Genomic DNA, 72089 nt, shown 5'->3' on the forward strand with positions numbered 1-72089 from the left:
GCGAAACCACTGAGGAACACGAAGCGAGGATCGAAAAGATGCGAGACCGTTTTCGCAGGCTAGGTGGTGCAGTACTGGAATTGGTTTTCGCGCTTTCTCCCGTTAAGTTTGTTCCTTCCTGTGCTGCATTTTTTGCTCTACAAACCAATTCCAATCGAAAACATGCGTGAAGTTAGGCTTTCTCGTGCGCTGCAGCAACCGGCTGCTGCCGGGGCCAACGTCTACTTAGAAAAGCACTTAATGCGACTAGTTGGGAGTATCTTGATGCATGCGTGATTGGATGTGGAGCGCCTTCCGGGAGACCTGCTTTACAACTGTCAAGTCATTGGCCTCAAAGGTTGAACTTCTACCTACAGGAGAACGAGTACCACTGGCCAGATCAACGCGACTCCCTTGAGGAAGGTGACTGCGGCCAAGAGGTGTGAGCTCCAGGCGAGCGCTGATGTTTGTACACATTGCGAGTTTGACGGCAGTTCGTAATCCATAGACATCGATGAGAGAATGATTGGGCCGTGCGAAGTTACAAGAAGCTTCCAGAACGGGACCCGAAGTCTGTCGGAAGAAGCTCTAAATGAAATAATAGCTTTGACCGGTCAGCTCCGCAAAATAGTGAGTGGATTGCGCGTGCTACTTTTGGATAGCAAAATATACTGGTATTTCTAGGCAACTATGGAAGAGAATACTGGGAAGCGGCATCTGAGGGACTTCACAATTAATAAAGACCGTGCGGTTGGCTCAGAAATCCTAGCACTTTTTAGCGGGCAACTGGAAGTGAGAGGAGAGGGGAGGTGAGGAAACCACAGCTCTTTCAAGTGTCCGGCACAGTGGACATTTCGAGTGCAGTAATCTGAAAAGCTTTCCCCTCAATATAGTAGACGCCACCCGTGTGCACACATAGCAGAGAGTTTCTCGCTACTTATATCGCAATAGGATTCTGACCGGGAGTTGTCTCTCGTCGCTATTCTGTAACAAGGGAGTCTGTCTAGCTTCTGCGTTAAGTGCCGCGTCAGTATATGGCCAGTAACATAATACTGGCCTGTGTCAGGTACCCACATGTCCAATGAAGAAGCTGGATGGGCAGGGCGGTATTCAACGCCAGTCGTCGTCAACTCCCATATCATATGGGCGATATCAAAAGGCTGGTATATAATAGGGGATTAGAAGGCTGAGTTCTTGCAAAGCCTTGATAAACTGGACATGGCGGCGGCCTTCCAATCGGAATAAAAAAACAAATGTTTTCGGATATGATTATCTTTGACTTGCAAAACATATATCTTTGGTGGCATTGGTAAGCATGCCTAGATTACCAAGGGCATCTTTTAATGAGAACCTCTGGCAGCCATTACGTAAGCACAAAGCGTGTTGACCGGCTCCTATAATTGGTGAACTGGGTACGGTTGGATCTCCTCCCACTGCTTCGCGCTTCTTTTTCTTGGTCCTTCTTCGCCCAGTTGATTTTTGCTTGTAGATACGGCTCAAGGCGTAATCGTTTCTCAATCTGTACCAAATCGTGTTACGACTCCAGTCACTGTGCGCGCAACCAATATGCGAAGCAGCTTTGAGGCAGTTTCTCCGCAAACTGAACGATCGAGAGATCCGATCGGATTGAACACCTCAACAAGATAGCGAGCGCATCCTTGCACATATCTGCTTCTTTTCGTCAGTGACATCCCTTGTTTGCGAGCTTCCTTTTCACGCCTGTATGTTTGACCGGCGGGGTGGGAGTCCATTTTGTTCGAAACGCACACCGAAGACCGGACAAGAAAACCGTCAGCCATATTTTTTTAAAGCAAGCCTGCGCACCTGTGCGCTTCTGTGTGTGTTAGTGCGTTTCTTCCGTGTGTTTGTGTCTTTTTCTCTATTGCTAAGTTCGTGGGTTTCAACGGCGAACGACGAGCGAGTGAGTACGTGTGCGGAATGGTCGAGTGTTCGAATGAGGGGGAGGGTGTACGAGACCGCACAACCCACAGAAAACGTCTAAGCATAAGTGAACTAGGTCAATAAATAAAAACATTGTTTTTGTTGGCTTGTATGCGCACAAAAACGTCCGCGCCTTGCTTGCGCTCAACCAGCAGAGAGCGCGACGTCACACCTGCTGTACATTCTCATTCTGCAAGTCTAGATTGGCTGCAGGCGCATTGGCTTTTTTCCTTCTTAGTCTGCCGCCACATTTTCACATGCTGCTTCGAAAGAACAATCGCAGTCTTTTTCCTTTATGCACATGCTATTAGCAAATTTAGAACACAAAATGATTAGTGGACACAACAACATGATGAATAACTTTAGCATGAACAAATATTTACGTTTGCACAGCTGAGTTATATCGCCATATTTATGCTGCTTTACTCTACCCAATTCGGAAATTCGTTCGCTTGTAAATTTATTTTCGAGCTCATTGTACTTTCGTAAAGCCTTCATTAAGTAGCGAGTGCTTCAACTGTGCATGCCGAGGGCACCACTTAAGATTTTTGGGGGGTGTTAAGTACAGAGTGGCCACCTGTACCGATCCAGATAATGTAAACAGCTTCTGACAGCCACCTATATTTAAGTCATGCTCTTACTGCATGTGCCTTTATTTATCTAAGTGTAGGGCATGCAATACACAAGTGGTGCAGGCACAGGGCTTCTTCTGCCACTGTGCTATTTCCTATTTCCTCGTGCTTATTGAGTATGCTAGCGCAGATTAAACACCTATTCCTGATCGTCTAAATAAGGCTTTCATTGCAGCCTCGCCACCCACGCAGGACACTGGCAATTACTTGTCTAATAAAAGTAAATGAAGGAGGGGAGGGATGCCCTTTGCGCGAATGCACAACAGACATTTCCAGCCAGTGAATATCTCACCTTGTTCACGGATCCCTGGGACCTGCTCTCTTTCGGCTCCTTTGATTGGGCTCTTCCTCCTGGCTTGGCCCTTTCCCGGTTTCGTACTCCGCACGTCTTCTTCGCGGAAACTCTTCCGGGACCGCACTCTCTGCATAAGACATGTTTGCTCTGCGAATTGCACTCTCCGCTGTTGCGTCGCTGAAGAAGAGGCACATAAAAGAATGTTGAGACAAAGCCCTCCCATTCGTATTGAACACAACCTGTCGTTTGCGAGCGGGTCTTATTTACTACTATTGCTGGTGCTGTGCTTACTTGCGCTAGCCGCAATGAATGGCAAGCACGATTCGTGTGCATTGATGACAAAGAATTTTTTTTCCGACGTTCAAGTGTTTTTCAAGCGTTTACTCTACAGTGCTCTATGGAACTAATACAGGGCTTACCTGTCAGGTTATTCGTAGACATTCTCCGCATATAGCACGACACAGAACAGGCCCTGTTTGCATCAAATTAATAATATTTATTGCCGCCTGTCATCACCCCTATCTATAATGTATTCTGTGCAATTCGCTTCATTCTCACTGTTTTCCAATGTTAAAAGCCACCTGCGGCCTCTTCGGTGGCCTCCTGTGTCAGGGCTGCAGGGCCTCAGATTGCGTAAGCTTATGTTCTGTCCTTTCGTTGTATTGCATAACGCAACTTCAAACAACGTATGTGGCTTGTCATTTGTGCCGTAAACTTCCAGTCCTCAACACCCAGCCTAAACCTCAAAACTCAAGCGTTTACTTAGAATGCCGAATTCAAATTTCATATTTCAGCGTCCCGTAATGTTAGAGCGCCAGTTTAGTATTTTCTTCCGCAGCTGGACTCACTTGACATCTGCTACTTTCTCTGGAGCTTCCCTAAAAGTTTGATCTTCTCCTCTTCATCTACACATGAAAACACATGCAGCCTATCGCACCCACACCGTTTACGTGAACCGTTTTTCATACCGAACAGAGCTTTTCGCTTGTGCTTCACAGGTTCAACACCCCCGGATCTCTTTCCTTGATTAGATATGTGCTTAAGGTTAGCCTGCCGGGTATCCTTTTTGTTGTAAGCGCAAGATTTGCGCCAGATCACAGACATAGACCACTGTAGGCGAACGTGAAGTCCAACAGCATTGCGCCTTTTTACTTTCCACGAGCCTCTTCCCAGTTGTTATAACCCCAAAGAGCCCAAATTTGGTGGCAACAGTATTTTTTATGTGATCGTTATTTTCGTTTTTGATTTTCTATCCAGTCTCCAAAAAAGCTAGTGGCGGTCGCGTTTCGATGGAGGCGAAACATAAAAGACGCCGGTATGCTTTCCGATGTCAGGGCACGTTAAAAACTCCTGCGGGGTCTAAATTATTCTAGAGCCCTTCGCTACGGCCTTAGTCTTAGTCATGGATTGGTTGTGGGCGTTAAGCACCAATAATTACAAATTCATTTTAGTTGCATGCCTTATGTGGTGACAATCTGAAATTCTGACTGGTAACGCTACACAACCTTTCGTGTTAGGTGCGAGACCTCCTATGCAGCTCTACCTGAAGAGCTGCTGCAGAGCCAGGAGGCTTTCTCCCCCGAAACGGAAAGTCACGGCATCGTTTCTAATATTAAAAAATGCTCGTTTTACTTGGCCTCACCTTATATAACGAGCACTATCAATTCATTCTGGCCCAAGAAAGCCATTAGCGCGTTTAATAACATTAGAGTTCAGTGCCGCACCAGCACTGAAGAAATGCGTAAGCATGAGTTTTCAAATTTCCCGCCACGCTTCATTTTTAGATTTAGCCTCACATGTTGGCTCCACCCCTAATTTCGGTGACGTGGTGCCACACTTCCGGCGTTTTCAAATCTGGCGCCACTTTTAATCCTGCTCCGCCCACTTTTTGGGCTTTTTTGGATTGAATTAACTAATTAACCCACCTCAACCCCCCGATTTTCCGCACGAGTTTTTTTAATTCTCTATCCGGTGGCACCATTACTTTTCCCATAAACTCATTCATTCGGACGTAATCGTGCGGACAAGCTTTGCAAACATAGCCACACAAGGCTTTCGAATTAAGAAACACGCCACCAGAAGCCACCTTACTGTTGTTGTGACCGTACTTCTAACCACGCGGGCCCGATCAAGCAGCAATCGTGAACCATCGACGAGGCCGACAACCTCGCGACGGCGGTGGTGAAGTGGGGTGCTTGGAATGTCAGCAGCAGGAACGTCAAGGGCCATTGTCAGCAGTAACCCCAGCGAAATTCCTTGAGCCGAGATGACCACGGCAGTAGCGGCGAAGGCCGGAGACGCGCCGGAGGTATTGTCCGAGCAACCACAGCGGAGGCGACGTGCCGGCGCCAGTCACGCTGGCAGTTAATTGAAGACTTCTGTGTCCCTGACTCGCGTTCTGGACAATCGGCGGGGAGACAGGTTCATTCACCTGCTGGAAGACTTCGGGAGATTCCTTTCCGGCCGGGCTGGATGAGTCAGCATCTCCCCTTTCCCATCGACCCAGCTGCGAGAGAGGGGAATAAACCCGCACCTGCCGAGCCGTGGGTGCTAACACGAACATCCCCTTCGGTCCATCCGATTGGACAGTGCTCGTCGAACATTATTCCCCAGCCAGGGATCTGGGGAATCCGAACGATATTTAACTCGGCCGTGGGTGTGGCCGAGTGAAGCCTGCTAGCTCCAGTCGACTACGGTTGACGAAGACGTTCCCCTTCCACTGAGAGCCATTCTCAGTCTTGCTCTGTGTAAATAATGTAAATAAGTGTATAAAGTTTTTCGTTACCTTTCCTCTCTAAACCCAGTCTCCCATACTCCTCGTCCAATCACCGGTCCCCGGCCATGCTACCCGGGTCGCAACAACTGGCTGGCAGCGGTGGAATCGTCTGCGTGGTGTCCGTGCTCCGGTTTTGGTGAGTGTACTGCCTTCTCTCCTTGAGTATTGCCAGGCTTAGCATTTGTGCTGCTCTTCCTGGTAGTGTAAGTTGGTTGCAGTAGCCTGTTCGGATTTGAGCCTTGCGCTGCACCATCCTTGAGAGACTTGCGATTACATTGTTACCGAGGACATAAGGGCAGTCATGGATTGGCGAAAGCTGCGGAAGAAGGACCTGATCTCCTTATGTGGGGAATTAGGGATTCATTGTGTGGAAAATATGAAGAAATTGCAGGTTGTCAATGCGATAGAGGCCCTCGGTTTTGAGGATGAGGAGATAGTGGAGCACTGGGAGGAACTGGAATTGGAGGAACGAAAACGAAAAGAAGAGTTGGAGGAACAGAAAAGAAAAGAGCAACTAGCTGAACGAAAGAGGGTAAAGATGAGGTGGCGCGAGAAATGAAGCAACTAGAGGCGAAGCTGGCTGAAGTTCAGGCAGAAGCAGCAAAAGCGGAGCGAGAAACGCGAAAGCTTCTGATATGGCGAAGGGCCCGAGATCGGTTGAGGACTTTTCGAAGAGGCGAGAGCTTCAGAACTTTCCTCACGAATTTTGAACAGATATGTACGGAAGAGGAGCTAGATCAGGGCGAATGGTCAATGATGTTGCTGGCTGTCCTCCCTTGTGATGTCGCCGCCGTATTAGCGCGGCTGTCCGATGAGGATGCCGACAACTACGACAAAGCAAAAAGTGCCCTCTTCCGATACTTCCTAATTCGTGTAGAGACCGAGTCAAAAGGCCGAAGTGATGGCAGCGAGCAGCGCTCCCATCAGTGCGTCAGCGACCAGCCAACGAGCCCCGCTTGGTCAGCTACGCACAAAAAAGTTGCTCAGAAGAGCAGTGACAGGGCAGGTTCAAGCCCAGGAAGAACTGCCAGTTCAGCACAAACTGCGACAGATGATTTAAAGGCAGAGGTAACGCGCCAGATAGGCTGCAGGGAGGTTTTATGTCAACGAAATCACAAAACCAGAGAAGGTCCTCCGCCGGTGCAGTTTGCAAACAGTGGCAGTCAGGAAGTGGAGGCGATAATCTGCGGCACAGAGCGTGGCTGCCTTGGGTCACCTGACAGCGGCGCTGAAGCGCCAGGCCACAGCACAGCATTAGCGGAAAAGTCCGTTGCCACACATATCGCTATTGCAACCCAGATAGGTGTAGGCGCGGCGCCGAAATGTATCCCCCCATAAAGCAGTCGCGCACTGAAAGCGACAGGTGAAAGATCGATTGTAAGCGAGGAATGCGCATCGGCGCTGCACCATAACAAAGGCACTAGGGATGATTTGGTTGAACTCGCTGGCAACAAAGAAATGTGTCACAAGGCAATATCAGACCCTCAGAGTCATGGCGATTTGAAAGGGCAGGATGAGGCAAAGGCAGCTCAGGGTCAGATAGACTGCGAAAAATCTCATCTGAATACAGCTGGTGAGACACCCGAGAAAGGTCCTTTGAAGGTAGATGACGACAAAGTCGCAGCGGCCAGCGACAGAACGCCAGACAGTGAGGCACCGAGCTCAGACAAAATCGCTGAGGCGTGCGGGTTTTCAGAGAGGTCGTTACCTAGCACTGATTGTAGGGCTCAGGTAGTTGTACTATGCGAGGAAAATTCTGCACGCGACGCGCCTCCGGGCATTACTGTGTTGGCTTTTGACGCTGCGGCGAGGGCCGGCACCTTAGCACGTGACGGCACCGCAATGCCAGAAAACAGTCACGCGGTGAAAGCGACGGCTGAAAGATCGATTGTAAGCCAGGAATTCGCATCAGCGCTGCATCAAAACAAAGGTAATTTCAAGGATGAGGGAACGACGGCCACACGCGACCGAACACCCGACGAAGAGCAGCTCAGCGTAAGCAATATCGCAGCGGCTAGGTGCATACCGCAGGAGAGCGAACCATCGTGTTCAGCGGATATCACGGGAGCGAGCGGTTGTTCAGATGAGCCGTTGCCTGACACTGTGAGCAAAGCTCAAGCGGCTTTGCTGTGCGAGAATGGCGGAAACGATGAGCCTTTGAGAATTGATGGCTCGACTAAGGCGAGAGCCGGCAGCTTAGCATTTGTTTGCAACACGAGAAATTTTGACAGAAAAAGAAAGTCGACCGGCGAAATTTCCGGAAAACGGCTAGGCGTGAAGGCATGTGACGCGGGCGGCATGCTGGGGAGAAGGGTACCAGGTCGTCCCACAAAAGAGCGTCACAGAAGACCCGTGAGTCGGAGGGAGCCTCAACATGCAGGGCGTAGGCCACTTGCTCCATTGTTGGATCGCAGCAAGGGTTGTCATGAGACATGTGACACCTGCTGCTGGCTGAAGAAAGAAGCGCGCGGCCGCCAGACAAAAGGACGCCGTAGAGCGCGCGCGGGTCAGACAGAGACGAGACATGCAGGGTTCCGGGAGAGGGGGAAGCGCCCCTCTCGTGTAAAGCTTTTTGAGCGCTGCCCGGGCTTTGCATGCCAGTCGCAAAGAGACGGAACTAATCAGCCCCGCAGCTTTTTGGAAACCGTAGCTGGTAGAACGGCAGCCCGACCACGCCGGGCGCGACTGAAGTAGGTGTATTCCAAGAATACATGCGTCTTGTATTTGATGTTTTTTTTTTATTCATGTACGCCAGAAAAACGGAAACGAAGTGTTGAGCTTTTATGCCTGTGCGGGATTTTGTACTTCGTGTTTTCTGGCCGTAATGATGTAGCTTAAAGACGCTTGTTAATTCTCAGCGTAAAAGAGTTTTTTGTATGACAGCATTGCAGGTTTTGTAAGGGAGAGTTGCAGCGTGTAGGTTATGTATGTTGCTTGTTAGGCATAGATTAGCGCTTGAGAATACGTGAATAGTAGTGGAGCTCTCCTGTCTCCTCGTCTAATCTATCGAGGGCCGTTGGTCTGTGAATCGCAACGGCAGCTGTAATTTCTCCAGAACAAAACCTGTTTCCAAATTGAAAAAAAATGCGGTGGCATTAAATCGCCCGCATAGGTCACGTTCATCGCCCGCTGCTCACCCAACCAGACCGCCTGAGGGGGGGAGCCAAAAAGGGGAGTAAATTGAGCAGCACAGCTTGAGGCCTTGTTCTTTGTTTTGCCTGGCACGACTCGGGAGAAGGGTGGTGCTCTTGCCTTGCCGGGGTGGGGGCATTGTGCAGATTTGACCACTAATGCTCTACCTGAGACCCTTGGCCTGCAGACACCGACCCTTGGATCACCCAGGAAACAGAGGACCTGCCTGGCTGATGCGGCCTCTTCAGAGGACAGCGAGGAGCTGTAACCCCTTTCGAGGCCTCTACCTGGCGGCGGACGAGCTGTTGTGACTGTACTTCTAACCACGTGGGCCCGATCAAGCAGCAATCGTGAACCATCGACGAGGCCGACAACCTCGCGACGGCGGTGGTGAAGTGGGGTGCTTGGAATGTCAGCAGCAGGAATGTCAAGGGACATTGTCAGCAGTAACCCCAGCGAAATTCCTTGAGCGGAGGTGACGACGGCAGTAGCGGCGAAGGCCGGAGACGCGCCGGAGGTATTGTCCGAGCAACCACAGCGGAGGCGACGTGCCGGCGCCAGTCACGCTGGCAGTTAATTGAAGACTTCTGTGTCCCTGACTTGCGTTCTGGACAATCGGCGGGGAGACAGGTTCATTCACCTGCTGGAAGACTTCGGGAGATTCCTTTCCGGCCGGGCTGGATGAGTCAGCATCTTCCCTTTCCCATCGACCCAGCTGCGAGAGAGGGGAACAAACCCGGACCTGCCGAGCCGTGGGTGGTAACACGAACATCCCCTTCGGTCCATCCGATTGGACAGTGCTCGTCGAACATTATTCCCCAGCCAGGGATCTGGGGAATCCGAACGATATTTAACTCGGCCGTGGGTGTGGCCGAGTGAAGCCTGCTAGCTCCAGTCGACTACGGTTGACGAAGACGTTCCCCTTCCACTGAGAGCCATTCTCAGTCTTGCTCTGTGTAAATAATGTAAATAAGTGTATAAAGTTTTTCGTTACCTTTCCTCTCTAAACCCAGTCTCCCATACTCCTCGTCCAATCACCGGTCCCCGGCCATGCTACCCGGGTCGCCACACTGCAAAATCTGAACCATAGCCAACCATCTCTTCACTGGGAAATGCACATGTCCTTAAACGAGCTGTGAAAAGTATTCTGTGTGCAAATAGATGCATTTCTTGACACAGGGGGAACCTCACTGGCAAGCACCGATGAACGCCACCTGTCTGAAAGAAATTAAGTAGCGCCATTTAGCAGCGTAAAATTGATGCCTCGAACAGCTTGGGTTCTTGTATCGAATTTCTACGGCTGGAGGGTTCCATAGTGAGTCTGTTCAATTTTTTGTCGAGTTTTAAAGGCTGCATACGAGTTTTAAATTGCTTCAAGACTTACCAGAACTTACCTGAACACACTATACGAATTAAATGTTTTTCACATAATTTTTTTTCACCAGAACAGTAAGGCATGAGTTAAATAATGATGAATACTTCTCTTGATTTTATGTTTAGTGCAGCTTATTGAATTTTTTTCTGCATACCTGAAGATTAGAAACTGAGGCAGGCAAGACGCAAGTACCTTTGTAGATATGGTCCTTTAATTCAAACTTTCGTCATAATGTGTACTCTTACTCATGGGCGGGGAGAGCACATTTTTCATCAGTGCTTCCATTTCTTTTCTTCGGAATATACATTTTTCTCAAAAAGCTTTCCAAACAATTTCTCAACAATATGGCTCAGGTAGTTCCATCATAAATACGCTGCGCAGTGCAGCTAGGAGGTCATTGGCTGGCGTTTGCTCTGTGCCTCATTCTGATACGTCTTCCTGCCTCTTAAAATAATCCCTGTCATGTTCCCTCCCATAATTCGCTGCACTGTTCACACTTCAATTTGAACCCTGTTGATTACCCTCCTAGACACAGGCTATGCAAGCACGTCTGATAATTTATTTCTTGCGCCTCGCATAACGGGATAGGCGCTTGCGTGTAAAAAAGAAGATTCGTCACAAAGTGAGAGTCACAAAATGTCTCAGGGACACCTATTTTCATTGTTTCTTGGCTATGTAATAGCATTCGAAGCTGCTGATGATGCTTAAGGAAGGGAAATGCGCAAAAAAAGAGACGGGTGAAAACATCACAAGCACGGGCTTAAGAGCGGGTGCTTGAAAGGGAGCTTAAGAGCTGCGCTCTAAAGAGCTTGGAAGATATCATAGAAGCTAAATAACACTTGCATGTTTTAACAATAACTTTATTTCACTTTACAACTTATGAACATGGTTAGCGTAAGGGATGCTTGTATCTTCTGGCATGTCTCAGAACTCTTATAAAATATAACTGACCCCCAGAAGGGGAGCACACCGAGAATGCCTTCTGGCACATGTATTTGAGGACATACGCGTAACTTTATATCCTACTGCGACTAGCTCTCGAGGAGAGCAATTTTGTTTAACAAGTATCACAGTACGCTCTCAGCGCAGTTTCTGTATCCTTTTATTTCGTGTCAGTGTTTTCTTAGGAACCGCATTTCAGCTCCCCTTGCATCGTACTAAATAGGAAGCCACACAGATTTTGCTCAAAAAGGCGCCCCTTTTTTCTTCACTTGTGCGCCAGCTGGTTTGCACAAATTGAGTTCAAACACGCAACAGTAGCTGCTGTGGAGCCTTTGCGGATGGACGAAAAATTGCATGGGCCTTTAGTACAAAGTGTGTTCGTCCTCTACATCGTTTCACGGGCGCACCTTGGTTAATCTTTGCGGTGGCGAGTAAAAGCAATTAAGACAGCATTCACAGTTCGCTGTTTCATCTTCGTTGTCAGATGAGACAGTGAGTGACAGTATTCTCTGTCACGTTTCTTTGCTTAAGCAGTAGCTGCTGACCAGAAACTTGAGCTATGGCTGTGTGCATGCTTTCCTCCACATGGTAACAATGATAATGCCTCTATTTACCACGGCAGCTTGCTTGCTTAAACTTCGATAATCATCTAAATTCTTGTGTGTCAAAAACCCAGGTAACTTTGTTATGCTGTGGACATTAAGAGAACAAAAGAAGAATAAGGGCAAGACAGGAAAGTACACTGCGGTTGCACCTCAGTGACTAAAGGCATTCTTGATGAATTCGATAAATGTCATGTGCAAATATTTAATTTCTTTTGATTGTATGAAGTGTGCAGGACGTCTGCTGTGGACGTCAGTAGCGAGGTAAGGTATGCATGTGGTACTTCTCAAATATTTTTCAGCTTGTCTCCAAGGATATCTGCCTTTCCATGCACTGGGCAGAAAGCAGGAAGACAACGCACTCGTACCGTTCTTCACACATAGTCCTTGAACATACATGCATGCGTTTGTCTGATCGCGCACCAGTAATTAAATTTCCGCCCCTCTTTAGAAAGACCTCGAACATCATGTTAATATTAGCCGGGCGAACCCACTTAACTGCCTAAATATTTCGTGAATTCGAATTCGAAAGATACGACTGCAATACGAAGTGAGATATTCTGTCTGAGAGGCGGTGAGACGATTCAGATACGATCGATCACACACGCACACAAACCCACGCACACGTACACAAACGCACACACACTTTCGCACCAACGTGAATACACAAACACACACGCTCGCGCGTACACACACTGCACACGCACACACAAACACAAGCACGCACAAAAACAAGCAGAGTTAAAAAATAAACAAACAACCAGCGAGATATGTTGGTAAAGTTGCCATTGCAGGCGAAATATGCGATATGCATCGTTGTTTAGTTGAAACTAGGGCATGCGTCACGCTTAAGATCGAAGAAAACTTCGCATGAAGTACCCCTGTCCTTCTATAGTCCATATGAAAATGGCTTCGCGCCGAGCGCTGTCAGCACAAAATCGTTCCGACAAGTCTGGCTGCCCGCGGGAGGCCCGAAAGTTCTCAGCCAGAGAAAAATGAACGAGTTCTGGGCAGCCACTGCAGGTGAGCGTGGCAATCCGAGAAAACAGAGCGTCTCGCTCCGTGCTTAGCATCCCACGGGCAGGGCACAGGCAGCCAAAGGTGGATAATCCGATAGGCCCAACATACATCTACAGCGACGATCGTTGGAATAAAATTCCCCGCTGAGCTCATTGCGCTGCCACGATTAGCGCATCCACTTAATCTGGCGGGGATGCAATAGCGAAGGAAGCTCCAAGGGCTCGCTTCCATTTGCAACAGTTTCTGCCACCTGATGACGGCTTTGAAGAGCCACCATATAATTTTTTTCTTAAATGCGGACAGTTCAGCGCAAGCCTCGGCAAGCAAAAGCCGCAAAGCGTAGCCGCGAAGGCTGAACCAGTACGAGAGTAGAACAAAGCGAGGACTTACGGCTTCCGTGAACGGTTGTCTGCCGGCACCTAAGAAAGTGAATGAGAACGTGGGGGAATTCACTGCGTCTTACTCTTAACGATGATGGTGGTGGGAATAATCTCTTCACCAGTGTTTCAAACACTCACAACTTGGCCGTATGGCTGCGGTTGGGGTACATGCCAATCAGTAACTACTGCCTTAATCTCTTATTTTAAGGAAGAGAAACACGGAAGACGAAGAAATTTTACCGCGGTTCTGCGACCACTATGCGCATGTTACCATTAACCTGAACTAATAGATAAGCAGCGAGTGTTTCAACTGTGCATGCCGAGAGCACCTCTTATGATTTTTGGGAGAGGCGTGAAGTACACAGTGGCCTCCTGTATCGACCCAGATGATGTAAACAGCTTCTGACAGCCACCTACATCCAAGTCATGTTCTCACTGCATCTGCCCTTAATTATTTAATTGTAGGGCCTGTTTCACACAACTGGTGCAGGCACATGCCTTTTTTCTTGATACTTTATACCTTACTGTACCTACTGCACTTGCTTCTTCGCATTAAACACTTATTGCTGATCGTCTAAACAAGGCTTCCACTACAGCCTCAGTACCCATTCAGCACACTTCGGCAATTACTAGAACAATGAAAGGAAATGAAGGAGGGGGCGGATGCCCTTTGCGCGAATGCAAAGCAGATATTTCCAGCCAGTGGCATATCTCACCTTCATCAAGGCCGCCTCGTCTCTCCTCTCCTTCCGCTCCCTCGACTCGGCTCTTACTGTCGGCTTGCCCCTTTCCCTGTTTCTTTCTCCGTACGTCTCCTTGCCGGCAACTACGCCGTGGCCGTACCTTCTGCATAAGACATGCATAAGACAGAAGAGGCACATAAAAGCATGTTCCAAAAAAGCGCTCTCATGCTAGTTGCATGGGACCTCTCGTTAGCGGGCGGCTCTTCTTAACTACTGTTGCTGGCGCTGTGCTTACTTCCACTGGCTGCAATGAATCGCAAGCACGATTTGTCCGCAGTGGTCACGAAGAAAAAAAATTTTCTTCTCATATTCAACTGCTGCTCAACAGTGTATTATGGATCTAATAAACTGCTTGCATTTCAGATTGCACGGAGATATTTGCCGTCTATAACACGACAGCGCACAGATCCTGTATGTATCAAATTAAAAGGTATTCTGTCCAATTCGCTTGATTCTCACTGTTTTTCAATGTTAACAGCCACCTTCGGCCTCTTCGATGGCCTCCTGTGTCAGGGCTGCAGGGCTACAGATTGCGTAAGCTTATGTTCTGTCGTTTCGTTGTATTACACAATGCAACTTCAAATAATGTATGTGGCTTGTCATTTACGCCGGTAACTTCCGGCCCTCAACGCACAGCCCAACCCCGAAAACTAAAGCGTTTGCTTAGAATGCCGAATTAAATTTCATGCTTAACCATCCAGTAATGTTAGAGAACAAGTTTACTATTTTCTTCCGTTGGCATCTTAACTGGCATCTCCCACTCTCTCTAGAGGTTCCCTGATAGTTATCTTCTCCGCTATATTTACACATCAAAACACAAGCAGCCTATCGCATCCACACTGTTCACCTTAACCGTTTTTCATACCGAAGAGCGCTTTTCAAGCGTGCTTCCCACGTTGAACATCCCGTGATCTCCTTTCTTGATTAGTCCAATATCATCAGTGTTTAAGGCTAGCCTGCCGGGTGCCCATGTTATTGAAAGCATAATATTTGCTCCAGATCACAGACATAGGACACTTTTGGCGAACGTGAAGTCCGATAACAGTGCGCTTTTCTAGTTTCCACGAACCTCTTCCAATTTGTTATAATCCCAAAGAGCCCAATTTCAACGGTAACTGCATTTTTCATGCCATCGTTATTTACGTCTTTGATGTGTTATGCAATCTCCACGAAAGCTAGGGGCGGTCACTTTTCGATGGAGGCGAAACGTAAAAGACGCCGGCGTACTGTGCGATATTCTACGAGGTCTAAATTATTCTGAAGCCCTCCACTACGGCCTCCATCTAAGCCACGCACTCCTTCTGGACGCTAAATGCCAATATTTACAAATTTATTTTTAGTTGCATGCCTTAAGGGTCGAAAATGTCAAATTCTGACTGCTACAGCTGCGCAACCTTTCGTGTTAGGTTCGAGACCTCCTGTGCAGCTCTAAGTGAAGAGTTGCTGCAGAGCCAGGCGGCTTCAGCAGGAGCACCTTTGACCCCTTTCGCCCCAATGGGCATCGTTTCTAATACAAGTGACGGCATCGTTTCTATTACTAAAAAAATGCGTGTTTTACTTGGTCTAACCACATATAACGTCCAATTTCAATTCATTCTGGCCCAAGCAAACCAATAGTGCATTTAAAACACGCCACCAGAAGCCACATTACTGTGCAAAATCTGAACCAGAGAGAACCTTCCCTTCACAGGGAAAAGAGCTTGTCTTTTAATGCGTTGTCAGAAGTACTCTGTATACAAATGGATGCAATTCTTGACACTGCGGTAACCTCACTGCCAAACACCGATGAACGCCACCTGTCTGAAAGAAATTAAGTAATGCCATTTAGCAGCGTAAAATTGATGCCTCGAACAGCTACGGTTCCCTAATCACAATTTTTACGCGTCAAAGGATCCATAGTGGCTCTGCTTCAATTTTTTGTCGAGTTTTAAATGATGCATACGAGTTTTAAAATGCTTCAGAACAGGGCAGTAAGGCATGAGTTGAGTAATCATCAATACTTATCTCGTCTCTACACTGAGTCCGGCTTACTGAATTTTTTCCTGCATACCTTTAGTTTAGAAACTGGGGCCGGGAAGACGAAAGTACAAGTACCTTTGTAGATATAGTCTCTAAATTTAAATTTTCGTCATCCCCTGCTCTCTTACTCATGGGAGGCGAAAGCGTATTTTTCTTCAGTGTTTGCCGTTGTTTTGTTCGGAATATACATTTTTATCTAAACGATTTCTAAAGAATTTCTGAACAATATGGCTAATGTAGTCCCACAGTAAGTACGCTGGGCAGTGCAGCTGGGAAGATATTAACTCGCGTTTGTTTTGTGCCTCCTTCTGATACGTCTTTCTGCCTCTTAACATAACCCCTGTCGTGCTCCCTTCCATAGATCGCTCCACAAATCTATCTTCAATTTGACCCCCCTTATTATCCCCCCCCCCCCCCCCCGCAATTGCAGGTGATGCAAGGACGTCTGATAATTTATATCTTGCGCCTCGCGTAAGTGTATAGGCGCCTGCGTGTAAAACATCGAGATTCGTCCCAAAGCGAGTCAGAAATATCTCGCGGACACCTAATTCGATTATGCGTTGACATTGTGACAGCATTCGAAGCTGCTGATGATGCTCAAGGAAGGGAAATGCGCAAAAAAGACAGGGACGAAAAGATCACAAGGCAGGGCTTAACAGCGGGTACTGAAACGAGCGCTTAAGTGCTGCGATATGAAGAACTTGCAGTATATCATAGAAGCTAAATAAAACTTGCAAGTTTTAACACTGACTTTATTTCAGTTTGCAACTTATGCATGTGGTTAGGGCAGTCGATGCTTGTATTTTCTAGCATGTGTTAGAACTCTTATCTAATATAAGGTAACTAACTGATGGACAAAATGGGAAGCACACCGACACAACCTACCAGCGCAATGTATTTGAAAGCATAAGCATAACTTTATATTCTTCTGCGATTGACTCTCGGTGAGAGCAATATTCAACAAGTATCACAGTACGCTCTCAGGTTAGCTCCTGTCTACAAACTTTTTGTGTCAGTTTTTTTTTAGGAACCGCATTTCAGGTGCCCATGCACCGCGCTAAATAGGAAGCCACACAGGTTTACCTCGAAAAGGCGCCCCTTTTTCTTCACTTGTGCGCCAGCTGGTTTTTACAGAATGGCTTTAAACACGAAACGGTACTTGCTTGCAGCTTTGGCGGATGCAACAAAAATGGCGTGTGTCTTTAGTTGAAAGTGTGTCCATCCTCTACATCGCTTCACGGCCGCAACTTGGTTAATCTTCGCGGCGGTGAGTGAAGGCAATTCAGGTGATTCAGTGAATGAGAGCCTTTTCTATCACGTTTCTTTGATTAAGCAGCAGCATCTGACCAGCAACCTCATCTATAGCTATGTGCATTCCTTCCTCCACATGGTTACTGCGATAATGCCTGTTTTTGGCACGGAAGCTTGCTTACTAAAATTTCAATTGTTATATCAAGTTCTGTATGTAAAAAATCCAGGAAACTTTGTTACGCTGTGTACATCAAGTGAACAAAAGAAGAATAACTGCAAAATAGGAAAGTACCCGGCTGTTGCACCTGAGTGACTACACGCATTCTTGATCAATGCGATAAATGGCAGTGTGAACATTTTATTTTTATTTTATTACGTAGGCAGGACGTCAGCTGCAGTAATAAAGACCAAAACGCAGCCTTCTGCTAAAATACGCAAATTCATATGATGAGAGATCGTGCTTAGATTTATATCTATGGTTCACTATTATAGGGTTTAACGTCTCAAAACAGGCTACAAAAGCGCCGCACATAAGGGTTGCAGGAATTTCGGCCACCTCGGGTTCATTAACACGGTTACGCACAGTACACGGGCATCTGTACTTTCGTGTTCATCTAAATGAGGCTGCCGCGGCCAGGATATAAACCCGCGTCTTTCGGGGCAGCAGCCCAGCGCCATAACCACTGAGCCACCGCGCCGGCTGGTTAATATCCATGTAAGAAGAATTGTCTAATGAATCTGTCTTTGTGGTAAGAAACATAATGAGCTGACAAAGGTACAAGAAGGTCGTGCCATCCTCTCAACTTTTTTTTAATTATCAGGAACTTACCCTCGAGGTGCAATCTTGATCCGATATGTCACGCTGCATAATAAATAAATGAACGTTTTAAAGTTAGTTTTAAATTCAATCATGTTTTTCGAATCTGTTGAAAATTAACACGCAGCTGGAGAACATACAGCTGATAGCGCTGGGCCGCGTACACATCGACAACTACGACGAAAGTGTCAGGCCTTCGATGCCTTCCGTACTCTCGTGAAAAGGGCGCGTAAACTGGGAACAATCTTCCATAGCATGCAACCAGCAGTCTCACTGCAACGCCCTTTTAAACACCACGTCTCACGCCAAAAATACGCGTCCTTGGCTCATCAAACGACACGCCGTTTTCTCAGATTATCGCGAGTTGGGCAAACACGTAGCAATATGACCGCAGACGATCGACCCTGTATGGTTATTGACATCAGCCGTGGTCGTAAGGATTTCTACGTTGGTCAACTGCTTCCTTTGGGTTGTAAGCAGAAAAGAACAAAGACATGTTCCGTCCAACTGTAGTCACTGGCCCGCCAGCATGCAGTTGCTCCCGGCATGGGATGTGGGCATAATATCGAAAAATGCTCATATCAGCTGGTTGAACGTTTTTCTCGAAGAAACGCGCGCATTCTTGAAATTTAGCTGTCTATCAAATCTCTATGCACTAGCTTCACCGAAAAGAGTCAACACTCGATTAAAAGGCGTTTAAATCCGGCCTTCTGTGACGGTGCTTCACGTACTGCGTGCGCTTGCTCGATCATCCATATTCTGAAGTTTTTCTCCTCAATCATTCAAATGGGAGGAGATGTATATATGTGGTGCTTCTCAAATACTTTTCAGCATGTTTCAAGAGTTATGTGCCTTTCCGTGTGCTGTTCACAAAACAAGGAAGACCGCCGCTCGTATCGCGCTTCACACTTAGGCCATACACACACGTAAAAGCGCGTGTCTCATCGCGTACTCGTAGCGGAATTTCCGGCGGTTCTAGAGAAAGGCCTCGAACAGAATGTTAATATTAGCCGGTCGAACCGACTTAATAGGCGAAATATTTCGTGAATTCGATTTCGAAGCATACGACTGTAATACGAAGCGAGCGCTTGTGTTTGCGAGGCAGGTATATTATCTAGATACGATCGATAATACACGCATGGACGGAAACACACGCACACGCACACAAACGCACACACGCTTAGAGATGCACATAAAAGCACATACGCTCGCGCGCGCACCGAAACATGCGCAGGCACATGCAAACGCACACAAGCTCACGCGCACACCTGCGCAAGCTCGCGCAGAAAACAAACAAAGCGCTAACAAATAAACAAACAAACAGCGCGAACTGTCGGAACAGATGCCATTGCAGGTGACGCATACTGTGTGCACCGTAGCCTAGTCGAAATTAGGGCACGCGTCACTGTTAGATCGCTTAAGTACCCCGGTCCTTCTAGTCCATATAAAAACGGCTTCTTGCCGAGCGCTGCCAACACAAAATCGTCCTGAGAAGCATGGCTGCTCGCGGGAAATCCCAAAACGGCTCAGCCAGAGTAAATAGAACGCGTTCTGGGCAGCAACCCGAGAATAACGAGTGCCTGGTTCCGCGCCTCGGCAACCCGCGCACAGGGCGTAGGCAGCGAAAGGTAGAAAATCAAAGAGGCCCACCATATGTCTGCAGCGATGTTCGTTGGAATGGAATTCCCTGCTGAGGTAGTTGCGCTGCCGCGATTAGTGCATCCTTTGAATCTGGGTAGGCTATAATAGCGAAAGAAGCTCTTACGGCTAGCTTCCGTTTGCAAAGATCCCTGCCGCCTCATAACGGCTTCGAACAGCCCCCCATAAAATTCTTGCCTAAGTACGAACAGGTCAGCGCAAGCCTAGGCAAGCCAAGGCCGCGAAGCATAGCCGCGAAGGCTGAACCAGCACGGGTGTAAGGGATCGTTAGTGTACGCGGGGTCATCGGAACGCGGCTGGGGGCGCTCAAAGCGAAGCGTCTCCTTTCTCGGAACGCGGCCGCTCGCGAATGCGCCGGGAAGTACGTGTGTCCCCCGCCCCGCGATACCGATTCGCGCACGTGCTGGCATGAATGTGTACTTGTGTTTGTCTTTATTTTGTGGTATAGAGGGTGGTTTACCTTGTAGAAGCCGGATGGCTGGCCATGCCCTTGAAGAGCCAATCATGTTAAGAGTGCAACATGATTGCAAGCTACCAAATGTGGGCCGGGCCTTTAGGGCTTCAAAATCGGGCCCCAGAGCCGGAAGCGAGGTTCTGCGCTAAGGCGAGATGCTATGCATCTTCGGCTATGCCGAGTAGGGGCCTCCCCTAGTGTTAGCCATTTCCGCCTTTTTGTTGTTTTGTATCTTTTCACTGTTTAATTTGTCTAGAGTGCCTAAACTTGTATATGCTGTAAATATCTGTACATAAACTTCAAGTATTCGCCTTACCCCTGCATCTCAACTCATCGCAAGACCGTCCCTGACGGGGCATCCCTGGTGCGAAGAGCTTCAGTCTTCAGTTGTACAAACCGTCTCTGGCGGGGCACCTCTGGTGCGAGGAAAGAGAACCTGAAATTTACTGGCGCAGTAGACAGGACCCTGCGGCCATCAGAAGACGGCGCAGGAAGAAGACTGAAGGCAGGGAGAAAGGCTACGATCAGGCAAAAGCAGCGTTCGAGAAAGGACCTGCGGAGAGACGGCGGCAAGGACGCAAGGACAACGGCAGTAGTCCAGCGACGTGGGACTGCATCCGGTCAAGGAAAGCAGCGCGTCGAGAACTCGACGGTCACCGGCGGGTCGCAGCAAGTGACGACAGCGGGCACAGGACCAGTGGCGTGCGACAGCTCATCGCAGCGTCCGGTGAAAGTGGCGGTGGACAGCGATGCCAAGGAGCTGGCAATGCGGCTCGACGCATCGAAACGGTGAGTTTCCATCGTCGCATTGTTCACGTCCCTGTTCATGTGTTCGAGCCGGTAGGACAGTTGACGGGTACAGACGGCGGTATGGAGAGTTATCCATGCCGGCCCTCACTTGATGTGAGGTACCGAGTAGAATTGGCGAAGGCGCGCTTAGCTTATTTTCAGGCTGAGCTTGCAAAAGTGAAGAGACGAAAGGCGCCGCTATGCGAGGAAAAACCTCCGGATTTGCAGGTGTTATTAGCAAGGCGCCAGTAGCTAGAGCTCGAGCTGGCTAAGCTCAAAGAATCTAGGAGAGCTAGTCAACTAGCCAGGGAGAACTGCACCGAGTCCCGAGTGGAGAGGCCGCCAGTGCTAGAAAACAGCCAGCTGGAATCGCAGTTGAAGAAAATACCGTGACGGAACGCAGCGTCGCGGTATTAGAGGCGGTGAACGCGCACTCCGACGATCCGGCCGCCCAGGTTAGCTCAATCCCAAATGGCACCAGGGACGCGGACGCGAGTTCAGGATTGTTGGAAGTGAGTCTCACAATTCCAAAAACGCGGTCTCAAGGAAGCTGCGGAAAAGAGCATTTAGCTCAGCAGGGAACGGCCAGCGACGACAGATGTCAGATTCTGGAGCTAGTGACAGGAGAAAGTCTAGTGTTGCTGAAACGGCACATTGTGTCGGTCATAGGGCATGAAGGGTCCCTTAGCATTATTGATGGAATGAGCGTTCCATCCGAGCCAGAGAACGGAGGTGGGCCTGTTGCGCCTACCGGGCGGAGCGCTGCGCAATTGTCGAACGCACCCGATGGGCGTCCGACCAGGTCCTTCGAGGAGAAGGAAATGCGTGACGACTTGACACAAGGCAAATTCGGATCAAGTGACTACGAGTCACTTCATACAGCCTCAGAGTCAGATGGTGCCGTGAAGCCGGCAAGCGCCTGTAAAGTAGGGAGCGGCAATTTCAATGTTTGCCTTTGCAGGAACGAGGCAAATAGCTCGAAGCGAGGCAAAGTACCAGGAGGCAAGGGCGAGGCTTTGAAATTGAAAGTCGGTGCGAGGAACAGTACGCTCCGTGCTACAGGTCGCCAAATCAAGTGTAGCACGACTGACCGTACTGATATGTTTGGACGGGCCAGGGGCTATGCTCCTTGTACAGCACGCGGTTCGTACCGGCGCGCCGGAGAGAGCGTGCCCTTAGGTGCGTTGTGTGATCAGGGGTTTGGACCCATCGAGAACCGGGACGTGTTTGATCCTGGAGGGCACCAGCTGTTGAGTTCTTGCCCCGCTGTGGCACTAGTCTAAAGAGCGTAGCGGCCATTAAGCGTTAATCGTGTCGATCGAGACACCTGTTGGCTCGAACGCATGCAGGGACGCGCGGTGCGACTAAGGAGGCTCACTTGGCCGCTTACGGACCCAATATGAGTGCCAATGAACGCTCCGGTTGCGAGTGTCTGTGTGCATGTGTGCCCATTCGCGAGGACGAGTGTGTACTTGGAGGCGGTGAATTGGGTGCAACCCACCAACTTGGACGCCGTGTTACGGCGAACGGCAGGCATGCCACTGTGTGTATTTTAGTGTGCAATTTGTTTATGTTTTCTTTGTGGCCGTAAGCATTTTGCGTAATGTTGTGTTGGTAATGCCCGTGTGCATTATTTTGCTTTTAGTTCTGTTGGTGCCAGTGCTAGTGTAGCTGCGGTATGTCACCCACAGGGTGGTTTCGTGACCTGTACCGATCCCTTTGTTATAATTCTAAAAGTGGCATTTGAGCCCTTTGTAGAATCTTGGGAAGGGCTTGTAAGGGATCGTTATTGTACGCGAGATCATCGGAACGCGGCTGGAGGCGCTCAAAGCGAAGCGTCTCCTTTCTCGGAACGCGGCCGCTCGCGAATGCACCGGGAAGTACGTGTGTCCCCCGCCCCGCGATACCGATTCGCGCACGTGCTGGCACGAATGTGTATTTGTGTTTGTCTTTATTTTGTGGTAGAGAGGGTGTTTTACCTTGTAGAACCCGGAGGGCTGGCCATGCCCTTCAAGAGCCAATCATGTTAAGAGTGCAACATGATTGCAAGCTACCAAATGTGGGCCGGGCCTTTAGGGCTTCAAAATCGGGCCCCAGAGCCGGAAGCGAAGTTCTGCGCTAAGGCGAGATGCTATCCATCTTCGGCTATGCCGAGTAGGGGCCTCCCCTAGTGTTAGCCAGTTGAGCCTTTTTGTTGTTTTGTATCTTTTCACTGTTTAATTTGTCTCGAGTGCCTAAACTTGTATATGCTGTAAATATATGTACATAAACTTCAAGTATTCGCCTTACCCCTGCATCTCAACTCATCGCAAGACCGTCCCTGACGGGGCACCCCTGGTGCGAAGAGCTTCAATCTTCAGTTGTACAAACCGTCTCTGGCGGGGCACCTCTGGTGCGAGGAAAGAGAACCTGAAATTTACTACGGGAGTAGAAGAAAACGAGGACTTACGGCTTCCGAGAACGGATATCTGCCGGCGCCTAAGAAAGTCAAAGAGAACGTGCGGGAATGCACTCAGTCTTACTCGTAACGATGATGGGGATGGAAATAATCTCTTCACCTGTGTGTCAAGCATTCACAAGTTCGCCGTATGGCTGCGCTTGGGGTGGATGGCAATAAGTAATTACTCCCTTATTTTAAGGAAGGTAAACGCGGAAGACGAAGAAATTTAACCTCGGTTCTGCGTCGAATATGTGCATTTTGCCATTACCCAGCATTAATAGGCCATTTTTGTTTATTGCGCCACTGCTCCTGGTATTCAAACAAACAGCTCAAGAGGGGCAGTTGCTGCAGCCTGGCAATGTAGCTTGAAAAATCCCGTCTTGCTATCGTTTGGCGCCACCATGAGTCGGTACGGACGCAGGGCTGTTTCTTCTGCTGCTAAAATTTCTTGTGGAAACCCGACCGGCTGCCATAATGTTAGTTAGCAGCTTAACAAATAATTCATGATTAACTTTTTAACAAAAACAGTTAGGCCACTGGTTGTACTTAGAGACATGTAGCCGGTGGTTAGTAATAGCCGTTTCATATTTTTTAGAATTGGTAAAACTCTGTTTCCCATGCCAGTGTGGCTTCTAATAAGTTTGGCTTTTTCGACTAGTTGCGTGTACTGGAGGAGTTGCTTTGCCTGCATGCTCTCGAAACGACATGCATTTTCGCACGATGCTGCCAAATGTTGACGAGCCACCGACGCGAGGGTAAAGGCTTTTTCGAAGTTCAAGAAACTGATATGACCATTCCTAACAACCGTTTACAAGTCTCTAATTTCCACCTGTTATAGTTAAAAAATGAATTATCAGAAACGTTTTAGGCGTAAGATAGTCAACATTGTTTACACGTTTTCTGAGGTCCGCCGACACAGGTATTGTTATTTATTTTTATTTATTTATAGATACGGCGATCTTGTACAGATCATAGCAGGGTGGGACAAAACAAAATAAAAGCATATAAACACACTCAAATTCACAACATTTACAGGCACTTTTCAAACAGCAGTAAAGAATTATGATTAACAGTCTCGCTATTAAGTTTGTTCCATTCAGTAATTGTCCTCGGAAAAAAAGAATATTTAAAGCAGTTATTTCGCGCGGTCAAAGGAGTTGTTCTTAGTGCATGCGTTTGTTTCGTGTTATAACCTGAGGAGTAAGAAAAATAAGTAGAAGTATCAAGTTTCTAATGTCGTTTTATAAGCTGGAACAAACACTTTAATGAACAAACACGATTGCGCTCAACGACGGGGGGTAACCCACTTCGCTTCACGAGCTCACTTACAAATGCACGGCCATATGAGTTAAAAACAAATCTAGCTACTTTATGCTGTATTCGCTCTAATTTCTGAATGTTTGTTAACGTGAAAGGGTCCCAAATGATTACGCCATATTCTAGTAACGGACGGATGAGGGAATTGTACGCCAATAGACGAAAACTAGGTGGGGATGACTTTAGTGAGCGCCTAAAGAAAAAGAGTTTCCGCATTGAGTTTGCTACTACAGCGTCTGTGTGTTTTGACCACGAAAGGTTGTTAGTAATCCATAGGCCCAAATATTTATACTGTGCCGCAGAAGAGCCGCCGAAGCCGCCCTCCTACCTAAACAGCCTATCTTAAAAAAAAAATTGGTTCACCTTTGCTGAAACACCTGGTATATGTATATGCGTATATTGACCATCTCCTTTTGTAGTCCTGTGAAGTTGTGCTGCTCCACTAAAAAATAGCGAATCAGCTTACTCATAAAGCGGACTTTGCGCCGTTAAACAATATGACCAAATGACCACATACTTTCGCACGTAGATGAAAACAAAAAGAAATATGTTCGCAGTTGTTGATCTGAGCACCGTGAGTACACTGCACCCACAAACAAAGGTAGGTTGCTTTTCGAGACACAGTGCTCGAAATAGCTGTAAAGACCGAAAACGAAGCGTCTTTGTGCGCCAACTGACTCTTAAGTACAAAGCAGTTGTAAGATTTCCCTGCTGTTTGAACTAAAATTCAAGTTGTCCAATTCAACAATTGCGTATAAAATCAATTATAAAGTAGAATGAGGCGTTGAACAAAAATATAGAAGTGCCACTTACTTTCGTTGCGATCTGAAAAGATTGCGAATTTCTTAGACATGTTTTGAGAACAAGCTATTCACAACTTGAACCACACATATATATGGACAACTATGAAGACAAAAACATTTACAAATACTTGTAAGGAGCAAATCATAACATGGTTTCTTAGCAAACTGGGTTAAGCCGTCACGCAATAGTGGCACTGCTCGGTCGTGTGACCTAAAAGTCAGTCAGGAATATGTAAAATGAAGTTACGTGCGTGCTGGTCTTATTTTTTTTCCATTTTTGCCGTGCAGGGGATTTTGAGGCAAGAAATATGCGCTGAACGGTTGTTTTTCTTGCTCTGTAACTTGAACGCATTAAATTATCTGCATATTCTTCCACTTCACGCTACGCTTTGTTTTTTCTGTGTCGAAAATTGATTGTTTGATGATACCTTCTGCTCGAAAGGTTTTTCTTGCAATACCTGCCTTTCTTCGTCTTCTCTCTGCTTTCCCGTTTATAGTTTGTATTTTTTATTAGTTTTTCAGACTGTTAGAAATTTGTTAAAGACTAAGCCAAGATTCATCGACACCTATAGCCTTCACAACAATAGCATGAGTATGTAAGAACGTGAGCAGGGATAACTGGTTTTACTTTATAACTAAGAACGCAGTGACTCGTTCGTATTCAACAAAGCGTGAGTCAGCAAACAACACGTATAAAGTCTTCTGAACTGATGTCTCTTTCCAAGCGATCGTTTCTAAAATAAAAGGAAAAGAAAACAGAGGACCTAACAGTATGCCGACATGAGGTTATGGATTCTTTTTACAAGCTACGCAGGTCACCTTTACAAGGCTGAAGTGCAATAACATGTGTTAATGACATTTAGGCGGACGGTAATGACGCTCAAGCGGACTAAATTAACCTTGAACCTTTAAAAACAGTGTCCGGCATATTCGACAATGCAACCACGAGGAATAAAAATCTAGTTATGAAAATCTATTACACGGCAGAAAATCTGAGCGTGTCGAAGAAAAAAAATATGGGTCTCTGTCAACGATTACGCTGTGTGTACCATGGCGATGGAAAGAAACTGGAACAACGCGACGCCTACGCTCGGCGCGGTTCGAATTTCTTTTCATGGCGCTTTCAACTGGGTGGTAAGAAAAAGACCTTAGAGGTCTCCTAGAATGCATCACGGAAGAATCTAGCGTATTTCTGCTACCACCGAAGTAAAAGCGGGATGAAAAGAAATACAAATAACGTAGCGCCTAAGCTGTGCTTTTTATGCATTTCATTCCATCGCCCCTGTATAATACGAGAGCATTACATCACGTGCGCGAAAAGCTGTCCTTCCACGGCAATGCACAGCAAGAAGCATCTCTCTTCGCGCGGGAAGGGCGCTCAATCATGTCCTGCGGAGTGGTTGTCAAGACCACAGTAATTCTATGCTTCAGGTCAGCAACGCTCAACGTATCCCGAGAGAAAAAAGTTCAGGGGAGATAAAACTGGTGACCGCGGAGGCCAAGCAGTTGGTCCACCGCCCGCAGTCCGCTGCCTGGGAGTTCGTATCCGAAACATCCTCAGAACGAGAAAATGAGTACGGTGGAGCCCCGTCATGCTGACGCCACATCAATTTCAGCAAGTTAAGGGGGAGATCTCAAGCAAAGTTTATGACCACATCATTTTGGATGCGCTCGGCGTAGTTCCTGCCGGTGAGGTTCCCGTCAATAAAGTAGGGGCCTACAATGCGTCCTTAAAATATCCCGCACCATACATTTGCGGATCATTGAACTTCATGTCATCGTACTCGTACCCAATGTGTGTTGGCGCCTGACCAATAATGGGCGTTGTGCAGATTTGCCGTGGAATCTCTGAAGAAATGCGCTTCATCGGTCCACATCACGTTGTCTGAAAATTCAGGGCTGTCCTCGCATTTCATTAGGCACCAGTTACAGAAATCGAGCCGGCGCTGAAAATTAGACCCTCCCAGTGCTTGTTGCAGGCATACCTTGTACGGGTACATGTTATGGTTTTTGAGAACTCTCCAAACAGAAGAGAACCCGCCTCCCAATGCATCGCCGATTTCTCTCACGCTTTCCTGTGGGTTAAGTTCACAAAGTTCAAGACGCCCATTTCAAACTCTTCGCTCAAAACTGACTTCTTCTTTAACGTTGAGGGGGCACCGACATTGTTCTCGGAAAACGACTAAAGACTTGTGAAAGTGCCGCGAAAGGCACACGGCAACCAGAATGCGCATCTTCGTACAACCGTGTCGCTAAGGTGGCATTCTTCAGAGCGCGCACGTACGCGGTAACAATGCTAACCATTTCAGTGGTCGAAAAGCAGCATCCAAAAGTTGCAGCCATGTCAGCGCTCAACTGACGCGAAGACAATCTGCTTAAAAGGTGACCACTTCAAGACATTTCCTAAGCTGTCTCCGCTGTTTTCATTCTTGTTTTATTCCTGTACACTTTGCGCCGCTTTATGCTGCGTTGCATGTGCAGTCGGCGTACCTTGGTCATCACTATCGCCACGCATCAGCAAAGCATGTGCTCGCCGCGGGTGCCGTCGGAGCACCTTATCACTTTTCGTTGACGCAGCGCCAGCAGACTCCTCGTGCATTGTCACGGTGTTCCAGCCTGGGTGGGAGAGTGCAGACCACGTGACAAATTGACGCGAATGATTGACGTCGCTTTTATCCCCGCCACCGGAGTGCGGTTTTCGAATGGTGCCAAAAATGGCCAAAAATAGTTGAGACACAGTGGCGAGGGCAATCAAGCTTTCGAAATTGTAAAGGCTAATATGGTTATTACTAACGGTCGGCTAAAAATCAATAATTGGAAGCGAGAGCCAATCACCAATAGTTAAAACTACCAAAATTTAATTTGAAACTTCACTGGTTAACATGACTCGCCTGTTTTTTGACGTCCGCCAACTGTGATATAACTATGCTGCAAAAAGCTTGTCTTTACCTCAAAAACTCTGTTTTAAATAATTACTGATCACCTTTCTTGAAACACCTGGGATATGTCCCGCACAAGAACTATGCCCTTGCATAGCCTATAGCCTATAGCCGCATAGCTATAACCTCTACGCTTGCAGTTCTCGTCAACAGTTATACTCATAGGTCGCTAGCAACTACCCGGTTGCCTAAAAAAAATGTTCTAAAAATATATGTTGTGGTGACATTATGTAAAAATGTGGATATAATGAGCCAGGATCCTGCACTCAGTGTGCTGTTTTTCTTTTTTTCTTTCGTTGTGACCCTGTCAGAGGTATTTTCCCTCTTGTAGCACACAATAATGGTTTTGTTTTCTTATGTTCTGAATGAGGCTTTCGAATTTTACCTCTCCATATATCATGAGTTGAGGCAGCCAATTTCGCAACCTCGTCGTAGAAGTCGGTTCCACCCTTGAACCCTGTACAAAGGAAAATAAAATTTGATGATTGCATTCGATCGAGAGGCCACGGTAAATAGAAATCAGGAAGACAGAGTTCTCAACGGCACAAAACAAAACGAAATGAACAAGAGTCGAAGGGAGAGCCTCAGTCCCTCAGGCCTGTCTCGTTTAGTGTGACGGAAGTGATGTTGCGATTGCAGATGGTAGTTTACAATGTGACAATTAATTTATAAACATGAAAAACCAAGGAAAACATCACTTCGTAGTCATTAGTTCACTACAATATGTCTTTTCTATTTATGTTAGCATGATTAGTGTGTCTTTTGAATGAAAAGAGCTCTGTATGCCTAACTTTTTCGCAATAAAAAACGAAAAAAACTTATACCGGTTTTCCTGCTCCTCGATTATCTACAAAAACATCGCTCCTAACTTTTTGGCCCCGATGACATAAAATAACCCACAAACAAGTAAAGTCTCTTGTAGGCTATAGAAACTTTAAAAAGTGCTCAATTAAAATTTAAGCGCTAAAACTTATTCTGAGAGCACTTCTCAAATTCATTATCAGTGACCAAGGCATGCAAGTGGTACGGGAAATCGAACAACTTCAGTGCCAATTGTAGCTAGAGCAGAGTAAGAGTAAGGTTCGTTTTTCATGCTGCTTGAACGATCGAAAGAGGGCGCAGTCCAATAGATAGGGTGGGCGCAAATCAAGCCACGGTTCTGGCGGGGAGCCAACACCTGCTGTTTCGTCGAATTTCATTGCTCTTTTGCAGGAGTTGCCACAAATTGGATCGCTCTTAGATTTTGTTAGATGGCGTACTGTGCTTGACATACATGTAGCTAGCCGCTCCACAGGAGGTAAGCGGAAACTGAATATCTCTGAACTATAGACGCGATGCCTCAAACTGTTCAAAGCTTTTGCATCAAACTTTTTTTCAGCCCTTGTAACCCCTCTTCCCTCAAGACCTCACAATTAGGGGACGCGGAAATAAAATGTCTAATTTTTTTGCATTGCCTTTGCATTACAGGTAGCGGCTAAGCTCAATTTTTACATCGTCCTATCTAGATCTTAAAGGTTTTGAAATGTACCACTTCATATGATTTAAAAATCTCACTAAGTGTTGGTATATATTCTTGCGCGCATACAAGCTTCAATTTCGTTACCATTGCTTATAACAACTTCGTTGGTAAGAATAGAACACCTCGCTCGTTATGGCACATTGATCTCTACAACCGCATCAGGCCACAAGGAAGGTGGCTGCTTGAGACCGCCGCAAAATGGCTTGCTGAGAAAACTAGGGTACACCGAAGCCTTCTAAGGGATGGAAATTTCGCACAGCAAGCTGACAGACTGACTTTAGGTCAGGTGCCAAGAACTACTCTTTAAGGAAGCACACGTGGCGGCCTCAACTGTTCAAACCTGTGTACTAATTATTCCCTTGTAATTGACAATATTTCGTCAAGCGCCCCTTTACTCAATTTTAACTGATGTGCCCCGTAACGATTGTGTTGCGGGCATCGGGCTGAGACAGGCTAATGCTACCAGTTATATTGGGTGAGTGCAGTGAGGTGCTTATATAGGCATGGGTGAATGGATACTGCTGTATTCATCAAAAAGTGTAAGTACCCTTAACTGTGAAATTTCTGCAGGGCTGAGGTTTGTAACTAGAATCAATCAACAAAATTCAGCGTACCTAATGAGGTCGCTAATTCATTTTCATACCTTTTAAAGGCTTCTGTCTTCTATAATAATTACTAGCGTGCTGCAGTATCTCAAGGAGCGCGCGCACCGCCGCAAGTTCAACGCATGAATCCGACCCTCAATGCTGGGCCAGCCATACGCCACATTGCTGTGTCATCAGGACACGTTTACAATGCATTAGCGAACGCATTCTAGATTCCTCTCGGGCATATGCGCTAGCCAGTAATGGCGTATTGTTTGTGGGTACACGACCGATTCCTCACGAGAGGCTGGTCCGCTATATCGTATCAAGAAAGTAAAAGCTTCCAAAGATGAGAGTAAAATCACAAAAGAGAGAGTCATGAACTCTGAAATCTTTCCTCCGACCGCCTTAGACTAGTTTGAACTGGTTCTGCACTGCATTACAGCATTGAACAGAGACTTTTGTGGGAGCGAATTTCTTTTTCTTTTTGTGTTATAGACCAAATGCATTGAAGGGCCATCTAATTAAGATATCTTGTAACTTACTGCTTGCAAAAATCTACTACACCATTTTCGTCGATGCAAGACCTAACTGCACAAAATAGGTCATCATGCGGTATAGAAAAGAACAGGTTTTCTATGTCAAAAGAGACAGCGTAACCTAAAGATGAGGAACCCTGTAGGAAAGAAACCACATCACCTGAATTCTTTACAATAAAAGGGTCTTGTATAACTAAATTCTTTAAACACTTTTGGAGAAAAGAGCTAATCTCTCTTTGCCACGTATCCCTTTCACTCACAATACACCGGAACGGCTTGTCATCTTTGTGCGTCTTCACGGTAAAAAAAAAAAGTCCTAGGCTATTGCGCTTACAGTTGTTAACAGATCTTGAAAGTCTATCTAAAGCCAAGTCCTTGCACAGTTCTATGGCTTGACCCTTTACCTTGGAAGTCTTCACGTTTTTGGTGACAAAGTTCCTTCTGACGGCTTCAACGGCCGTAACTTCCTTATTCCATCTACAAATGTAAACTGAAGGGCTGCCTGACCTTTGCTATCAGATTTTTGTTTCCGCTTCAGCTCTCTTTTCGAAGGCATATCGAGGGCACGACCTTCGGTGCAGGTAATAATTCTTTCCAGGAAAGTCCCGCGCGCGTACGGCGCACCTCCGGGCTCCTTCCAATTATACAGACTACGGTTATACGAATGCCCTGCGTTCAGGTTGTCGGCTGTCGCCTTGAAAATTCGGCTTTACTAGAAAACATGTACGGATGTTGATCTTCACTGAACAGCCTTCGTGCTTGCTTAGAATGTTCACTCTTGCGCACCGTCGCTGCAAGAAGACTGGTTTTCTCTGCCAAAGAATCGGTCTAGTAGCTGCATTACTACAGAACATCTCCAAGCAGGATACTGAGCATAACGCTTCAATACAGTGCATGTAATGGTATGTCGTTGCAGCTTCCTACGCATCGAGGCACCCTTCTCCTCGTACCACATCCGAGTCTCTCTTCGTGTGCATTTTGCGCTGTCGCTGTCTGACCGCTTGAAGAGGGTTGAGGAGCTCTGTATAGGCACCATGGAAAGCGACGCCCGATGTCTGCTGGCGCCAGATTGAAGGAAAGCCTTGCTTTCTTTACCAGAACGGAATCATATTGTCACGTTGTAGTGATGGCAGTCCAGCGGTCAGTAATACAGCAACAAGGCTTGCAAACGAAGCTCTTTATTTTGGCTGACTTGCGCCCGCAAAAGAACTGAATCACTCGGCGGCGGCGTAAGCAACAAACGTGCTCGTCAGTCGTCGAACTACGAATGCCTGCCGCTCGCGGCATCGCTCAATTTAAAGCCGGCAAGGAAACTTCGAGATAACAGGCCAAGATCATCTAGAGTAATCTGGAAACACCTAGATGCAGCTCTACACGGCTTTGATCAATCGAGATTAGTCAGGTCGCTTCACGCGTCACGAATAAAAATGATAACACCCCTTTCCTGCGGTTTTGAGCGGAGACGAACGGACACTACTATGATACGTGGTAATATTTAGCATTACGAAAAGACGCTTTCTTTTCTCGGTTGCGAGACTGAATGTTTTCAGCGTCCCGAATCTCCACTTAACTGAGCGTGAAGTCCAGATACGTCTATTTCCCACATCTAAATGTGAAACGCTGAGACGAAGACGGGAAAATCTCGACGTTTACCCTCACGTAAGCTCGCCGAAATGCCATCGCTTTCAGAATCCGAGCACTCCGTACTGAAGCACACCTTGGTGACGTTATTCTCATTATAAGAAAAGAAAATGATTTTTTCGGCCGATGTTAACTAAGCATCAACATATCATCGTTTTAGGCCGGTTTCTTTGCTTCGCCCGCGCTGTAACCGCAAGTATACAAGCCGCCGTAGCGAGGCTGTTATGAGCATCCAGATTATTTTCGGCCTAGACAACATACAATAAAGCATCATCTTGGTTGGAAGTTGGTGCCTACGCGAACTGCGACGTGCCCACATGGTCTTCGAGGAGAGCCGTACGTACTGCGTGGGCCAACCTAACTCGTCTTCAGCAACGAAAGTGTTAAAGGGATGAAGAACATAGCTGTTTGTATATTGGAGCACACCTGAATGGGGACCTCGTTCAACATTCAGAAGGAGAACTTGAAGCACCAACGTAGAAGACCTTCCACTCACCCTTAGGAAGTATCCATGACACAATTCCATGACTTGCACCTTCAGTTGGCCCTGGATGCATCAACCAGCGTTACTTGCATGCTAGTTAACACAATAAAGTGAAATGTTGACACCACATATTCACTGTATTCAACAACAATCTTTTCATTTCCCTAAAATTTGATAAGCTTTTCTTATTGCTGTTTATTTTTTTTTTCACTTCTTTCTCATGAAAAATATTTTTCTTGGGCTGTGTGATACATACTCTCGTTCTGATATTGCACAGATGCCATCGATCATAGTCTAAAAGCTGCAAATCCAATATCACTCACAGAATGTGTGTGCCGGAATGCACATTTATAAAAAAATCTCTGCCGCTCCCGTAACCGAGAGTAGAGTAAGCATGAAATGTTTACGGGCCTAATGTCATCTCGGTGGACACCCGAACCGCACCGTACAGGAAGGGAGGAACGCCAGCACCCGTTCAGCGCGATGCCTTGCCATTTGAACGCAAGGTTTTTTGAGGAAAGGAAATGGCGCAGTAATTATCTGTCATCTCGGTGGACACCCGAACCACACCGTAATGGAAGGGAGGAACGCCACCACCCGTTCGGCGCGATGCCTTGCCCTTTGAACGCAGCGCTTCTCCCCCGGGCCCCTGTGCGCCTGCGCAGCTTTGCTTCGATGCGCGAAGCCCCTAAGAGATCACGTATGACAACGAAGTGTATCGTGGCATTTATGTGCTTTTTGCACGTGTTATTAGAAATCGGAAATTATAATTCCGTGCATTATCAAACGCACAGCGACTGATATCTTGGTAAACATTGAGAAGGCACTGCCAGCAGTTATTTTTTGTGACTCCTTTGGAGACCATCCGGCGCTTGCATGCCGGTCGCGTAGGAGGGCTTAGAGAGTCTCGTTAAATCTCGTTAAGTCTCGTACGGTGCCCGGATGTTCTCGTTTCAGAGCCCGGATAACTGGAATTCAGTGCCCGGATGACTGGAATTCAGTGCCCGGATGACTGCAATTCAGTGCCCGGATGAGTGGAATTCAGTGCCCGGATGAGTGGATTTCAGTGCCCGGATGAGTGGATTTCAGTGCCCGGATGAGTGGAATTCAGTGCCCGGATGAGTGGATTTCAGTGCCCGGAGGAGTGGATTTCAGTGCCCGGATGATGGCTCTCGGTCTCGGCGTGACGTCACCACACTGCCGACAACGGGGGCTAAAAGCATTTCATGCTTAATATATGAAGGTGCTTTTAGAAGGAAAGCTGTTTAGGACAGAAACCTCGCACGGGAAACCAGTCCACGCAATCAGTCTCGCAATGTAAAGAATACTGACAAACGCTGAGGAGTGAACAATTTTTTTTTGTTTCACCAACCAGACTGTGCAGAAGAGGCAACTTAGCACACAAGACAGGTTGTTGAGACAAAATGCAGGTATGTCTCTTAATTACATGCATTTAGGGCATTTATAGTGTATTGCTGCTATGTAGTTAATCCAGTCAACGCTAAATGATTACTAAGGGGCACCGTTTCAGTAAAGAGTATTATGCATATTCGAGCTGCGTTGATACTGCGATGCGGGCACGGGTGAAAATCTTTTTTTAATCTCGACATTCTGTTAGGAGAGAGGGTACCATGCGAAGAACACTGATGGCACAAACAAGCGGAGGCTTATCTGTGCCAGTGCTCTCCGATTACGGGCACAGAGTTGAGTTTTTGGCTGAACTCTTGACTGCATCTATAACAAGGCTAATTAAGTGCAACTCAAAATGACAACGCAGTTCTCAAATAAAAAGTACCGGTACTGAACAGAACAGACAATGGCAATGAGGCTTTTATGATCAATAAGGACAAGGGCAATGAGGCTTTTATAATCAATAAGAAGGGAAACACTTGTGTTAGTGACTCTTCTGTATCCCTCCGTAGAAATGAAGTGTCCTTTCTTGACAGTTTTTTGTGACGTAATGTACTGCGCATATTTTCAGCCCTGCATTTCTAGCGGCCGTCTGTTGTTTGTTTAGGTGGGGTCTTAATTTTGTTACTGTTTTTGTCTTTTCCGTTTTGTTGTTTTTTCGGGTACTGACTACTTTTGCGTATTGCGTTTGACTCTGCCTTTGCTATGATTGTAATTTTTTTTACTGCTTTTTCTTCTCATGTTTGACTCTTCTTTTCCTACGATTATTTGACACTGCTTTTGCTACGGAATGGCCTCCTCTAAGTTGTGTTATCAGAATCTTTTAAATTTTTTCTGCAGAGATTAAAGGTTTCTTGTCTGTTATCCTGATGTTGCTGCTTTTTTCCACGTGTTGGGTTACGAGCGAAAACGCGATGAGTGTCATGCCTGAGATGTATGTTTAAATATGCCACCTTTCCATGCAATAAACAGTTGGTAGTGTGCGCATGTGGTGTCCCCTCTCTTGTTAGTGTCCTTGTTGCGCCGCCGCTCATTTCATCATGCACCAACTCGCCCCTCAGGCCATTCTTCTGCAGAACAGACAAGGCATGTGGGCTGTCCCTTGAGCGTATCAGCCGCTCGTACGTTTCTGCACAGATGTAATGCAAAGGAGAGTCAGCTGCTGCTGGCGTCTACTGCTCTAACCTTGTGTACAAAGTGTCATGTTAAATAGAGTGAGTATTAGAATACATGTGATATACTAGGGCCATGTAGGTTCTCCAACATGCTTTGCAGGCTAAAGGTCGTTACGTTACATGCGTGCATGCTGCTTATCCTTGCGGCAATTTAAGCTGATTGAAAGATATCCTCAGAAAAGTGAAAAACCACTACAGTGCAGGTAATTTCTGAAACCTTCATCTAGCTAGGTTGAAAACAGCACACATGTGATAGCGTTCTGAAGCGGCAGTGTACAAGCATATTGCAAAAAAACAATATGAGGAACCACTTCGGTAGCAGGCTTACGCTTCTGTAGATGTCTCATGTTCTGGCTGTTTTATACTATCAAGAAGTCTGGAGCCTAGCGGAGGCATAATGCCATCGAACATAAAACTCTTTAAACCTCTCGATAGCGTGATTCTCCCAATGTTTACGCATTTAGTGCCATGTTAGCAATGCAAATCTGCAAAAAAATACATAGAATCCCCTGTTCATGGGAGGTGTGAAACACATCTGTTAAAATTCCCTGAAAAATCGCCAAAATGAATCCACGGAAGAGGTTTTCGCTCCTGTTCCCTACGAATAGTACACAGTGTAAACCTCCCTTAAACGCTAAAAAGTGTAAAAAACTTTGTATTTTATATTAAAAGGCGATATGCCCGAGAAGCTGTTAAAATGGTAGAGTCTGCAGGAATGGCTCAGTAGGCAATGCTTTTGAGATGTTCAGGGCACCGCAATTTTAAACGAGACCTCTTACTGCCTTTTTTTCAAACACATATTGAGTTTCGTCAGTAGAGCGGTCGCGAGCTATCTTGTGCGTTACACTCTTAAGCAGTTTTTCCTTGGCTGCCTGTTACTTGCCTTTTACACATCATACTAAATGGGAACCGAGAGGTGGGTTGTTGCATTTCAGGCGAGTTATCTGTTGTTTTTTCTAAATAGCAGTTTATCTTGAGGTTGCGCTGTTCGCTATGTTAAAGCGTCACCGTCGACTTTGATTGTCGACAAAATATAGCATGGAGGAATAATGGCAGAAATATATTTTCTTCAGGTTACCGGTTATTCTTCAACAACATTCATACTTCAGTTGAGTTCTAAGAGCCTCAAAAGCTGTGAAAGAGCCTAAATGTAACAAATATGCAGCAGTTTAACTGTATTTGAGAAAGTTGACCCCCTATTGCTACGTGCGCGTATGATGTTCAGTGCGCAATACTAGTGAAGAGTTGTCTGGAGAACATATTTTTCCTAAAGCACCTAGAATAAGCTTTCAGGAAGAGCGGCAGCTTCTGTTACAAAAAAAAGCGAAATCACAGCCAATGAAGTTCACCGAAGCGCCATTGCCCTTGAGTATAACAGTAGTTCCACTCCACTTACAAATATGCCATAAGAAGTTACATATATATATAACGTGGGGCACTTTTCTACCAAACACCTTGGAAAATGCTGTTCAGAGTATTTTAGCAATATGTGAATCACAGTTCCGGTTAAATAAATGAAACATATTTGCTACACACTTCCAGCTGCTAAGTGGTTCCATAGGTGGCACCAGAGTAGGAGTGTAGGCTGAGAAGCAGTGGCGGCTCCAACAGATGCGGAAAGACGCCAGACAACGCGACGCCCGCGAAACCGCTGAAGAACACGAATCGAGAATCCAAAAGAAGCGAGACCGTTTTTGCTGGCTAGTTGGTGCAATACTGAAATTGGTTTTAGCGCTCTCTCCTGTCAAATTGGTTTCTTACTGTACTGTATTTTGAGCTAGAAACCAATTCCAATCGAAACAGATATATGAAGTTACGCTTTCCCGTGCACTGCAACAGCTGCCTGCTGTGTCGATGTCTACTTTTCGGAGCCCTTGATGCAAGATTAGTTTGGAGTATCTTGATGTATGCCTGATATGCTGTGGAGCTTGATGTATGCCTGATGTGCTGTGGAGTACTGCTTTGCGTCGCTCACTCAAGTAATTGGCCTCAACGGCCGAACTTCCACCTACTGGAGGACCCTTGGTCAGATCAACGCCACTAACTTATGCCACCTGACTCAGGATAAGAGGTGTGAACTGCAGGCGAGCGCTGATGTTTGGACACATTGCGAGATTGATGGCAGCTCGTAGCCCATGGACGTCGATGGGAGATTCATTGGTCCGTGCGAAGTTACACGAAGCTTAAAAAACTCGGCACGGAAGACTCTCGAAAGAAGCCCTAAAAAAATTCTATCCTTGGCCGGTTAGCTCTGCAAAATTGTTAGTGGCTTGCGCGGTCTGCGTTGGGATAACAAATGTATTTCCAGGAAGCTATCGAAGTGAATCCTGGCAAGCGGCATCTGAGGGGTTTAAAAATTATTAGTGGCGGCTCGGCTGAGTCACAAATCCTAGGAGTATTTAGCACGCAACTGAAAGTGAGAGGTGGAGAGGTGGGGGGGGGGGGGGGAAGAAACCATACATTTTTCAAATATCCGTTCGCCTTGACATTGTGAACGCAGTATTGTAAAAATCTTCCACTGAATCTTGTACACGTCACCCGCGTGCACGCGTAGCAGTGAGTCTCTCTCTACCTCTATTGAAGCCTTGATTCTGACAGTTACGTGTTTCTCCTCGCTAGTGTGCAGTATATGGCCGGCAATATAATATTACCACGTGCAATTGCATGTCCAAAGATGAAGCTGCGTGTGCAGGGCGGTATTCAACGCCAGCCGAAGTCAACTTGCGCATTATATGGGCGATATGAAAAGGCTGATAAATCGCCCACAGGTGATTGGAAGCTTGTGAAACCCATCCGCTTCACTGCGTGCCAGTATGTCTCTTCTGTATGTTCGTGCCTTTCTTTTATTCCTAACTTCGTGTCTTGCAACGGAGAAGGGCGAGCAAGAATCAGCACGTGTGCGGAGTGGTCGAGTGTGCGAACGAGGGGAAGGTTTTACGGCACCGCACAGCGCACAGAACGCTCCTAGGTAACTATGAACCGGGACAAGAAAATAAAAACATTGTTTTTGTTGGCTTGTGTGCCCACAAATTGTCCCCGCTTTGCTCGCGCGGAACGAGCAGGCTGCGCGACGCGTCGACTACGCCCGTCTTTCAACTGTAAGTCAGAACGACGGACCAATGGAACGTCTTCCGCGAAGCTCTTGGGGGATGACGTCATCAGCAAGGCTTTTATGCCAGCGTAGCGGTTGCGGACGTGGGCTTCTCGAAAGGAAGATTGAACGGGCTTTGATTTTCAATTTTTTCTGGTTTTCAGGGCATGCATGGTTGTATTCTTTTGCAGGTGTTATATTTGGTGCTTCAAATATGAACTGGGCCTGTCTCTCTAAGCTGATCAGTGCCATACAAAGGGAACCAGTATCTCGTTCGTTTCCCCCTTCCGGAGTGTCGCTTTTTTAAACTTCTGGTGCATGTTACGTTAAACCCATTATTCTCATTCTGAAAATGTGGATTAGCTGCACGCCCACGGCTTTCTTCCTTCTTAGTCCGCCGAAAGATTTTCTCGTGTTGCTCCGAATTAACACACGCACTTTTTTTCTTTTGCGCGCATGTTATTAGCAAAATGAGAATATCAAAAGCAAAAGTGGCTGCAACATCATCAATGATTTTTGCATGAACGGATATTTACCGTTGGCGCAGCTCTGTTATATCGTCGTATGTTGGCTGCTTTAGTCTATCCTTTCCTGAAATATGTTCGTTTGTGCATTCATTTCCGAGCTCAGTGTATATTCCTAAAATCTTTATTAAGCAGCGAGTGTTTCAACTGTGCCTGCCGAGAGCACCTCTTATGATCTTTGGGAGAGGCGTGAAGTACACAGTGGCCTCCTGTATCGACCCAGATGATGTAAACAGCTTCTGACAGCCACCTACATCCAAGTCATGTGCTCACTGCATCTTTTCTTATTTATTTAATTGTAGGGCCTGTTTCACACAACTGGTGCAGGCAGAGGTCTTTGTTCTTGATACTTTATAACTTACTGTACCTACTGCACTTGTTTCTTCGCATTAAACACTTATTGCTGATCGTCTAAACAAGGCTTTCATTACAGCCTCCGTACCCACGCAGTAAACCTTGGCAATTACTACCCAAATACAAGGAAATGAAGGAGGGGGCGGATGCGCTTTCCGCGAATGCGCAGCAGATATTTCCAGCCAGTGGCATATCTCACCTTCATCAGTGCTGCTCCCTCGCCTCTCCTCTCTTTCTGCTCCCTCCACTGTGCCCTTCCTCCTGGCGTTGCCCTTCCCCGGTACCGCTCTCCGTGCGTCTCCTCGCCGGGAAGAGCGCCGTGTCCGCACCTTCTGCATAAGACATGTTTGCTCTGCGAATTGCACTCTCAGCAGTGGCGCCGCTGAAGAAGAGGCACATAAAAGCAAGTTCCAAACGTCTTGAATGCCACTTGTCTGAAAGAAATTAAGTAGAGCCGTTTAACGGCGTTAAATTGATGCCTCGGACAGATAGGGTTCCTGCATCACAATGTTTTCGGCGTAAAGGTTCGATAGTGGGTCTGCTTCTATCTGTTGTAAAGTTTTAAATGACACATACGACGTTTAAATTGCTTCAAAACCTACCAGAACTTACCTGAACACAGTATACGAATTAAATGTCTTTTCATGTACTTTTTTTTCACAAGAGCTCTAACCGATGAGTTAACAATGATCAATACCTCTCTCGATTTTACCTTAGTGTGGATTCTTAAATTTTTACTGCATACCTTTAGTTTACAAACTGGGGCAGGAGAGACGCAAGTACCTCTGTGCATATATTCCTATAATTTAAAATGACGTCATCGTCTGTACTCTTACTCATGGGTTGGGAAACCAGATTATCTTCGTTGTTTGCCCTTCTTTTGTTCAGCATATAGATTCGTCAGAAAAGCTATCCAAACAGTTTCTTAACAGTATGGCTAAGGTAGTCTCACCGTAATTACTCTGCGCAGTGTAGCTAGGAGGTCATTAACTCGCGTTTCTTCTGCGCCTCATTCTGATACGTCTTCCTGTCTCCTAATATTATCCCTGTCATGTTCCCTTCCATAATTCGCTGCACTGTTCCCACTTCCGTTTGAACCCCGTTGATTAACCTCTCAGTTGACGGTGAAGCAAGCGTGTCTGGTAATTTATTCACTGCTGCTCGCATAAGGGGCTAGCCGCATTTGTGTAAAACTGCGGGATTTGCCGCAAAGTGAGAGTCACAAAATATCTCGGGGACACCTAATTCTATTATTTGTTGGCAATGTGATAGCATCACAAGCTGTTCATGATGCTCAAGGACGGGAAATGCGGAAAGAAGGCGCGGACAAAATGAGCACAAGTACGGGCTTAAGAGCTGGTGCTCAAACGGGCGCTTAAGAGCAGCGCTCTAAAAAGCTTGTAAGATATCATTGAAGTTAAATAAAATTTGCATGTTTTAAGACTCCCTTTATTTCACTTTACAAGCTATGCAGGCGGTTAGCGTAGTGAATGCTTCTATTTTCTGGCATATTTTAGAACTCTTATCTCACTATGATACAGCTGGTGAACAAAAGAAAGGCAGACAGACACAAACTACCAGCGCAATGTAATTAAGAACATACGCTCGACTTTATATACTTCTGCGATTAACTCCCAGTGAGAGCAATTTTTAACAAGTAAGTATCACAGTACGCGCTCAGCCTAGTTTCTGGCTACAATATTTTTTGTGTCAGTGTTTTCTTAGGAATCGCATTTCAGCTACCCATGCATCACACTAAATAGGAAGCCACGCAGGTTTACCCCAAAAAGGTGCCCCTTTTTCTTGACCTCTGCGCCAGCTGGTTTTTACAGAATGGCTTCAAACACGAAACGCTCCTTACTATGCAGCCTTAGCGGACGCAAGAAAAATGATGTGTCTTTAGTTGAAAGTGTGTTCACATCGCTTCACGGGCGCAACTTGGTTAATCTTCGTGGCGTCGAGTGAAGGCAATTAAGATGATTCAGTGAATGAGAGCCTTTTCTATCACGTTTCGTTGATTAAGCAGCAGCATCTGACCAGCAACCTCATCTATAGCTATGTCCATTCTTTCCTCCACATGGTTACTGTGATAATGCCTGTTTTTGGCACGGAAGCTTGCTTACTAAGATTTCAATTGTTATATAAAGTTCTGTATGTCAAAAATCCAGGAAACTTTGTTACGCTGTGTACATCAAGTGAACAAAAAAAGAATAATTGCAAAAAAGGAAACCACCCGGCGGTTGCACCTGAGTGACTACACGCATTCTTGATGAATGCCATAAATGGCACGTGTAAACAATTTCTTTTTATTTTATTAAGTAGGCAGGACATCAGCTTCAGTAATAAAGATCAACACGCAGCCTTCTGCTAAAATACGCAAATTCATAAGATGAGAGATCGTGTTTAGATTTATATCTATGGTTCACTATTATAGGGTTTAACGTCTCAAAATAGGCTACAAAAACGCCGTGCATAAGGGTTGCAGGAATTTCGGCCACCTCGGGTTCATTAACACGGTTACGCACAGTACACGGGCATCTGTACTTTCGTCTTCATCTAAATGCGGCTGCCGCGGCCAGTATATAAAGCCACGTCTTTCGGGGCAGCAGCCCAGCGCCATAACCACTGAGCCACCGCGCCGGCTGGTTTATATCCATGTAAGAAGAATTGTCTATTGAATGTGTCTTCGTGGTAAGAAACACAATGAGCAGACAAAAATACAAGAAGAAGGTCGTGCCATCCTCTCAACTTTTTTTTAATTATCAGGAACTTACCCCCGAGGTGCAATCTTGATCCGATATGTCAGACTGTATAATAAATAAATGAAAGTTTTAAAGTTAGTTTTAAATTAAATCAGGTTTTTCAAATCTGTTGAAAATTAACACGCAGTTGGAGAATGTACAGCTGATAGCGCCCGGCCGCGTACACATCGACAACTGCGACGAAAGCGTCAGGCCTTCGATGCCTTCCGTGCTCTCGTGAAATGGGCGCGTAAACTTGGAAAATCTTCCATAGCATGCAACCAGCAGTCTCACTGCAACGCCCTTTTACACACCACGTCTGACGGCAAAAATACGCGTGCTTGGCTCATCAAACGATACGCCGTTTTCTCAGATTATCGCGAGTTGGGCAAACACGCAGCAATATGACCGCAGACGATCGAACCTGTATGGTGTTTGACATCCGCCGTGGTCGTAAGGATTTCTACGTTGGTCAACTGCTTCCTTTGGGTTGTAAGCAGAAAAGAACAAAGATACGTTCCGTCCAACTGTAGTCACTCGCCCGCTTGCACGCAGTTGCTCCCGGCAAGGGATGTGGGCATAATATCGAAAAATGCTCATATCAGCTGGTTGAACGTTTTTCTCGAAGAAACGCGCGCATTCTTGAAATTTAGCTGCCTATCGAATCTGTATGCTCTAGCTTCACCGAAGAGAGTCAACACTCGATTAAAAGGCGTTACAATGCGGCCTTGTGTGTCGGCTTCTCACGTACTGCCTGTGCTTGCTCGTTGAACTGCATTCTGAATTTTTTCTCTTCAATGATTCAAATGCGAGGAGATATATGCATGTGGTGCTTCTCAAATATTTTTGAGCATGCCTCAAAGGATACGTGCCTTTCCACGCACTGCGCAGAAAACAAGGCGTCGCATTTCTGCCGCGCTTCACACTTAGACCGTATACATACATGCATGCGCGTGTCTGATCGTATACTCGTAGTGGAATTTCAGGGTGCTCTTGAGAGAGGCCTCGAGGACCATGTTAATATTAGACGGGCGAACACACTCAACAGCCTAAATATTCCTTGAATTCGAATTCGAAATATACGACTGTATTACTACGCAAGCGCTTGAGTTCTCGAAGCGGCGAGACGATCCAGATACGATCGCTCACGCGGTTACGAACGCAAACGCACGCACACGGACACTAACGTACACACGATCACTCACACACAGTAAATACGCAAACATATAGCAAATTAACAAACAAACAGTGAGAACTGCCAGGAAAAGCACCATTGCAGCCGACACATACGATGTACACCGTAGTGAAGTCTAAATAGCGCTTAGGTAACGGTTAAGATCGAAGAGAACTTCACATGAGGTTCCCCGGTCCTTCTAGTCCATATGAAAACGGCTTCGCGCCGAGCGCTGCCAGCACAAAATCGTTCTGACGAAACCGCACAGCGAGAGAAAAACGAAAGCATTCTGTGCAGCCAAAGCAGGTGCGCGCAGCAACCCGAGGAAAACGAAAGCCTGGCTCCGCGCCATGGCAGCCCGCGGATAGGACGCAGGCACCCAAAGGTAGGCAATCGAAGAGGCCCACCATATATATCTACAGCGACGCTCGTTGGAAAAAAAATCCCCGCTTAGGTAGTTGCGCTGCCGCGATTAGTGCGTCCTTTAAAACTGGCTAGGCTACAATAGCAGAGGAAGCTCCTAGGGCTCGCTTCCGTTTGCAAAGGTCTCTGCCTACTGATGACGGCTTCCAAGAGGCCCCCACAAACTTCTTGCATAAATGCAGACAGTTCAGCGCAAGCCTAGGCAAGCCAAGAACACAATGCATAGCCGCGAAGGCTGAACCAGCTTGAATAAAAATAAAACGAGGACTTACGGCTTCCAAGAATTGATCTCCGCCGTCTCCTAAGACAGTGAATGAGAACGTGCGGAAATGCGCTGAGTCCTACAGTTAACGCTGATGATGATAGCAATAATTTTTTCATCAGTGTTTCAAGCATTCACAAGTTCGCCGTATGGCTGCGCTTGGTGTGGATGCCAATCAGTAATTACTCCCTTGTTTTAAAGAAGGGAAACACGGAAGACGAAGAAATTTAATCGGGGTTATGCGTCCACTATGCGCATTGAGCCATTAACCCGGATTAATGGACCATTTTTGGTCGTTGCGCCACTGCTCTTGCTATATAGAAAAACATCCCAGGAGGAGCACTTGCTGCAACTTGGCCCTGTACCTTGAAAACTTCCGTCTTGCTATCGTTTGGCGCCATCATCAGTCTGTACAGACACAGGGCTGTTTCTTCTGTTGCTAAAAATTCTTATTGAAATCAGACCGGCTGTCATAATGTTAAATAGTTAGCAGCTTAACCAATTAGTGATAAAAACTTTTTAACAAAAACAGTTAGTCTACTGGTTTTAATTAGACACATGTAGCTGGTGGTTAGTAATAGCCGTATCAGATCTTTTTTTATAATTGGTAAAACGCGGTTTCCCTCGCCACTGTGGCTTCTACGCTGTTTGGCTTTTTGGACTAGTTGCATGTACTGGAGGGGCTGCTTTGCCTGCATGCTTTCGAAAACACATGTATTTTCGCAAAATGCTGCCAAATTTTCACCTCCCACCTCGGCGAGGGTAGAGGCGTTTTCGAAAATCAAGAAACTGATATGACCATTCCTAACAACCGGCTACAGGTCTCTAATTGCAACCATTAGCCTGTTATAGTTAAAAATAATGGTCAGAATTCAGTTAGGCGGTTAACAAGTGAACATTATTTACTTGTTTTCTGAGGTCCGCCAACGCAGGTATTGTTGTGCCGTAGAAGCCGCCTTTGTACCTAAACAGCCTATCTTAAAGAAAAAATTGGTGCACCTTCGCTGAAACACCTGGTGTATGTATATGCGCATATTGATAGTATTCTTTTGTAGCTCAGTAAAAGTTTAGCACTGCCGCTCAAAAATCGCGAACAAGTTTACTCATAAAGCGGAATAACCGCTGTTAAATAATATAATCAAAATGACCACTTACTTTCACACGTAGCTGAAAACATAAAAAAAATATTTCCGCTGTTTTGACGAGAACATCGTGAGTACACTGCATCCACAAACAAACGTAGGATACTTTTTTTCGAGACACACTGCCCGAAATAGCTGGTTGGTTTATTGGTTTATTGGGGTCTAACGTCCAAAAGCGACTTCGGGTATGAGGGACGCCGTAGAGAAGGCCTGCGGAAAATTGGACCACGTGGGGTTCTTTAACGTGCACTGACATCGCACAGTACACGGGCCTCTAGAATTTCGCGTCCATCGAAATTCGGCCGCCGCGGCCGGGATCTAATCCGCGTCTTTCGGGTCAGCAGCCGAGCGCCGTAACCACTGAGCCACCGCGGCGGGGTGCTCGAAATAGCTGTAAAGAGCGGAAACGAAGACTCTTTGTGCTCCAACTGACTCTTAAATACCATGCGTTTCAGGATTGCCCTGCTGTTTGAAATAAAATTCAAATTGTCCAATTCAACAATGGCGACTAAGATCGATCAATAGGAGAATGCGGCGCAGAACAAAAAAATAGAAGTGTCACTTACTTTCATTGGGGTCTGAAAAGAAAAGATTGCGAATTATTTAGATATGTTTTTTGAACAAGCTATTCACAAACATGAGCCACACACATATATGAGCAACTCTGAACAGAAAAACATTTACAGATACCTGTAAGGAGCAAGTATTAATTCCGTTTCTGAGCGAACTGGCTTAAGCCATCACGCAATAGTGGCACTGCTCGGTCGTGTCACCTAAAAGTCAGTCACGAATACGTAAAACGAAGTTACGTGCGTGCTGGACATTTTTTAAGGCGGAAGCCTTTAATGTCTCATCGTTGTAAGCAGCAGTTGTCGACAGAAAATGTCACGCTTTTCAATTGGTGGAAACGGTCGTGACGTCACAGTGCGCGAATTTCAAACGGGGCCAATTGTACTTTGGTTAGTAACCATGCAACCAATTGAAGGGATCGTATAGTGATGCTCCAAGTAAGTGGGACTGAGCTTAGTTAATTGCTTAATTACCCAATTAACCTAATTAGCTTTACTAGTCAGGCCATATAAATAAACAAAACCGATTAAGAAATTCGTCGAGCTCAGGAATCGAACCCCGGTCTTCGGCGTGAGAGACGAGCATGCTATCCACTGCGCCATGGCAGCTCGATGGTTTGGAATGAACAAAGGCGCGTCTAGTGAATACGCTGTCTTCACTCACTCTCATCCTCCTCCATTCCCTTCCGGCGAGGTTTAGGTGTCCACCGACAAATGAGAGACAGATACATTTCCTTTCCTCAAAAACCAATTTACCGACGAGCGAGGCGTAGAACCGAATGGGCGATGGCGTTCTATGGACTCCTTGGCAGCGTTGGAAGACGTTGTCGCGTTCCACTCTTAGGGGCGAAGCTTAACATCTTAACCACACATCAGTGACCACACTTTAGGTCAAAAAAGTGCCCCCCTGAATATTGCGAGACAGTTACTGCGTAATTTCCTTTCCTCAAATACGATTTTCATTTTCTTCATTACGGCTCCTCTTTATCTATCTTCTTTCACTCCCACTTCCTCCCTTCCTCTACGGTGCGGTTCAGGTGTCCACCGAGATGACAGAATTACTGCGCCATTTCCTTTCCTCAAAAAGCGTTGCGTTCAAAGGGCAAGGCATCGCGCCGAACGGGTGGTGGCGTTCCGTGGACTCCCTGGCAGCGCTACAACGCGCTGTCGCGTTCCACTCCTAAAGGCGAAGCTTAACCGTAATGAATTAGCAGTTAATTAGTATTCAGGCATTGATCAGTAGTTAACCATTAATTAGTGATTTGTCATCACTTAGTAATTAGTACTCCATTATATGTGACGCCACCAGTGCCACAAACAGCGAAGGTAGTGCGGAAAACGCTTCCGCCTCTACCCACTTTAGACAGTCAAAGTGCCCCCTGAATTTTTTTCATTTTTGCTGTGCAGGGGATTTTGAGGCAAGAAATGCGCGCTCAACGGTTGTTTTCCTTGCTCTGTAACTTTGAACGAATTAAATTATCTGCATATTCTTCCACTTCACGCGACGCTTTGTTTTTTTTTCTGTGTCGAAAATTGATTGTTTGATAATACCTTCTGCTGGAAGGTTTTTCTTGAAATACCTGCCTTTCGTTGTCTTCTCTCTGCTTTCCCGTTTATGATTTGTATTTTTTATTACTTTTTCACAGAGTTTGAAATTCGTTAAAGCCTCCGCCAAGATTCCTCGATAAATGTAGCCTTCACAAAAATAGCATGAGTATGTACGGACGTAAGCAGGGTTAATTGGTTTTACTGTGTAATTAACAAGGCAGTGACTCATTCATATTCGATAACCCGTGAGTCAGCAAACGGCACGTATAAAGTATTCTGTACTGATGTCTTTTTCCTAGCGATCGTTTGTAAAATAAAATGTTTGGTTTGGTTTGGCTTATGGGGTTTAACGTCCCAAAGCGACTAAGGCTATGAGACGCCGTAGTGAAGGGCTCCGGAAATTTCGACCACCTGGGGTTCTTTAACGTCCACTGACATCGCACAGTACACGGGCCTCTAGAAATTCTCCTCCAAAGAAATTTGACCGCCGCGGCCGGGATCAAACCCGCGTCTTTCGGGTCAGCATCCTAGCACCATAACCACTGAGCCACAGCGGCGGCAAAATATAAGGAACAGAAAACAGAGGACCTAACAGCATGCCGACAGGAGTTTATGGATTCTGTTCCCAAGCTACGCAGGTCACCTTTACAAGGCTGAAGTGCAAAAACTTATGTTAATGACATTTAGGCGGACGGTAATGACGCTCAAGCGGACTAAATTAACCTTGAACCTTTAAAAACTGTGTCCGGCATATTCGACAATGCAACCATGAGGAATAAAAATCTAGTTATGAAAATCTATTTATTACACGGCCGAAAATTTGAGCGCGTGCAAGAAAAAAAAAATCAGGTAGGTGATTTGTTGACCTAAAGTGCGGTGAGACGAAAGCCTTAAGCGCGGAGGTGCTGCTTGTGTCACTGATGTGTGGTTCAGATGTTAAGCTTCGCCTCTAAGAGTGGAACGCGACAGCGTCTTGCAACGCTGTCAGGGAGTCCACAGAACGCCATCCCCCGTTCGGCGCTACGCCTTGCTCGTCCGTAAATTGGTTCTTGAGGAATGGAAATATATCTGTCTCACATATCTCGGTGGACACCTGAACATCGTCGTAACTGGAAGGGAGGAAGGTGGAAGTGAACGAAGACACTGTATTTACTAGACACGCCTTTGTTCATTCCATACCATTGAGCAGGCATGGCGGAGTGGTAGCGTGCTCGTCTCACACTCCGGAGGCCCTGGTTCGATTCCCCAACTCGAACAATTTCCTACTCGGTTTTATTTATTTATCTTGTCTAAGTAGAAAGGTTAATTCCGCTACTTGGTCAATTAAGCAATTAACTAAACTCAGGCCAACTTACTTGGAGCATCACTATACCATCCATTTAATTGATAGCATGGTTACTAGCCAAGGTACAATTAGCCCGTTTGAAATTCGAGCACTGTGACGTCACGATCATTTCGTCCAATTGAAAAGCGTGACATTTCTGTCGACAACTCCTGCTTACAACGATGAGGCATTAAAGGCTTCCGCCTTAAAAAATGTGTGTCTGAGTCAGCAATTACGCTGTGTGTACTATCGCGATGGAAAGAAACTCGAACAACGCGACGCCTACGCTCTCCGCGGTTAGAATTTCTTTTCATGGCGCTTTCACCTGGGTGGTAAGAAAAAGACCTTAGGGGTCTCCTAGAATGCATCACGGAAGAATCTAGCGTATTTCTGCTACCACCGAAGTAAAAGCGCGATGAAAATAAATACGAATAACGGAGCGTATACGGGGTCTGTTAGAAAAGTATCCGACTTTATTTTTTTTTTGCAAAAACCTGAAGGATTTCAAACAAGCACGCTTGCACCAGCCTACCTTGAACCTTCACGCGCATGCACAAATTTTTTCCCGCCTGCCGATAGCGTCAGTCACTGGCACGCAGCGTTTAAGTGAGGCAGTGCGCAGTGCTCTCGTCGGTTTTTTATTGCAAGGAAAATGGCGGAGCGACAGGCGCAGCGCTACTGCAGCAAATTTTCCCAAAAATTAGGCGACAGCCAAGTGGAAACCATTCGGAATATTCAGACGGCTTTCGGTGACAATGCTATGAGCAGCACACATATTAAGCAGTGGTACAATCGGTTTAAAGACGGCCGCACATCGGTGCAGAGAAAGCCACGCTCCGGTCGGCCATCAACATGCCGAAATGGCCAGGTCATTGCCGAAGTGAACGCTGTGGTGATGCGGGACCCTCGTGTGACTGTCCGAGAAATTGCGGAAAAAGGTGGACATCACCAATTTTCTTGCACATTCCATTATCACCGAAGATTTGGCGATGGAGAGAGATGCGGCGAAATTCGTGCCGAAGCTGCTCACGGTGGAGCAAAAGCAGCTTCATGTTGAAGCCTCACATGATATGCTGGATTCCACAAACAGTGACCCCGACTTCATCAACACCATAATCGCTGGTGACGAGTCTTGCGTGTACAGGTACGACCCGGAAACCAAATCCCAGTCGTCACAATGGAAGCATTCCACGTCACCAAGACCAAAGAAGGCCCGCCAAGTGCGCAGCAATGTCAAAGTGATGCTGGCTGCTTTCTTTGACTCCCTCTGTGTGGTACACCACGCGGACGCACCCCACAGGGTCAAACAATGGCCAAAGAGTACTACAGGGATGTACTCCGTCGCCTGCGTGGTGCTGTGCAGCGCGAGAGAGCGGACTTTAGGTCAACAGGAAAGTGGCGCATCAATCATGACAATGCTCCTGCACATTCCTCGCACTAAATTCACACTTTTTTCGCGAAAAACCAGACTGCTGTAGTTAAGCAGACTCCTTACTCTCCTGATATGGCCTCCTGTGACTTCTGGATCTTTCCCAAAATCAAGAGGCCATTGAAAGGAGCGCGATTTCAGACAAGAGGGGACATTATGGCTGCAACGACTGCTGAGCTAAACTCCATTCCGAAAGGGGCCTTTTCGGAATACTTCCAACAATGGCAGCACCGCTGGGAGAGGTATGTGGAGTTCCAAGAAGAATACTTTGAAGGTGATTAGGTTTCCAAAGCTCCAGTTACGCCAGTTTTTATTTTCGGCAAAAGGTCGGATACTTTTCTAACAGACCTCGTATGCTCTCCTTTGTTCGCATTTCTTTCCATCGCCCCTGTACACTACCAACGTGGAGCTCCGCAGCCGCGCAGTTCCAATGGCGACGAACGACGGCAGCCACCAGCCAGCAGTCCCATCGCAGGCCGCCATCGCAGCCCGTCGCTGCTAACTTGTTGGCCCCAGTGACATAAAAGAGCGCAGAAACCAGTAAACTCTCTTATTTAACTAGACGTTCTCATTTAACCCTCTAAGCCCTAAATCTTAGCCTGTTATCACGGAATTTTTTTTTATTTTATCTCAGCTTCTTTATCATCCAAATAACCGAAAAAGCTGATATCGCGAGCATGCGCGGGTGCTCACTAATGGAAACGTATCCTGATACGAGGACGCCTGAGGTCTGCACCAAACAGGAAAGCGCCAAGCTCGACGGTGCCATATCCCACGGCAAATGCGAAGGACGCTTGGTCTGTGCGAAGGAAGCGCCTAGGAAACCCCGAGCTGCGACAGCGCAAGTTTGAAGCCAAACGCAGGAAGTGCGAAGCCGCAGCGGAGGCGAGACGCGTGAATGAGTCGCCGTAACTTTCCTAATTCTGTCGATAAACATACATTCAAGGGTTCCTTGGCCTTTACTATGAGTTTTTTCATTCAGTTCCAGTCTCAGTTCTCTTTTTGAAGGCATATCGACGGCACGACCATCAATGCAGATAATAATTCTTTCCAGAAAACTTCCGCGGCCGTATGGCGCATCTCCGGGCTCTTGCCAAGTTATAGGGACTACAGTTATACAAATGTCCTGCCTGTAGGCGGTCGGCTGTCGCCTTGAAAATTCGGCATTGCTAGAAAACGTGTGCGGAAGTTCGTCTTCACTGCACAGTCTGCGTTCTTGCTTAGAAAGCTCACTTTTACGCACAGTCGCTGCAAGGAAACGCTGCAGTTTAACTGCGTGGCTGGTGTTCTTGTTGCAATTTCAGAGTGTTTTCACAAGTGGTTTGCTCTGCCAAAGTGTCGGTCTAGTAGCTGCATTTGTATAGAACATCTCAACGCAGGATACCGAGCACAAGACCACATTACAGTCCACGTTATGGTATGCCGATCTAGCTTCCTTCGCATCGAGGTACCCTAGTCCTCCTACCAGGTCAGGGTCTCTCTTCGTGTGCTTTTTGTAGCAAGTCCAGGAGCTCTGTATGGGCGCCACGGAAAGTGACGCTTAATGACAGCTGGCGCCAAATTGAAAGAAAGCTTTGATTTCTTAACCAGAACGGACTCATATTTAGCAGTGCGAAGACACGCTTTCTTTTCTCGGCTGCGAGGCTGAATGCTTTCAGCGTCCCGAATGCGCACAAAATTGAGCCTGAAGTCCAGACATATATATGTACTTTCAACCTCTACATGCGAGACGCGGAGGCGAAGATGGGAAAATCTCGACGTTGACCCTCACGTCAGCACGCCGAAATGCTGTCGCTTCCAGAATCCGAGTACTCCGAACAGAAGCACAACTTGGTGACATTACTCTCACTATAAGAAAAGAAATTGATTTTTTTCTGCCGAATTTAATTAACCATCAACACATCTTCGTTCCAGGCCGGATTCTTAGAAAGGTTCCCCCGTGCTGTAAGCGTAACTACACAAGCCGCCGTAGCTAGGCTGTTATGAGCATCCAGATTATTTTCGGCATGGTTTGGCGGAACAACAAGCTCAATTTTGTTTTCTCGAGCGCTGCGCGTTGATGGCAGCGTATACAAGACACAACAAACAGCCTGCTCGGTAGGAAGTTGGCGCCTACGCGAATTGAGACGTGGCCACGTCGTCTTCGAGGAGAGCGGTACAGACTGCGTGGACGAACTACGCTCATCTTCAGTAACGAAAGTGTTAAAGGGAAGAGGAAGAGAGCCTCGTTATATGTTGGAGCACACCTGAATGGGGCCCCCGTTCTACCTTAATAGGGGGAGCATGAACCACCAACATAGAAGACGTTCCACTCACCCCCTCTTCCCCTCCCGGCGGAGAAGGAGCGGTTGTCCTGCTTCGAAGCTCGGCCTGCATCATTGCCCATATCATCCTGTTTACTCTTCATCTTATCTTTAGCTCTGTTTTTCAATATGTCACCGTGCCAACTAGCCCAGATCTCTCTTCTATTGCGCTCCATATCTTCGTACCCTCTTCTGCACCAAGCAGTCTACGCGAGCAGTGAGGACATTCCTCGCACATAACGGAACGACATGTTTTCTTTTGGCACTAACGAAGCCTTTCAATTCTGCACTAATTTATTTGAAGAACAACGGGAAGCTGATACAGCTTTTCCAACTGCACCGCCTATAAGGGGACATTTCTCATTCGCAAGGAAAGAGCACTCCTTCACGCATCTTTGTTCTTGGAGCAAACTAGTAAGATCGATCCAGCCGTAGGGTTCGTATTGACTGGTGGTTTTGCATCTCACCTCCGCTAAATAAAAAGGCACCGTAGCTCCTAAATGAACCACAGAGCGCCTTAGCTTCTCTGGTCTCGAGGCAGGGTTATATGAAAAGAGCGTCTGTTACAAAAAAAAAGAAACAAGAGATACGTTGTTTCCAGTGAAAAAGCAAATCGACCAGAACTTCTAATTAATTCCGTTACGTCACGGCGGAAAAGAAAGCAGCATAAATTTAGGAATCAAATGATCTAAGTAATAAAGCAAGATAAGCTGATAATCCAGACATCAGAAGGTGATTGCAATAACTCAATACCCGAAATATGCGTAGACATACCACACGTAAGTCAACCACTTCACAAAATATTTCTTGCGTTGGGTTCCGCGAATAGAAGTTTTGCGTTACGGGGACTAGCATCCTAGTTCCGAATTTTGCAGTGCTTTTTCACAGCTCTTTGCTGGGTCAATTCAGCGCGTTTCACCTAATTAACAGCATATTTATGACAGAACATACGGTCATTTATTTAACTTATTTATATTGATTTGTGGCTGGACAATGACAATTTGAAGCACACCAGGCCTATTGAAGTTTCAGAAAACTGCTGACATAAACGTGCCACGTCTTACATACTTTCTATTGCCTAACAACTCTTCAAGTAAACGGGGCAAATGTGACCAGCACTGTAAGCTTCTTACCCTGTCACCACTGAAAGTGAAACACTGGTCGCAATGCAGTGCTGCGTCTATTCTTGTGGTTCAGTCTAGTTTCCTGCATTAATCCATTTCATCATTTAACCCTCGTAAATGAGTTTCACCTTGAATTGGCCCTGATTGCATGACCTACCTTTACCTACATGCTAGTTAACACAATAAAGTGAAATGCGGACACCACATATCAACTACATTGAACAACACTGTTTTCATTTCGCTAAAATTTGACATGCTTTTCTTGTTGCTGCTTATTTTGTTCACTTCTCTTTCATGAAATAATGGTTTTCTTGGGCTGTGTAATACATACTCTCGTTCTGATATCGCACAGGTGGTTGGGATCGCATAGTCTAAAAACTGCAAATCCAATATCACTGACACGATGTGGGTGTCGGAATGAACATTTATAAATAAATGGAGGCGGTTTTCGAAGAGAAGCTGTTTAGGAAAGAAACATGGCACGGGAAACCAGTATCCACTATCTGTGTTGCAATGTAACGAAGACTAACAAACGCTGAGGAGTGAACAATTTGTTTCTGTTTCCCCATCTAAGCTCTTCAGATGAGGCAACTTAGAACACAAGACAGGTTGTTGAGACAGAATGCTGATATTTCTTTTCATTACGTGTATTTAGGGCATTTATAGAGTATAGCTGTTATGTAGTTATTCCTGTCAGCGCTAAATTATAACTAAGGCGCAACCTTTCAGTAACGAGTAATATGCATATACGAGCTGCATTAGTACCGCAATGCGGGCAGGGCTAGAATTTTTTTTTTCGATCTGGCAATTCTGTTAGGAGAGAACTCTGAGGCCACAAACTAGGCGAGGCTTATTTCTGCCAGTGCTCTCTGATTACGGGCACAAAATTGACCTTTTGGGTGAACTCTTGACTGCATCTATAACAACGCTAATTAAGTAGAATTCATAATGAGATTGCAGTTCTCAAATAAAAAGTACCGGTACTGAAAAGAACAGACAAGGCATGAGGGCTGTCCCTTGAGCGTATCAGCTTCTCCGGCGTTTTTGTGCAGATGTAACACAAAGTGCAGTGAGCAGCTGCTGGCATCTGCTGGCCTAGCCTTGTGCACAAGTTGTCATGTTCACTAAAGTGAGTTTTAGAATGCACGTGCGATACTAGGGCCCTGTAGTGTTTTCAACATAATTTACAGGCTAAAGGTGGTTACGTTACGTGCTTGCATGCTGCTCATACTTGGGGTACTTTGCGCTGACTGACTGATATCCTCCAAAAACTTCAAACCACTGCAGTTCAGGTAATTTCTGAAGCCTTGTTCTAGCAAGGTTGTAAACAGCAAACGTGTGAGAACATTCTGAAGCGGCATTGTAAAGCAAATTGAAAAGAAATAATATGAGGAATAACTTCGGTAGCATGCTTAGCCTTCTGTACATCTCTCGTGTTTAGGCTGTTTTATACTATCGAGACGTCTGGCGCCTAGTTGAGGCATGGATGTCAGGGAATATAAAACTCTTTAGACCTCCAGAGAATTTCATTCTCTTGGTGTGAACGCATTGAGGGATATGTTAGCCTTGAAGCTGTGCAAAAAATAGATAACCCCTTTTCATAAGAGGTCTGAAACAAACCTCAAATTTTCTGAAAAATCGCCAAAATGTATACATGGGAGAACTCTCTGTTCATGTTCCCTACGACTAGTACACAATGTGAGTCTGACTTAATTACTGAAAAGTGTACTCAAACTTTGTGTGATATAATAAAAGACGATATGCCCGAGAAGCTTTTAAAGTGCTAGAGAGTCTGCATTAATGGATCAGTACCTAATGCCTTTGAGATGTTCAGGGCACCGCAATATTAAACGAGACCTCTTGCTGCCTTTTTTCAATCACATATTGAGATTCTTCAGTAGAGTGGTAACGAAATATTTTGTGCGTCACGCTCTTAAACAGTTTTTCATTGACTACCTGGGACTCGCCTTATTACACATCATACCAAAACGGAACCGATAGAGGGTTGTTGCATCTCAGCCGATTTATCTGTTGTTTTTCTAAATCGCAGCTCTCTCATTGGAGTTTGCGTTATTTGCTATTTTAAAGAGCGACTGTCGACGTTGATTGTCGACGAAACATAGCACGCAGAAATAATGACAGAAATATATTTTCTTCAGGTTACTGGTTAATCTACAACAACATGCATACTTCAATTGAGTTCTAAGAGCGCCACAAGCTGTGAAAGAGTCTCAATGTAACAGATCTGGAGCATTTTAACTGTATTTTAGAAATTTCTCCCCCTATTGCTACTTGCGCGTATTATGTTCTGTGCGCAATACTGGTGAGGAGTCATCTGGAGAACATATTTTTCCTAAAGCACCAGGAATAACGTTTCGGGAAGAGCGACAGAATCTGTTACTAAAAAAACAGTACCACAGCCAATGAAGTTCACCGAAGCGGCATTGCCCTTGAATATAACTGTAGTTTCACTCCACTTACAAATATGCCATAAGCAGTTAGATATATACTACGGGGTGCACCGTTCTACCAAACATCTTAGAAAACGCTGTTCAGAGTATTTTAGCAATATTTGAATCACAGTTCCGGTTAAATAAATGAAACATTTTTGCAACACACTTCCAGCTACTAAATCGTTCCATAGGTGGAACCAGAGTAGAAATTTAGGCTGAGAAGCAATGGCGGCTCCGTCAGATGCGGAAAAACGCCAGAGAATGGCACGCCCGCGAAACTGCTGAGGAACACGATGCCAGGATGCAAAAGATGCGAGAGACAGAGAGGCTACGTCGGCTTGACGAAGCCAGGAAACAACAACAGGCTTCGGAAACAGATGAAGAACGCGAGGAGCGCCTTGCTGAGCGGCGCACTCAAGACGCTGCTAGACGGGCTTACGCAACCTACCAGGTTTTACCAACGCTAAACCCCAGCTAACTTTTTTTCTTTGTGTACCACCATGAAGTTGTGCGCTGAGAAATCAGGTTGAGCTCGGTTTTAGCCGAAGAAGTTTGTTTTTTGAAGATGCAGTAATCATTCAGCAGATAGCTGAGACTAACAGATGAAAGGAGAAAGCGTACCCCGAAGGACTTGTCTGACAACACTAGCTGCTTTTATTTTCTTGACTACACGGTGCTTCAGAACTAATTTTAGCGACACTTCTTATATATCAGCTACATACCACAAATATCGATTCTACCTTTTATTGCCTTCATTGTTTCACATGTTGCGCCAAAATAAGCAGTGTGTTTATGGAGACCTTGAAATTGCAGTTGTGATAAGGTTCTAAGGTGTCTAGCTGACGCCAGATGGCTCACCGTGAAAAAGGTTTTTGCGCATGAATCAGGTACTGAAGTTAAGAAAAAAGCTTATTTACAGTCATTAAAGGCATAAAAACCGCAGCGCCTCAGGCCAGTGTCGTATTGTATTGCGATGTCTGCTCGCGGCTTGTTCATGTTCGCCACGCCTGGCGGCGCAGCAAATGTATTTAACCCCATGCGTACGCCATGCACGGTTGTTGTTGGTTCGAGGCTGCTAGTGAGCACCTCGTAATCAAGCGTCCCGTTCCCTGGCGTGCGTCTGGCATCTCGGCGCCTGGTTTCAACAAGTGGCGACGAGGATGGGATGCATGAGGACAACCAAGAATCCAGAATGACCGCAAGTGTCAGGAAGCTACGGAAGTTCCAGCCGGAAAGTGGCAACTTCGAAGTGTATCTGGAACGCTTCTAGTTATTCGCTGTTGCCAACAGCATAAAGGATTACAATAAACTGCAAGTTTTTTTAACGGCTATTGGCGAAAAAGCCTATTTCTCGCTCCGGAGCTTCCTGTTGCCGGCGATAGCTGCTAAATATTCATTCAAGGAAGTGGAAAGTGCTCCAAAGAAGCACTACGCTCCCAAACGCTCACTTGTCACCGAACGCTATCGGTTCAACCAGCGTAAGCAAGTCTCGGACTTCATTGTCGAATTGAAGAGACTAGTTCAGCCTGCGAATTCGGCACGCTTCTGAGCGAAGATCTGCGGGATCGGCTCGTAGCGGCATTGCGTTCCGAAGCCATACGGTGCCGACTGCTAGCCCTTCCTGAGGATGAGATAGCATGGGAACGAGCGTGTAGTGTGGCCATAGCCCTGGAAGCTGCAAGCCAGGACAGAAAAGACATGCTGAAATCGCCAAGCAACAGAACAGCTTCGTCGGACCGCACCGAAGTCTAATGGACATGAGAGGCAGGGAATCAGCGTAAAGCTGATAACAGAGAAAGACGCAGAGAGTCGAGTTCGAAGACGTCACATGGGACGAAAACTTCATGTCACCGGTGTGGAGTTAAACACTCACCCGTGGATTGCCCTTTTTTAAACAGCCGGTGCTCTGTAAAAAGAAGGGTATAAAAAGAAGGGACACGTTGCAAAAAAGTGCAGAACTAAAGTAGTGCACTCTGTAGAGTCGGATGATAGCAGTACTGAACTACTGACTGTGTCACACTACCCAGATAGCTGGTGCACCTGCTATTGTCATTGTGGTTACGATAAACGACAAAGATATTCCCATAGAAATTGATACAGGAGCACCTGTCTCAATCATGTCGGAACTCGAGTGGGCGAAACACTTTCCCAATGCCGGTTTAACACAAGCCAATGTGAAATTGGTGACATACAATGACATGGCTGTGCCTATTGCTGGAGTTATGGACGTCAATGTGCAGTATAGAGGTCAGTGTTTTGAGCTGCCTCTAATTATTGCAACGGAAACGGAGGATGCGAGAATGCCCACGTTATTCGGCCGAGACTGGCGTTCTCAAATTAGGATCAATTTGCACGAGATCATGTCTGTGCAGGCAGTGGACCGTGACACGCCCCCTACAAAAAATACAGCCTTGTGTTCGACTCAGGCTTTGGCGCTATCAAAGGTTTCAAAGCTAGCATTGTCTTGAATTGAAAATGCGCGCCCAGTGTTTGGTAAAGCAAGGCCAGTTCTTTACGCTTTACGCGAGCAAGTCGAACAAGAATTGGCACATCTAAAGAAAGCTGGCGTCGTGTATCAGCTCAGGCATAGCACTTGGGCAACGCCCCTGGTCATAGTCCCTAAAAAGAACAGTAAGGAGCTTCACCTTTGCGGCGATTAGCGGGTCGCCGTAAACCCCATAATTAAGGTGGACTATTATTGATTGCCGCTGCCTGAGGATATTTTTGCCACTTCACAAGGCGGAACAGTGTTTTCTGTTCTTGACCTGTCTAAGGCGCACCTCCAGCTCGAGCTAGACGAGCAAGCTCAAGAACTCCTTACTTTAAACACGCACTTGGGCCTTTTTAGGTTTCGTCGCTTGCCGTATGGCGTAGCTTCTGCACCTGCAGTGTTCCAAGCAGTCATGGATCAAATCACGGCCTGCTACTTGGACGACATAGTCATCACAGGCGAGAACTACAAGCAGTGCTATTAAAGACTAGAGCAGGTCCTCCGGCGCCTGAGCGAACATGGTGTGTGAGTGAATAAAATAAAGTGTGAGTTGTTTCAGCAGCGCATAACGTACTTTGGACATGACATTGATAAGGATGGGTTGCATCCCACGCCTGAAAAGGTGGTGGCCGTTAAAAATGCGCATAAGCCGACCAACGTGACCCAGCTGAAGGCCTTTTTGGGCATGGTCAAAGTTCACGGCAATTTTTTGCCAAACTTGGCAATGGTCCTTGAACCACTGCAAAACTTGCTTCGTAAGAAAGAAAATTGCACTCGTCGCGTTAATGTGAGGAGGTTTTCGTATTATGTAAAGAAATGTTGTCTGATAAAAATGTCCTGCAGCTTCACGATGCGAAAAAAGAAATTGAGATTACATGCGATGCTTCTGAGTGCGGGCTGGGCGCAGTACTGTCGCATGTCGAAAATGGTAGTGAAAAACCAGTAGCTTTTGTCTGGCGCGCATTGTCTGCTTCAGAGCGGAACTACAGCGGAATAGAAAAAGAAAACCTAAGCATTATGTTTGCAGTGAAAAAATTTCACAAGTACTTTTATAGCCGAGTGTTTAACGTCTTGACTGACCATCAAACGCTCACTACTATTTTTGATCCGAAAAGACAGGGCAGTGCTGTAGCTACTGCAAGAGTCCATCGTTGGCTCGCATTTTTGGCCAACTATCGCTATCAGAAAAAAAAGCCTGAATCTGCTTTCACTCATGCGGACGCATTGTCTTGCTTGCCACTGCCAGACACGGGTTACCGGTGTGATGAAATCTTTCATTTTTCGTCTCTGACATGCCAATGACGGCAAAGGATGTGGAACGAGAAATAACTAGAGATAGACTACTCAGCACTGTTTGGGAAATGATACAGCATGGCCGGCCAAAAACTGTGTCTGATGAGCTGAAACCATTCTGGACGCACCGACTGGAGCTGAGTATAGACGGCGGATGCCTTGTATGGACAAACAGAGCGCTTATTCCGGAGTCGTTGCAGACTCTTGTACTGGGTTTCTTGCAAGAGCAAGATATGGGCATTTCTACAATGAAATCAGTAGCAAGATCCATAGTACACTGGCCTGGCATTGATGACGCTCTCGAGAGAATTGTGCGCAATTTTCAAACATGCCAGTCAGTTCTCTCCTCCGCACAGCCCGTACCTTTGACACCCTGGCAACTGTGTAAAAACCCACGGGAACGAATGCATTTGGACTTTGCAGAAGAAAAAGGGAAATTGCTCTTTGTCGCCATTGATGCTTATTCTCAACGGTTGGAGGTCAAGGTAATGGCAGTGGTAACTGACGCTAAAACGGTAGACTGTTTTTTCGTGGTTTGCGTCACATGGACTGCCTGTGGAAGTAGCAACGGATAACGGTCCGCAGTTTCGAGCCAATGAATTCCAAGATATTATAACATCAAATGGAGTTAAGCACACGCTCACAACACCCTACCATCCTCCGTCGTATGGAGCGGCAGAGCGTGCGGTGCAAACAGTGAAGAAAGCATTGCTTAAGTAGCTGCTGGAAGACGAAGAAAGAGGCACTTCTAGGTCGCTGCAGCAAAGTATTTATAACTTCGTCTTCTCTTGCCGAACTACACCTCATACTTTCACGGGAAGAACACCCGATGAATTATTTCTGCGAAGGAAACTGCGGTGGACTCGCCTATCGTTACTGAGGCCAAACACGGCGGAGGCATTGAGAGCGAAGGTTGACAAAATTAAAACATCTGCTCATAAACGCACAGGTGCGCAGCGAGTGTTTGCTGTTGGTGATCGTGTGTGGGTACGCTCTGTACGGGATAATGTGGTGAAATGGTGGCCTGGAGAAGTTACCCGAGTGAGTCACCGTCAACGTATTTTGTGTGTTTGAGGGACAGAGTGCGGTTTGGGCACACGCACCACCATCGACGACCTGGCATTGCATCAAGTGCACGATCAAACATTAACCGAGACGTTGAACTTCTGCATGCATCAGACGTGGTGCCCAATTCACCTGGGGCAGGACTATCGGCTGAGCCATCCCAGTGTACCCGACCAGCACAGCGAGCAACCGGTGCCACTACGAAAGAGCACCGGGGAGCGGCGTCCACCTGATCGTTTGACTTATTCTTGTTTTTAGAACTGTAAAGGGGAGGAAGTGCCGTATCGTATCACAATATCTGCGCGTGGCGTGCCGCGTTCGCCATGCCTTGCTGGGCACGCGCCGGCAGCTCACCAAATTTATTTAATCCCGTGCGGATGCCATGTACGGTTGTCGTTGGTTCGAGGCTGCTAGTGAGAACCTCGTAATAAGGCGTCCTATTCCCTGGCCGGCGTCTGGTTACTCGGCGTCTGGTTACAACTGCACGTATTCTAGGACAAACCTTATTCTGCTTGTATATCACTGCTCTACATTACTTGTTTCCGAACCGTAGCCGCCGCTATGGTCCTGTGGTTATGATGCTCGCATGCCGACACGAAAGACGTGGGTTTGATCCCGCCCGCGGCATTTGCATTTCGTTGAAGGCGACAAGCTAGAGACCGATGTACTGTACGATGTTCTCCAGGCGGGCAACATTATCTGGACCCCTCCATTACAGCGTCCCTCACAGCGTGAGTCATTCTGGGACGTTAAACCCATAAACTAAACTGGACATGGCGTCCCTCATAGCTTGAGTCGCTTTGGTACGTTAAAACCCCAATAAACCAAACTATACTGAACTTGTATCAGAATCTACTGGTTTCATTAATCCTCTTTGTGAAGGACACAAGTTTACTAATCACCGGCGAAACGACCCAGGGCATAGAAAAGATCTCGGATGAGTCGCTACCACTTTTCTCGTGGGAAAAACAAAATTCATTTTTGGTCAATACCTAAAAAAGCAAGCAATCCTATTTCGGACAAAAAACAAATAAGGTTCCTCGCCTGAAGTTGCGCTCGATGAAAGCCTGATTCGCGCAGTAGAGAGCATGAAGGTTCTAAGTGTTTATTCTTATAGCAGCCTAATTTGGGACAAATGTTTTAATGTAGCGTACAAGAATGTTTGAACAGCTATTGGAATAGGAAACAGATGTAAGCAAGCGTGAACGCGGAAGATCAAGCTTCTGCCGTACAAAGTATTCACTGATCCTTCCTCAGCTCACGTATACAAATTTGGTGTGGGAAAACACTACCAAAACAAACTTAAGCAAATAACTTTCTTTCAACAGAAAGTACTGAGAATGATAGCTAATGAAATGTACGATTCCTAACAAAATTTTGTAAAAAGATTTGGATTTATTAAAGTTGGCCTTTGTTGCCTTTAACTGCTTGCTGTATTGTACTGTGCATACGTGAAAAAGAATCGCTTCTACCAAAATATTTCTGCATTAAAGAAAACCGTCGTCATGTATAACGCAAGTCATCAAGATGTGTGGTACATATATGCCCTTGACATGGGCTATGCGCTTCAATAATTAACCTATAACATTGCAGTTCTCCTCAACAGTTATGCTCATAGGTCGCCAGCTATTGCCCGGTTGCCTAAAAAATGTTCTAAAAATAAGGGCTTGTGGGGACACTATGTAACAATGTGAATTATAATTAGCCAAAATTTTGCGTCAGTATGATGCTTTTCTTTCTTTTGTGACCCTGTCAGTCCTATTTTCTTTCTTGTAACACACAATAATTGTTTTGTTTTGTTATCTTGTGAATGCGGCTTTCGAATTTGCTTTCTCCGCCTATCATGAGTTGAGACAGTCACTTCGTCAAGCTACTGGTAGATGTGGGTTTTTGCAGGTGCTCCATATCCTTGTACCCTCGACAAAGGAAAATAAAACTGATGATTCCGCTTGATCGGGAGGCCTCGGTAAGGAGAAAGCCGGAAGACAGGGTTCTCGACAACACAGAACAGAACAATAAGAAAACATAATATGGACAAGAGTCGAGGAAGAGCCACAGTCCCGCAGGCCTCAGATATCAACAAGGCATACTGTGTCTTCTTGCTGTCAGTCATACCAGAATTTGAAAAGAAAAACACCTTTTTGTAGTCTGGAGCTCCCCAAGTACATGTGCTTCTGGAAGTTTTGAACAGCCTGCTCAGGGAGGTTTTACTGCGGTTCGTCAAACCATATGTGATTAAAGGGCAACTGTCCAGGAGTCTGGACATTTTTTGAAAACCCAGCCCTCTGCATAGCTGAGGCAGCGAAGATAACCTCTGCAAAATACTAGAGCCATGCGCGCCCCGTAAAGCTGTAAAAATTGAAATCAAAGACCGTTCGTTCTTTCCTTTCAGAAGCAAACGTCCTCATCCTCTGCTCTGGCTCCCAAGCCTTCGGGTTAACTTCATACAGAAAACTGCTACTAAAAGCGCTCCATTGATGCGTCGTTCTGACTGACGGGCGCAGGGTGGGCGTAGCCGGTTCGTCGCGTGGTCTGCTCGTTGCGCGCACGCTTTCCGCAGCGCCAGTTCATGTATGCCTCTGAGTACTCTGTGCGTATGCCGTGTCATGTGTACTAGAGCCTTTCCCTCTCTCGCACACTCGACCGCTCCGCACACACACTGCTTATCGCTCGTTTATCTTGTCTACGCTGCCGCTGTCTTGGTTTTTGTCGGCTCCGGAAAGAAAGGTCGCAAACTAGCAGAGCACGAAAATACACAAAGTGAAGCGAACAAGTGCACATGATTGCTTTCAAAGATATGCCGGACTGTTCCCAGGTCCGCGCACAGCCGAGCGTTTCGAGCGAAAGGGACTCCCGCCCCTCCGGTCGTAGTACGGTGGGGAGGCCTCACGGAAAAAAAAAAATTCAGGCATGAAAAGAGTGCTCGCTAACTAGGGATGGCGCTTACGAAAAAAGACAGATGTATGAAAGGATGCGCAAGCTGACATGTTGTAGTGGTCGAGCGGATCGCGTCTCTCGATCGTTCAGTAAGCGGAGTAAATGCAACGACGCTGTTTCGTTGTTCGATGCGCACGCAGCGTCTGGAGTCGAACCACGATCCGGCACAGATTTCCAGGAGATTATGACTTGAGTCGTCCCTGACTGCAACGCATCGGCCTTCCGGACACAACGGTAAAGAATGTGGTGGTTTGCGGCAGACACTTCGCTCCGGACGACGACGTGTGTGTCGCCGTACGGGTCCATTTGTTGGACCAGTCTTTCAAGGCGTTCACGCACGGCGGGGTTCATTTCACTGCGAGGACGATCGCGAACTTTCGAATCCCGATGTCAAACAAGAGTGCGTTGACAACTTGGGAACAAAGCGCGTGAAAGACAGGACACAATGACACATGGCCGGCGCTGGCCTTCCATTGAAAATTTGTTTCGTTGATCGAGAAGCGGAAACAGAGAGCCCGACAAAGGGCAAGACTGTACGGGATGCTAGGAGCAGCAAAATATAGCTTTAAAAATCGAAAGCATGAAAAGCGCATGAAGACACCACGAACATGTGGATGTCTCAAAGGCCTGCCGCGAAAAAAAAAGACGTCGCCAAGGACAAGCAATCTCAGACAACCCGGAAGGCACGGAGTGCGGAAAAACATGTGCGAGCACAGCGGAGCAAGGCCGCAAAGGCATGCGCACCAAGCAATGCACAATGACGATGGAGAAGCGGGGGACGAAGACAAGCCGATAAAAGACTAGGGGCAAGTAGTTTTGTGGCACACCCAACCAGGAAGGGCAAGGAGCAGAAGTGGAGGAGGTGACAAAAAAGCTTCAAACTAACAAACAAAAACAACAGGGGTGAGGAAGGACAGAAAGAAAACGCGAAGAAACACCGCGAGGAGACCCAAAGAGCAAAATAGAGAGGGTGTTGGGAGACCCCTCACTCCTCCCCTCCCCCCTGCTAAATAGACCGGGTAGCAAAAAGAAAGAAAAGATTTTTTTTCAAGGCGTGGCCATTACGTAGACACATTACGCACTCCACCAGAACACCAGGCCTTCTGCTAACATCGGAGGAAGAAGGGCGATTTTCTCTTGCGGAGCGTACACAACGAGGCATGAGAGAGAAAAATCTCTAGGAGGGAAAGGAAGGAGAGGAGCAAGGCAAGGTAGCTTGATTGTGATGCCTGTAATTACACTAATAATGAGTCGTTTCCAAAAATATTTGTGAACGCGCCTTCCGGGGACGATGCCTCACTACCAGAGAGGTAGAAAATATTTTCGAACAGGAGGTGGCCAGTTGCCCTTTAAGAGTAGTTGTGAGCTAACAGATATTGAGAGGAAATCTTCTGGCAACCAGAGGGGTGATAATGACCTAGTAATCGGCAACCAAACTCTACAAATCTTAGAAAGGCTGAAGATTGCGTACAAGCAAGAGTTTGTTGCACGAGTAAGAAGATTTTTTGTGGCGGTAAGCGATTACGACATCCTGAAATTCCCCTTGAAATCTGAGATTCTCAAGAAAGCGGAAGAGGCAAGGCTTTCCAGCATTGTTACAGCAAAGTTTGCTGATGTTAAATACTTCATAAATCGCTTTCCAGTTCTCTTGCCAGTTTCTGAGGTGCAGGATGATGACTCAGAAGACCTGGATGACATTCAAGCCCAGTTCAGCCGCCTTCAGCTCGAAGAACATAGAGTAGTCGTAACTACACAGGTGCCAATAGACGAGCAGTGGCACGCTATTTCCAGTATTCGGGACATTGATCGTACTTTTAAGTATGATAACCTCTCAAAAGTTATGTTTGGGATTCTGACTCTCCCTCGCAGTAACGCAGACTGTCAAAGAGTGTTCAGCAAAGTGAAGGAGGCTTGTACTCAGTTTCACTCATCCATGTCAAAAAGAGCCTAGAACAGCTGTTAGTTGCAAAATGCAAGGATTCTGGAGTACGTCACAATCAGGTCTTCGACAAGGACTTTCTGAGGCGGCAAAAGCAGCAATATCCTCAATATTGTCCCAATCTTCCACTTCAAAGATATCTTTCAGATGTTTTTTGCATGATGTATTGGAACACCAGCTGAAATTGCTTAGCTTACATAGCCAATTAAAAAATTTGATGTACTAAAACATAATTTTAGTCTTTTTCACCAAATTTTTGTATTTATAGGCATCCTATATAGTAGATTAAGCATCGTGGTGTTGGCAGGTCTGCACAAATATTGCGTTTTATGAGTAGTGTGCTCGCCAATGTCTTTTGCGTTACACTCTTAAACAGTTTTTCCTTGACTGCCTGGGACTTGCCTTTTACTCATCATAACGGAATCGAGAGGAGGATTATTGCATTTCAGGCTATCTAAGTTTTTTTTTTTCCGAAATCTCAGCTTCCTCATTGGAGGTTGAGTAATTTGCTATTATAGGGAGTGATTGTCGACGTTGATTATGGACAAAATACAGCACGCAGAAATAATGGCAGAAATACATTTTCTTCAGTTTACTGGTTAATCTTAAGTTTGAGTTTGAGTTTATTAACATTTTAGTTCTCAGTACAGAAAACTTCAAAAACATTCATACCTCAAATGAATTCTAAGAGCTCCACAATCCGTGAAAAAGTCTCATTGTAACCTAACAGAGGCAGTTTAAGTGTATTATAGAAATTTCTCCCCTTTTTGCTACTTTCGTGTATTTAGCTCTGTCCCCAGTAGTACACGTATTTTTGCTAAAGCACCTCGAATAAGATTTAAACAAGAGCGACAGGAACTGTTACTAAAGAAAATCATCGAAACGGCACTCCCTGGAATATAAGTGCAGTTCCACTCCACTTATAAACATGCGTTACGCAGTTACGTATAGTAATACGTGGGGCACCGTTATACCAAACGTCTTAGAAAATGCAGTTCAAAATATTTTAGCAATATGTGAATCAGAGGTTCGGGTAATAAATGGTACGTTATTGCAACAAACTTCCAGCTACCTAAGTGGATGTAGGGGTGTAGACTGAGAGGTGTAGGCTGAGAGGCAATGGCGGCTACGACAGATGCTGAAAGACGCCAGAAAATGGCCCGCCCGCGGAACCACTCAGGAGAGCGAGGCGTGATCGAAAAGATGCGAGAGCGTTTTGCAGACTGGTTGGCTAATACTAGGATCGGTTTTAGCGCTCTGTCTTGTCAAGTTCGTTCATTCCTGTGCTGTATTTTTGCACTAAAAATCAATTGCAATCGAAAAGATACGTGAAGTTCGGTTTCCGCGCGCTGCTGCAGCCAACTGCTGCTGGGGCCGATGTCTACTTTGCGAAGCACTTAATGCAAGATTAGTTGGGAATATCTTGATGCATGCGTTATTTGCTGTGGAAGGCCTTCCGGGAGAAGTCCTTTGCATCGCACAAGTCATTTTCCTCAACGGCCGAACTTCCACCTACAGGAGGACGTGTGCCCTTGGCCACACCAGCGCGACTCTATTACGGAAGGTGACTGTGGCCAAGAGGTGTGAGCTCCTGGTGCGCGCTGATTTTAGGGCACACTGCGGGTTTGACGGCAGCTCGTAGTCGACATACATCGATGAGAGATTTATTGGTCTGCGCGAAGTTACAAGAAGCTTCCAAAACGCGGCACAGAAGTCGGGAGGAAGAAACCCTAAATAAAATTCTATCCTTGACCGGTCAACTCCGCAAAATTTAGAGCGGCTTGCGCGGGGCACGTTGGGAGAGCGAAACATATTTCCGGGCAGCTATCGAAGTGAATACAAGGAAGCGTCATCTGAGGCCTTCAATATTAATAGTGGCTGTTTGGTTGGCACAGAAGTCCTAGCGCTTTTGAGCTGGCAACTGAAAGTGCGAAGGGGGGGGGGGGGGCAAACATAGCTCTTTCAAAAATCCGGCAGCGTGGACACTGCGAATGCTGTAATCTGAAAAATGTTCCAGTGGATCTAGTACACACCACCCGCGTTGAGTCTACCGCTACATATATGGAAATCTGATTTTGATCGCGACTTGTATCTACTCGCTGCTCTGCAACAAGCGAGTCTATCATGTTTCTGTATTAAGTGCCGCGTTAGTATATGGCCGGTAACATAAAAATTGGCTGAAGCTTAGCTTTGTTAAGCCCGGTAATTGCGAAAGCAAATTCTCCTGGCTGCGCCTAGGTTGGCTAGTGGTGTGTCTTGGTGGTGCTCTTATTAAGGGTTATGATTTCAAAGTTAGTTAATGGCGCTTCAGCTTCTTCTTTAGGTGTGGAACGCGACAGCGTTTAAGGAAAGGAAATTACGCAGTAATTCCCTGTCATCTCGGTGGACACCCGAACCGCACCGTACAGGAAGGGAGGAACGCCACCACCGGTTCAGCGAGATGCCTTGCCCTTTGAACGCAAGGCTACAGCCCTGGCTGCGTCTGGTTTGGCTGGTCACGTAGAGCGAGCGCCTCCACCACGGCAGCGGCGCGTGGAGGATTCGCTGAGACGATCGCGACGAGCCGAGTTGGGGGGGGGGGGGGGGGGGGGGCGCTTTTCCACAGCTGGCATGACGTCACGTACAGCGAGCGCCCCTCGCGGCAGCGCTGCGCAGGTGCGGCATGGAGGATTCGCTGGGACGATCGCGACGAGCCGAGTTGGGGCCCCGCTTTTCCACAGCTGGTATGACGTCACACATAGGTCACGCTAAAGGTCAATGGCGGATTCTCCGGGACGACGGCCAAGAGCGGAAACCTCCAGCATAACTGCTTTCGCAATAATATTACCCCGAGGCAGGTAACCACATGTCCAATGAAGAAGCTGGGTGTGCAGGGCGGTATTCAACGCCAGCCATCGTCAACTCGCGCATTACTTGGGTGTTATCAAAAGGCAAATAAATAATTGTCAGGTGATTGGAAGGCTGAGTTAGTGCAAAGCTTTCATACCCTGGACATGCCGGTGGCCTTCACACAAAAAAAATGTTTTTCGATATGACTTGCAAAAGATATACCCTTGTCAGCATTCGCAAGCATGCCTGGTGTATAAACGGCATCTTTGAATGGAAACCTCTGACAGCCATTACGTAATCAAGATAGTACATGACCGATTCTCTACACGCACGCAGAGCACAAAAAGTGTCGACCGCCTCCTATCCTGGGTGTAGGGTACGGCGGCAGCTGCTCGCGGTGTTTCATTGCTGTTTTTTTACTTCGTCCTTTCTCGCACAATAGTTTTTTTTTGGTTGGTTGTAGAAACGGCTGAAGCAAAATCTTTTGGCAGGTTGTACCGAATCGTGGTTCGACGCCAGTTGCAGCGTACGCAACCAATATGCGAAATAGCGTTGAGGCCTTTTCTCCGGAGACAGAACGATCGAGACCCGATTAGATCGAACACCTCAACACGTCACCTAGCACATCGTTTCGTATATCTGCTTCTCTTCGTCAACATCATCCCTAGTTAGCGAGCGTCCTTTTCATGCCTGTATGTTTGTTTACGTGAGGCCCCCCTCCCACAGTTTTAAGACCAGAGGGGCGGCAGTCACTTTCGTTCGAAACGCACGGTGAAACGCTGACATGGGAACCGTCTCCCATTTTTTTCTAAACTAGCCTGTGAAACCCGTGCGCTTCGCCGTGTGTTAGTGTGATTCTTCTGTGTGTTTATGTCTTTTTTTCTCTTCCAAAGTTCGTAGCTTGCCACGGAGAAGGACGAGAGAGAATCAGTACGTGTGCGGAGTGGTTGAGTGTGAGAACAAGAGGAAGGCTATACGGCACCGCACAGCGCACAGACCACGCCTAAGCATATACAGTATGTACTAGGACAATAACTGAAAACATTGTTTTTGTTGGCTTGCATGCCCACAAAATCGTCTGCGCGTTGATCGCGCTTAAGGAGAAGGCAGCGCGACGCGTCGGCTACGCCCGTCTTTCAAATGTCAGTCAGAACGACGGACCAATGGAATGTCTATCGCGAAAGTTTGGAGATGACGTCATCATCAAGGCTTGGATGCCAGTGTAGCGGTGCCGGAGATGGACTTCTCGAAAGGAAGAGTGAACGGGCTTTGATTTTCAATTTTTACTGCTTTTCACGGCACGCATGGTTCTATTCTTTTGCAGGGGTTTTATTTGATACCTCAAATATGAACTGGGTCATTCTGCCTAAAGTGTCCAAACCCCAGGTCAGTAGCCCTCTAAGATGAATAAAAAAAAATACTCTGAGCAGTGCCTCACAACGGGAAACAATATGTTTTTAGTGTCACCCAGCTCCGGTGCTCCGCATTTTTCAACTGTTGGTTCGTGTTGCGTTAAACCACAACATATTCTCAATCTAATAAGGGAGTAATTACTCATTGACGTCCACCCAAGCGCAGCCATACGGCTACAAAGGAAAGCTATACAGCTTTCTCAGAAACTTCGCAGTTAAAGAAAAATTCGTCCTGGTCCGGGGTTCGAACCCGGGACGACCGCTTCACCGGAGCAGTCGCTCTACCAACTGAGCTAACCGGGACGGCAAGCTTATGGTAGGGCGAGAGCGAATTGATCAATAACTCGAAGTGTGAACAGTGTTGACCAACTGTTTTTAGGGGAATCCCCCAAGGTGGAGTAGATTTGTAATAAGGGAGTAATTACTCATTGGCTGCGTATGGCTGCGCTTGGGTGGACGTCAATACGGTTAGCTCAATTGGTAGAGCGACTGCTCCGATGAAGCGGTGGTCCCGGGTTGGAACCTCGGACCAGGATGAATTTTTCTTTAAGTGCGAAGTTTCTGAGAAACCTGTATAGCTTTCCTTTGTAGCCGTATAGCTGCGCTCGGGTGGATGTCAATGGGTAATTACTCCCTTATTACAAATCTACTCCACCTTGGGGGATTCCCCTAAAAACATTTGGTCATATTCTCATTCTGTAAATGTGGATTGGCTGCACGCGCATGGCTTTTTTCCTTCTAGGTCTGCCGCCAAATTTTCTCACACTGCTTAGAAAGAACAAGTGCATATTTTTCCTTTAGCAATGGTTAATAGCAAAATTAGAATACGAAACCATTGCAGGCTGCAACAACACGAACCATGATTTCCGTATGAATGAATATTTACCGTTGGCACAGATCTCTTACATCGTCGTGTATTTGCTCCTTTAGTCTATCCTCTTCTGAAATTCGTTAGTTCGTGCATTCGTTTGCCAGCTCACCGTATATACATAAAACCTTCAATAAGCTGCGAGGTTTTCAACTGTGCATGCCGAGAGCACCGCTTAGGATTTTTTTTTTTTTTTTTTGGGGGGGGCGGGGGGGGGGGGCGTTAAGTATGCAGTAGCGACCTGTACGGATCCAGAAGATGTAAACAGCTTCCGACAGCCACATATATCCGAGTCTTGCTCTCCCTGAGTCAGCTTTTATTTATTTAATTGTAGGGCGTCTTATACGCAAGCGGTGCAGGAAGAGGCCTTTTTTCTTGATACTGTATGCCTCACTGTACTTACTCTATGTGCTTGTGCGGATTAAACACTTATTACAGATCGCCTAAACTAGGTTTCTATTACAGCCTCAGCACCCATGCAGCAAACCTTGGCAATTACAGGGCAAAAAAAAAAAACGAAACGAAGGAGGGGAGGGATGCCCTTTGCGCGAATGCACAGCAGATATTTCCAGCCAGTGGCGTATCTCACCTTTCTCAGGCCTTCCTCGTCTCTCCTCTCCTTCCGCCCCCTCGACTCGGCTCGTCCTGTCGTCATGCCCATTACCCGGTTTCATTCCCCGTTCGCCTCCTTTCCGGGAACTACGCCGTAGCCGCACCTTCTGCTTGAGGCATGCATAAGACAGAAGAGGCACATAAAAGCATGTTCCAAAAAAGCGCTCGCATGCTAGTTGCATGGAACCTCTCGTTAGCGGGCGGGTCTTCTTAACTACTATTGCTGGCGCTGTGCTTACTTCCACTGGCTGCAATGAATCGCAAGCACGATTTGTCCGCAGTGATGACGAAGAAAAAAATTTTCTTCTCACATTCAACTGCTGCTCAACAATGTATGACAGAACTAATAAACTGCTTGCAATTCACATTGCCCGGAGACATTTGCCGTCTATAACACGACAGCGCACAGATTCTGTATGTATCAAATTAAAATGTATTCTGTCCAATTCGCTTCATTCTGACTGTTTTACAATTTTAAAAAGCACCTGCGGCCACTTCGGTGGCCTCCTGTGTCAGGGCTTCAGG

General features: G+C 46.5%; 1 protein-coding gene across 1 annotated transcript; it reads right to left on the reverse strand.

The window, feature by feature from the left end:
• Positions 1-13080: 13080 nt before the first annotated feature.
• LOC149356092 (uncharacterized) lies at positions 13081-33145 on the reverse strand. Its single transcript, XM_089576254.1, has 6 exons — positions 33085-33145; positions 28691-28762; positions 27813-27982; positions 23256-23284; positions 13791-13920; positions 13081-13113 (listed from the first exon to the last, which is right to left on the reverse strand). Exons 1-6 carry the CDS (start codon positions 33143-33145, stop codon positions 13081-13083), a joined length of 495 nt encoding a protein of 164 aa, XP_089432380.1.
• Positions 33146-72089: the final 38944 nt, after the last annotated feature.

This window comes from Amblyomma mixtum, chromosome 3, assembly GCF_055824585.1.
Source record: "Amblyomma mixtum isolate Tamu chromosome 3, ASM5582458v1, whole genome shotgun sequence".
Classification (NCBI taxonomy): Eukaryota; Metazoa; Arthropoda; class Arachnida; order Ixodida; family Ixodidae; genus Amblyomma; species Amblyomma mixtum.

Coding starts and splice junctions, on each gene's coding strand:
- LOC149356092 (XM_089576254.1), bottom strand. CDS start 33,145: ATGCATCCAGGGCCAACTGAAGGTGCAAGTCATGGAATTGTGTCATGG. Junction 23,285..27,812: donor AGCATAAAGCGGCGCAAAGT/GTACAGGAATAA, acceptor TGACTTTCTTAG/GCGCCGGCAGATATCCGTTC. Junction 13,921..23,255: donor GATATCCGTTCTCGGAAGCC/GTAAGTCCTCGT, acceptor TGTCTTATGCAG/AAGGTACGGCCACGGCGTAG.